Source organism: Lygodium microphyllum, chromosome 15 (genome assembly GCF_053477565.2).
Source record: "Lygodium microphyllum isolate KBCC chromosome 15, Lygodium_microphyllum_v1.1.10, whole genome shotgun sequence".
Lineage (NCBI taxonomy): Eukaryota > Viridiplantae > Streptophyta > Polypodiopsida > Schizaeales > Lygodiaceae > Lygodium > Lygodium microphyllum.
Genome location: NC_141149.1, coordinates 100,614,843 through 100,686,931, shown reverse-complemented (window position 1 = coordinate 100,686,931; position 72,089 = coordinate 100,614,843). Strand labels below are relative to the sequence as shown.

The 72,089-nt window shown below is 40.7% G+C and overlaps 1 protein-coding gene across 2 annotated transcripts; it reads left to right on the top strand.

The window, feature by feature from the left end:
• Window positions 1-19,856: 19,856 nt before the first annotated feature.
• Window positions 19,857-54,038, top strand: LOC148024826 (protein ACCUMULATION AND REPLICATION OF CHLOROPLASTS 6, chloroplastic-like). 2 transcript variants are annotated; one of them, XM_087694475.1, is made up of 6 exons: window positions 19,868-20,329; window positions 21,567-21,797; window positions 21,937-22,161; window positions 51,402-52,605; window positions 53,017-53,150; window positions 53,251-54,038. In XM_087694475.1, the coding sequence occupies exons 1-6, from the start codon at window positions 20,003-20,005 to the stop codon at window positions 53,542-53,544; spliced, it is 2,415 nt and encodes an 804-aa protein (XP_087550601.1). In that variant the 5' UTR covers window positions 19,868-20,002; the 3' UTR covers window positions 53,545-54,038. The 2 variants fall into 2 exon arrangements, with proteins under 2 accessions (XP_087550602.1, XP_087550601.1); XM_087694476.1 differs by lacking the exon at window positions 53,251-54,038 and having other exon boundaries at window positions 19,857-20,329; window positions 52,765-53,053.
• The last annotated feature ends 18,051 nt before the right edge of the window (window positions 54,039-72,089 follow it).

Below are 72,089 nucleotides of genomic sequence, written 5' to 3'. Positions count from 1 at the left end.
AAAGCTATGGGATCGCTTATCTCCTGGATGTCATTGACTCAAGGATGCTTGACTCTTCTTGTGAGGAGGTTCCCACCTTATTGCATAGCTCGCTTTTCGATTGGGTGTTGGGTGAGATGTCATGATTCCTCACCCTGTCTCTTTTATTTTGTTTTGTTTTTTCACTCCCTGGCCCATTGGCCTTTTAGTGGGAGGTTGTTCGGGTAAAAGGCCCTTGGGTCTACCCGTGTACGATGACCGCCCATATTCTTTATTCATATATATATATATATATATATATATATATATATATATATATATATATATATATATGAAAGTGCAATAAGGCTGTCATGATATCGTTGACATCACCTACATTGTGTGTGCTCTTCTCTCCCGCGTCTCTCCTGCATCCCTTTTTCGCCTAGGCCATGTACGACACACTGAGATGGATGCTTTATGTGATATGGGCTTATTGCTTGCTCTTCCCCATGCTACTTGCCCTCATTGTACTCATGGTCCGTGCAGAGCCTCTTTGGCTTATGGTGATCATGTGAGGCATGCTCCTCTAGATCTAGTCCATGTTGTAGTATATGGGCCTATGGCTTCCCAATCACTTGGTGGAGCCTCGTATTTTGTGACCTTCATGGATCATGCTACCCACCGTCTTTGGGCTTATCCTTTAGTATGGATTGAGGATGCTATTACTATGCTTGACAGGTTTATGGATTCTACTGGTAGCAGGACTAGATGCTTGCAGATGGATTATGAGAGTCATGCTATCTCTCCCAGCTTACAAATCTCTTGTCACCAATATGGCATTGATTTCTTATGCCCATAGTATTATGGGATTGCTTGTGGCATGTGCCTGACTTTACAAGCAAAGGTGTTGCTTCTATGCTTACCGCAGCTAGGTTGTCTTATGGATTTTGGGCTGAAGCTCTTATGACGCCAATCTACTTGGTTAATCGGATGTCGTGTTTCTCTTTGGATGTTATTACTCCGCATGAGGCATGGAGTGGCATGAGACCCTCCTATGATCACTTGAGGATGTTTGGCTGCCAGGCATCTGTCATTATGCAACATGAGCCTATGTCACGCAGATGCATACTCCTTGGTTATGGAGATGGTGACTTTACAGCTTACAGGTTTTGGGATTTAGATGCACAGCAGGTTCTACACAGCCGTCATGATGTCTTTTATGAGACACAGACATATCTCAGGCCTCTTGATGCACATTCAGTGCGCTTTATGGTTGATTCTACAACCGTACGTTAGTCTTCCACTTTGCTGAGGCCACATACTATCTTGAGACCCCATTGGACTTGTGTCCGTATGCTGGCCCTCTTTTGATGATTGACCTTGGAGAGCCTGTATGCTCTCCACTGTCTTTTACGCTGCGCTAATGCTATGCGCCACTCTAATGTTTTACAGCCATGCACTTATGAGTTGTGTTGCTTGCTTCATGGAAAGCAGTCATGGATTGCTCTATTGTCTAGAGCTATGGAATCGCTTATCTCCTGGATGTCATGGACTTAGGGATATTTGACTCTTCTTGTGAGGAGGTTCCCGCCACTTATTGCACAGCTCGCTTTCCGATTGGGTGTTGGGTGAGATGTCATGATTCCTCACCCTGTCTCTTTTCTTTTCTTTTGTTTTTTCACTCCTTGGTCCATTGGCCTTTTAGCGGAAGGTTGTTGGGGTAAAAGGCCCTTGGGCCTGCCCGTGTACAGTGATCGTCCATATTCTTTATTCATATATATATGAAAGTGCAATAAGGCTTTCATAACATTGTTGACAACACCTACATTGTGTGTGCTCTTCTCTCCCACGTCCCCTACATTCCTTGACCGCCCACATTATTTATTCATATATATATGAAAGTGCAATAAGGCTCTCATAACATTGTTGATAGCACCTACATTGTGTGTGCTCTTCTCTCCCATGTCTCCTGCATCCCTTTCATCAACGTCGCATGTTACAAAGAGGTTTTTCACCTGTCAATTTGGAAAACAGGCAAGGAAACCATTTCCTACACATGTTCAAGAGAGTAAGAAGCCATTGGAATTAATCCACTCTGATGTGTGGACTACTAAAGCTGCATCTCTTGGAGGCTGTCATTATTTTGTCACTTTTATTGATGACTATAGCAGAAAAGTTTGGGTGTATTTTATGAAAAAGAAAAGTGAAGTTTTTGGGCATTTCAAAACTCTTAAAGCTATAGTTGAAAAAGAAATAGGCCTGCAAATAAAATGCCTAAGGTCAGATGGAGGGGGAGAGTACCTCTCAAATGAGTTTGCAAGGTTCCTGCAGGAGCATAGCATAAAGCAGCAATATTCATGCAGTCATACCCCACAACAAAATGGAATTGCAGAAAGGAAAAACAAGCATATTGGAGAGGTATCTCGTGCCATGCTCAACGAAAAAGACTTGCCAGATTTTTACTGGGCTGAAGCAGTTGCTACAGCAGTCTACATAATGAACAGGACTCCCACTGCAGCAATATGTGGGATGACTCCAGAGGAGAGGTATATTGGTAGAAAACCAGATATTTCTCATTTGAAAATTTTTGGTTGCATTGCCTATGTTCATGTGCCAGATGAGTTGAGATCCAAGTTGGATCCAAAAGCTGAGAAGTGCATCTTTATTGGTTACTCTCTAGAAAGGTTATAGATGCTATAACCCTTCTACTCGTAAGTTTACAGTGAGCAGAGGTGTTGTTTTTTATGAGATGAGTAGCTGGTATAAACCAATAAATGTGATTGATGATATAGATGCACAAAATGGTAATGCTGCACAGAATTCACAGCAGCAATCACAAAATATTAGTGGACCTGGAGTGTCCTCTAGCAGCAGTGGTTCACATTCTTTGCCATGGACAGGCAGATTGAGATCAGGAGAATCTTCTCAAAGCAATGCAGATAGTGGTATGCAGGTATCACGAAAAGGAAAAGAGAAGGTAGATCAGCCCATGTTTGATGTGAATGCAGGTCACTCTTATGTGGATGGTGAATCCAGTGGCTCAAAACAGAGCATTGATGATGAGTTGGGTATTCCTTCTATTTTTTAAATGGTTTTTTAATTTTCTAAGGTTTATTTCCAAGATTATGCTAATTTGGTAATCTATTTCAAATCCAAAAATTCAGCCAAGAATCATCTAATCTCTCCTACTCCATTTGTTCTACTCTATTTCACACTTATTTTAACCTTCACTCCCAATATGTTTTGGAGTACGTGCTCATAATCCGTTTCGAAGTAGTGCTTCTATTTTGATGCATGATAAAGATAATGTTTGCCATTATGGATGATTCCATCACCTCATGGAACCAAAATGTTGGAGCTTTTGTAAGCTCGACCAACAAACTTAACTAAATGCTTATTTTTTCAAGCGCTTCATTCGATTTGGCAACAACGGTTACCTCTCACGTAGCCTATACATCATTTGAACTTATTGATCTATCAATTCTTCTCCAAAACCACACAAAAGCAAGGACAAACAATTTGACAAGGGTGTAGTGAACTCATTGTTTTACCTTCTCCTTGATACCACGAAGAAGTGAAAGCTTAATGGTGGCTCCACAATCTGTGTGATGGTACTCGATCTGCATTCTCTACCCCATATCTTTCGATTTGATTTGCAAGCACCTAATACATGAGAGGAAATGCAAAGAATATGAAAGACTACCAATTCCTCCTCCAATCCATCTCTCACCCAAGAAGGGGAAGAATAGAAGAGCATGTGCAAGGAAGGAGCTTCACCTCTCAAGTCCCTCACTCTCAAGATGGAGCACAAGTAGATAGAATAAAAGCAAGAAGAAGAAGCATGCTCTCAAGCTTGCATACCACAATAATGAGCTTATCCATTCACTTTTTAATTTTTATACATGGGGTTTGAAGTTTGGGCTTTAGATTATATCGGCCATCATGGAAGTGAACAAAGGCTTGTGTTCACACCCTTATTGAGCAACATGTCTTTCTACTTGGTGAAAAATATAACAACTTGCATGGGTGCTATGCCTAGCTTTCAAAATAATATTTGATTGAAAATTATATGCCTTGTGCCCTTTGCTTGATTTGCACCTCTCTTTAACTTTTTCACATTTGCATATCTTTGCTAATTCACTTTTTTTTCCCTACTGCCTTTTGTCCTATTATTAACAATGACAAAAGTACCAATGCTACTAATAGCATCACTAATAGTGATGCCATAAAAAGCATTATGTGTAGATAGTTAGCATAGTTCAATATTCTTGTAGTGTCAGTACAACGCTGTCCGTGGGCCAGGTCAAAACCATAGCCACTTTTGCTACACATATGGTGTTATTTTGTTTGTGTGTGCATGTAAAGGATGGATGTATGAGTATACAAGTCTATCTAAAAGTGCACGATGCACATGTATATATGTACTTATGTTGCATGCATAGTCATGAAATATGCTCATTATTTAATTATATGTGGGCACATGTGTATAAGTACCCTTTATTAATAACACTAGGAAAAATATTATCAATGTTAATAATGATTTAAAATAATATTAATGACATTGATAATAATATTATTATTACTTAGTAGTACATAAGTAGTATGATTAATAATGCAAGGCAAGGAGCTTGAGCTAGAATTCTTGGTAGATAAGGTGAACTTATTTGTATAAAGCTCACAAGGGGTAGGCAAAGTAGCACAAGAACCCATTAGGTGGGTATGTCCCATATGTGGGATCCCAAAATTTGTGTTAGTCTCTACCTTGTCTATCAATATTATGTGATGTCTCAATGAGAACAAAATTATTGACTATGAGATACAAAGGTACAACATCATCCCTAGTATGCATCTCATTGGGTCATAGGTAGAGTGTTAATGCAGAGTGAGTGCCAACTCTTTACCAAAGGAACTATTTGTGGGGTTGATTTCGTGCAATTTTAAAGTTCTCTCACTTTCTAGACCTTATATAGGTGGATAACTATAATCTTTCCAAAGACAAGAGATCCAAGCATCCACAACCTTGGTATGTATTTTTACATATATTCTTTAGAATATGTCAGACTTTTATGTCTCCTTCTAAAGAGACTATGTGGCAGGTCGCATGAAAGTGATACTAGTAGTACGACTGTTGGAAAAGGAAAATAAATAAGCAAGCAGACACCTGATATTGACCAAGAAAGGTCACGTGGAGATCGATCCTCATTGCCAATCAATTTGGTTCCTCTAATCCCTAGAGGCTTAATATATTAGAGTTGATAGTCATCAGTTCTTGTGTAGTGTAGTGGAATTATATTGCTAACCATAACTCATGACTACAATTTTGTAGGCCCTGTAATAACTAAGACCATTGAAGACTAGATCATAATTCCACTAGTGCAACAAGTAGGCCAAGAGAGTAGTAGATGTATGGAGTTGTATAATGAAACTTCGCTATCATTTGTATATTCATCCTTACAATGTTAAAGGTTCTTAATGTTCCATATTAATACTTGTTTTAAATTGCATTCTATTGGCAGTGAAAAAAACAAGCAATGTAGTTTTATCCTTGGTATGGAAAGAATGACGGAGAAAGTTCTCCCAACTCTTGCATTAAAGAGGCTTACCTTCCATACCATTGTCTTAAGAGGTGCAACAATAGTGGGGAGTGCAAAGAGGAGTGCTGAGAACACAAGATTACACCCCACTCAAAGGAAAAATCAAGAGTACATTGCTAGTAAGGTTGAATGTGTTGTACTCATATGATGTGTGAACTTTCAAATCTACTTCTTTTTTATAAAATCAACAACAATTTTTTTACATGTAAAGAGGATGAAAGAATTCAAGAACTTCAACCTGGCAATATTCGAGGAGGTAGCACTTATATATATGGGTAAACAAACACGAATTCATGAATTTTATGTGCAATATACATAAAGGGAAATATATAGCTAACACTTAGCTCTATTTTCAGAGGGCTATATTATCATTCATGTGAAAGTACCCTCACAAGACATTGTCTTCCAACATTTAGCAATGGCAAAGGTGGAGCGGCACACCATTCTTTGTGACCCATTTGAAACAAGAAATGTTGTAAGAGATGATAAGTCAAGTGAGGAATTATCTTTGATTAGTAGAGGTATTGGATGAAGTCCACCAACACAAACTAGTTGAGGTTGATGAAGAAAGCACAAATACTATATGTGACATCATTGTGGTTCATCTTTCTAGCGAATGTGTCGTGCATAGATTGGGGGATCAAATTCAATCATGGAACCCCCACATTGAGGTGGACAATCAATCTTATGCATTATTATGCATCTAGCTGATTGCTTGCTCAAAGCTACATGGCTATCCATTTTCATTGCCACAACACCATCCATTGTGGAGTTCATCAAGCAAGTTGTGGAGGATGAGCAGCAATGAAGAGCAAGAGAGAAACACACACAAGAAATGGAAACTCCAACAGTCACAATGTGTGGCCAAACTTCCCTTTATTCAAATGTCACTGAAAGAATAAAGAATAAAGTGATAGTGATGGGTGCTCGTTACCTGCAGTGTACAGATGTGCGGGTATTGTCAGTGTAGTAATACACAGGTGACTAGGCACAATCACCTTTATCCCCAATAGAATGTACCCTTAGCGAGGAGAGAACAAGAAAAAAGTGACAAGTACAAATGTACATAAAGTACAATAAGATGAGGAATGGATGTCATCTCATCCTATGCCCATCATCTTCCTAAGGAAGGTAAAACATTCTACTGAGAGACTTTTAGTGAGCAAATATGTAGGATTCTCGTTAGTCAAGATCTTGACAAGATCTATAGGATTCTCGTTAGTCAAGATCTGTAGGATTCTTGTCAGTCAAGATCTATAAGATTCTCATCAGTCAAGATCTTGATAAGCTCAACAGACTTGTCTTAATGGTAGAATCCAAATGTAGTGTAGGAACCACAACAGTAATACCAAGGTTGTGACCTATCTCTATAGGAGATAGGGCTATGCATTTCTGCACCCTGGACATCCAAGAAACAACACCTCTAGCAAAGTGCATACATAGCTAGAGGTGGACTTCCTACTATCTGCATGTCATCCTACATAATCAGAGTCAATGTATCCTACAACCTCTATATCCTAGGCACCATAACATATGCACATATCTGCAATGCCCTTAAGGTATCCTTTATGGCATCCTAATGCCGCTTGCTAGATGTAGCCATATAACATGCCACAACTCCCATTGCAAATGCTATGTCAAGACGAGTCGCTATCATGGCATACATCAAACTACCCATTATAGATGCATAAGGAATGTTGGCCATCTCGGCCTTTAGCTTTTCGGACTTTGGGCAATCTAATTGACTAACCTTCACATGAGAAGGTAAAGGACAGCCAATAGGTCTAACATCTTACCTATGAAATTGCTCAAGAACCTTTTGGATATACTTTGTATGCGAGGATAAGTAAAGGAGACCTTTAGAGTGATTTATTGTGATGTGCATCCCAAGAATATGTGAGGCATGTCCCATGTCCTTCATCTCAAAGCTCTTCTTGAGTTGATTTTTCAAGGCATGAGCACTTCCAACAATTTATAAATCATAAACATAGAGTATCAAAAACGTAAGGTTGCCTTCTTTGTGTATAAACACTAATCCATATTACCACATGCATATCCCTGGGAATACATGAAAGCATTGAACTTGCGGTACCATTACTTAGGTGTCTGAATAAGCCATAAAGGCTCTTTGTCAACTTGCACATGAGGTGTTTCCTACCTGTTTTCTCGATGCCCTTAGGTTACTGCATATAAATCTCATGATGCAAGTCCCCATGTAAGAAAGTCGTCTTAACATCCATCTAATAGAGGTCTAGATCGAGCTACACAACCAAAGCCAAAACCAAGTGTAGGGTAGTCATCTTGACAATAGGAGAGAATACTTCATCAAAGTCAACGGCATGCTCCTACTTAAAACCCTTAGCAACCAATCTGGCCTTATAGGCTACTTGGGGCATCCAAGGGTACTTTTCAACTTGTACACTGACCTGCATGGCAAAGCACGCTTTTCACTAGGCAAAGGAATCAAATCCCACATATGATTTTTCACTAGTGAGTCATGTTCTGACTACATGGCCCTCTCCCAAGAGTGACTATCACTTCTACGCATAGCCTCATTATAGGCAAGAGGCTCACTAGCGTCTATCACCATAATATAATACAGAGAAGGTGCAAACCGATCAAGCTAACACCTACCTCTAGTAGACCGTCACAAAATAGGCTTTGTGGCATGTACATCCTGTCTAATATCAAGGTCTTGGGCCACAAGAGTATCAATTGTTGCAGGTTGTCTAGCTTGCTATATAATAACAGGAGGCTCCTCATGAAATATCACCCTATGTACTTCAATGACCTGCTCAGGCTACTTATGCATTTTCTTCTCATGGAAAACAACATCATGGCTATAGATGACCTTTCAAGCCTATGGATACCAAAGGCGATAGCTTATCTTGGCTACATTTCCATTACCAAGAAAGATACATTTCATGGACTTAGGATCTAGCTTATTGCTTTTGTCCTTGGGAACATGGCAGAAAGCCTCATAAAAAAGGCTACACAAATGAGCATATGATGGAGGTCTTCTAGACCATACCTTGTTTGCAACTTGATAGTCAAGACTAGTACATGGGAATTGATTAATCAAATGTACGATAATAGTAATTGCCTCAATCCAAAAGTGCTACAATGAGCCTACTTGGTTAAGCATACTACAAACTTGCTCCTGAATTGTTATATGCATGCATGTAGTCGTACAATTTTGGAGTGGGCTATACAAGGTGGTCAACACATGCTTAATACCCCTCTCATTACAAAACTACTCAAAGGCTTTAGAGACATACTCTCCCCCATTGTTAGAACATAGGCATTTTAGCCTATACCCATACTAGTTCTTAACAAAAGCAAGCCAATGGTGAAATGTAGCCAAGACTTTTGATTTCTGCTTTATGAGGTATGCCCAGACCTTACACAAGTAATAATCCATGAAAGTAATGAAATACTTTACGCCACCTAAAGACTTGCAGGGCATAGATCCATAAACATCAAAATGAACAAGAGCCAGAGATTCACCCATGCATGTAATACCAGACTTCTCGGCACATTACAAGTCTACTTGCCATAAAGATAATGATCACAAGAATCAAAACACTTATAGTCAAAGGGTAGAAGATACTACAAATGAGTAAGTATTTTTATTCCCTTTAATTACATATACCTAAGGTGGTGATGCCATAACAATACATGTGGTAACATAGCCATTGCCAAAACGTGGTCAAACCTAGATACAAGTAAGGGATAAAGAGTGCCAAACTTGACACCTCATTCCAAGACAAGATTCCCACTGGTAAGCTTCCATGAGGAATCACCAAAAGAGACAGCATAACCTACATCATCCAACTATCCAACTGAAAGTAGGCTTTTAGTCAAAGATGGAACATGGCTTACATCATGTAAAGTAAACATATTGCCTGAGGGAAACTACATCTAGACATATCCAATGCCAACAATATCCAAGGCCAAGTCTTACCCAATTTAACAAATCCTATCATGTTGTGATAGGAATGGAACCACTCGATGAGCGGGTGACATGAAATGAAGCCTTGGAATCAAGCAGCCAACATTGAGCATAAGTAGATGAGGCATCAGTTAACTACCAAGTATCAAGAGAAAAAGCTACAAGTATATAGTCATCATCAAAATCAATCTACACGACATTAATCTCTTCAATCTTGACATTGGACTTGTTAGGGACAATGCTAAGATCGTCATTTTTTCTTGCACTTTATCATTTTCCTTTTCTTCACACTTGTTAGCATGCATTTTATGGCATTGTGGTTAAATATGACCTAATTCCCACAATAGTGGCAGGTCAATGCGGAGTTACGGCCATAGAACTATTGGGGTAAAAGGCCCTTGGACCTGCCCATGTACAGTGACCGCTCATATTCTTTATTCATATATATATATATATGAAAGTGCAATAAGGCTGTCATAACATTGTTGACATCACCTACATTGTGTGTGCTCTTCTCTCCCGCGTCTCCTGCATCCCTTTCAACTGGTATCAGAGCCACTCCTTTGCGAGCTCTTCCCGGCATCTACATGAGGTATGAGATCTTGTTCTCTCTCATTCTTCAGTCCACAGAGGTACATCAGGGTTTACAGGTTGGGGCAGCCAGTGATGAGCTTCCCCCTTGAAGCTTGAAGCTTCCCGCCTTGCTTAGCTTATTGAGGCTTTGTTTGGGCCTTCATTGGCACCTATTAATCCCCCTTGTGGCTCCCTTGAGCCCCCCTTCAAGACAGTTCGTGCCATTTTTTGGCAGGCCCTGGACAGCACGCAATCATTCTCCAACTCCCCCACCCACTTGGCTACTCATTGGCACTTGATCTTGGTCCATTGGAGCCCCCGACACTTGGCATTTGATCTTGGCACTTGGAATTTTACTTGGGCATTGATTTGTGGGCTAATTTACTCCAGTCCAGGACTGTTCACGGCAGTTTACAACAGTACTACATTAGCATTTTATGTTTGGGCCACATTGGCATTGACATTGGTCACCCGGTTGGTCCCGAATGCTCCCCGAATGATGTGGGAATGTATGTCTATCATGTGAGATGGTTTTGGAGCTGATCTTGCTCAGCCATTGACTGTTTTACATAGTCTACAGGCAGCCTAAAACAGGATAGCCCCCTGTCATTACATTTTATGCTCATGCTACATGGTCGTTTGATGCCCGATTATGTCCGGTTGGTGCCTACATGTTTGGGAATGAATGCCTATGAGTTGGCACTTGATTTGAGCTTGGTTTGAGCATTATTTTACTCAGTTTTGGACTGTTATTTGCTACTAGAAACTTCAGGGATGAAGCTATTTATGCTATAGTTGGGTTATGCCTATTGGTCACGGGGTGCTCTCGGCTACTCAATATGATGTCATGATGTATTTGGACTATGCCACATGCCTTGTTTATGCTCCAGAATGCTTTTGAGCTGAGATTAGAGCTTGATTTGGGTTTGATTGTCACTTCTTTGCAGCTGGCATTTCATCTATGACATGGTTTATGCCTAGGCTACCCAGTACGGGTTATGATATCTTGGTGAATGCTTTATGCTTTGGCTATGGATGGTAGTTGTTTGAGATCATCTCGACATTCATTTGAGTATTCCCTTGAGCAGTTGGACATTGAAATGGCTTTTTCCATTACAACTTGGCTTTTTTTGTTACAACCTTGGATGCTATATGGGATTTGATGCTTTGATTATGGATCTTGGCTATTACTTGGATGCATTTACAGATATTGAGCTGTGAACTGCTCCCTTGTTTTGGCAGTTGCCTATTGAGCTGTGATTGCTCGTTTGCATTTAATATGCGGGATACTTACTGATTAGTGGACTTGGATAGTGCGTGGGATTTACAGTTATGGCCGTCTTGCTTCTCTGTTGTATGGCATCTATGCTATTTTGGCTGCTATTGCCCGTGTATGTCACGGAGCAGTTGATCTTTATGGCTGCCCGTGTATGCACATGGTCTGCTGCTATGTATTTTACAAAGCCTCTTACCTGGATGCTTTTACATAGATATTTGGGCTTTTATTGGAGCTTGATTCTTGCAGGTTTATTTGCCACCTGTCGTTCTTGGCTAGACATGTATGTCAATACATGGTATGAGACACTGCAAAGTTATGTATACTCCTATGTTTCGAGGATGCTTATGCATTTATGGCCTCGAGCCATGCTTACGCTTTTATGGCTAGGAGCTACAGTGGTTGGATATGTCATGCTTTTGTCTGCTAGGCTTGTCCGTGTGGGAGCTTTTGCATTTGTGGTTGATGCCCTTGTGTTCTCCCCTTCTGGTTTGGATGAGTCCACTTTGCAGTATGCTATGACAACTTCCAGCTCTTCTAGTCCTACAGACAATCCTCTTGATGAGCCTGTTCTCTTTAATGAGAGTTCCCCTGATTCTTTGAGCTCCTTGGATGTATTGGACAGCCCTACTCATGCTATTATAGAGCAGTTGTCCTCTTCTACAGGTTTTACAGGTTCCGTTTGCTTTCATTGTGGAAAGACAGGGCATGTGAAGCATAAATGCTTCAAGTGGATTAGAGAGCAGAAAAGATTGTGCCGCACTAGACATGAGAGCAGAGTTAGTGATACAGTAGGTGAGACCACTGTTGATAGTGGTATGGTGCATGTAGTTACCCATGATAATGGAGCTGAGCCTAAACTCCTGGCATCGTGTTACCCTGCAGATTGCTTGCTCGATGATACGGCCTATACCTTTGATTGGCTTTTAGACAGTATGGCATCTTGTCATGTTACTTCGCATAGAGCTTGGTTCTCTTCTTACAAGGAGGTTGACGGATGTATTTCTTTGGGGCTTGAGCAGGATTGTCATGTTACTGGTACATGGGATATACACTTTGCTTTGCCAAATGGGTCTTCTCTTATGCTCTGTGATGTCTTGCATATACCTACGCTCAGTAAGAGCCTGATCTCTGTCAGTCAGTTGCATGGTGCAAGATATTATGCCTCTTTTGGGGATACTTCATAGAAAATCTATTGTGGTTGCTTGGTATTGGCCAAAGGTGCTAGATATGGCAGTGATTATGTAGTGCATGTCTCTCATGTGGGAGATTCTATGGTTGCAGTTACACCGATACCACATGCATTGTTATGGCATTGTTGCTAGGCCATGTATGACACACTAAGATGGATGCTTTATGTGATATGGGCTTATTGCTTGCTCTTCCCCATGCTACTTGCCCTCATTGTACTCATGGTCCGTGTAGAGCCTCTTTGGCTTATGGTGATCGTGTGAGGCATGCTCCTCTAGATCTAGTCCATGTTGTAGTATATTTACCTATGCCTTCCCAATCACTTGGTGGAGCGTCGTATTTTGTGACCTTCATGGATCATGCTACCCACCATGTTTGGGCTTACCCTTTGGTACGGATTAAGGATGCTATTACTATGCTTGATAGGTTTATGGATTCTGTTGGTAGCAGGCCTAGATGCTTGTAGATGGATTATGAGAGTCATGATATCACTCCCAGCTTACGGATCTCTTGTCAGCAATATGGCATTGATTTCTTATGCCCACGGTATTATGGGATTGCTCGTGGCATGTGCCTGACTTTACAGGCAAAGGTTGCTTCTATGCTTACCACAGCTAGGTTGTCTTATGGCTTTTGGACTGAAGTCCTTATGACAATAGTCTACTTAGTTAATCGAACGTCGTGTTTCTCTTTGGATGTTATTACTCTACATGAGGCATGGAGTGGCACGAGACCCTCCTATGATCACTTGAGGATGTTTGGCTGCCATGCATATGTCTGTATGCCACATGAGCTTATGTCACGCAGATGCATACTCCTTGGTTATAGAGATGGTGACTTTACGACTTACATGTTTTGGGATTTAGATGCCCAGCAGGTTCTAGCAGTCGTCATGCTGTCTTTTATGAGACGCAGACACCTCTCGGACATCTTGATGCATGTTCAGTGTGCTTTATGGCTAATTCTACAGCCGTATGTGAGTCTTCCGCGTTGCTGAGGCCGCATACTGTCTTGAGACCCCGTTTGACATGTGTCCGGGATGCTGGCCCTCTTTCGATAATTGACCTTGGAGAGTCTATATGCTCTCCGCTGTCTTTTATGCGCTGCGTTGATGGTATGCACCACTCTGATGCTTTACAACAGTGCACTTATGAGTTGTGTTGCTTGCTTCGTGGGAAGCAATAATGGATTGCTCTATTGTCTAGAGCTATGGGATCGCTTATTTCCTGGATGTCATGGACTCAAAGATGCTTGACTCTTCTTGTGAGGAGGTTCCTACCACTTATTGCACAACTCGTTTTCCGATTGGGCGTTGGGTGAGATGTCATGATTCCTCACCCTGTCTCTTTTCTTTTGTTTTGTTTTTTCACTCCCTAGCCCATTTGCCTTTTAGTGGGAGGTTGTTGGGGTAAAAGGCCCTTGGGCCTGCCCGTGTACAATGACCACCCATATTCTTTATTCACATATATATATATATATATATATATTATATGTATGTATGTATGTATGTATGAAAGTGCAATAAGGTTATCATAACATTGTTGACAACACCTACATTGTGTGTGCTCTTCTCTCCCGCGTCTCCTGCATCCCTTTCAAGAACTTATGATGAGACTGTCCATATGACTTAGAATGAGACTTTTGAGAGTCTCTCCATGGCAGTCATTATCGCTCCTACCATTATTGCCTGTAATTGTCAAAGAATGAAAGGTGCGAAAAGCATTGACATTCTTTCTATTAGCCTCTTTATTCAAGAGCACACCATCTACGTCCTACAATTTTAGCCCATCAGCAAGCAAATTTGCACATATAGCAATATGGAATGTGTCCCATGACGGAAGCAATGTAACTACTAAGAACAAGGGAGGAAAATTGTCCTTAAAGTTAATTCCCACGCAAAGATAAGTGGCTGAAAATAGAATGAAACTTATTCAAGTGGACAGATATGGAGGTCCTCTCCTTCATACAAAGGTCCATGAGTTGCTTCAACCAATACATCTAAGAGGTAGGGCTTTGCTTGTCATAAACATTGCAAATCTTATCCCATAACTCCCATGCAAGCTATTTATCATAGACAACATTATAGTAGACATGCTTAGAGAGTAATAAAATGATTATAAATTTACATAACTCATCCAATTTAGCCCAATCCTCTGTATCAAAGCATTTGGGCTTTATACCCTCATGTCTCAATGGCATAATCTGCAATTTTTGCACTAGAACTTACCCTATTTATGCCTTCCAAAATTTGTAATTTATGCCATCCAACTTCTCGATGTTAAAGATAGCAATGTCATTTGACCCACCAGTCATAATGCAAAATATAAAAGCACAATCTTAGACAAACAAGCTACTATAAATGACAATAAAACATCCACAAAATCATAGCCAAATCAAGGGCTAAGCAAGAGAAATTGCTAGAAGGATAAGTTGTCCACTAACTGTAATCAAGTAACTATCAAATCCAAGTGCCTATCCTCAAATAGAATACATAAAACTAAAATGACAGGCTACTATAATAAATTATAATACACCAATAACCACGGATGAGAAACCAAGAAATAAAGACTAGGAACAATCGACAGCACTGAAGGCTGTCACAAGTACAATGTGTCAGTAACCATACATGCGGTAGATAGAGACATCATGTATATAAGAGATTTGAGGGTAAAGAGAGGAGAGTTGCCAAATGCATAACCCACTGAGCATAAATATCACTAACAATACATTGACAGACATAAGTGTTAGGTCCAAAGTAAGTGATTAAATCAGGCCACTATAGGGTAATTGTGTCCAATACATATCAAGAGAGCATATACATGGAGCAAGTGTCCCACACTCTCGGTGAAAGTGAGCTCAAGCTCAACTGGATAAATCCAAATCTCTATGTAACATCTAAAGTAGCACAAATAACTCCTAGTGGAACAAAATTGAATGTCAAATGAGCAATGCAAGCCTAAAACATCAAGTACATGACATTCGAGTATCCAAGATACATGAACCATAAGTCGAGAGCATAAAATCCAATAGATTCTTTAAGCATGTAACTACATAAGTCACTAAAGTAACCAAGGTATGTAACCATCGCCAAGATTGATGTAACAAAGTTCAAATATCAGCTCAAAAGCATGCCATAGCATATCAAGAAGTATACATAACAGCCGAAGTAGCGGTATATCCACTGAGTATCCCGTAAAACATCAATGAGCATTAGGCATAAGCTTTTCACTAATAAATGCTTGTTGCCTTATTAATACAACATTGAAATGACAATGAAATTTGAGCTATTTCAAGCTTAGATCAATCTCAAAAGCATAACCATACCATCCAACCACCAAAATAGCATCCTTGAAGCATTAAACATGCATTATGGAGTTTACTATTTGTTTTTAAACTAGAACTATTCTGTTTTGTGTGAAATAGAGAATAGAATACTACATAGAATCAACTCTCTGAGTACCCAAATCTGTAGCTCTCATTGCTTTCCTTGTTTTTAGCTATAGAACGTCTAAATCCGATACCATATACAAAAGTTATGGCCAAAATATGATAATGCTATCAAGCTGCCATAGCTATCCACAATTTCTACAACATGCTTTGTATCTAATCAAAATGGATAAAATGGTTGCTCCTCATCAGTTCAATAAGCACTCAACAAGGCTCAACTAAGCCTTGGAAAGCTCCTCAACAAGTGTAGAGCAAGTTGGAACAAGTCAAGAGAAGGAAAGACTCAATGCATACCTTGAGAGGAAGAAACAATGGCTACCATGAAATCTTGAGTTAAAGCTTTGAATTTGGGTTGAAGCAAAGGATGAAGAAGCTCCTCGAATGGTTATCTCTAATACCAATTGAAAGGTAGATCCCCAATGAAAGCACATAAGCGAAACTAAGAGTAAAGCAAGAGCTATGGCAGATAGAGCAAGAGAGCAAGAGAGAGAGACACCATATGTGTAAACTCCAACAATCACAATGTGTGACCGGCCTTCCCTTATTCAAATGTCACTGTGAAAGAATAAACAATGAAGTAATAGTGATGGGTGCTTGCCACCTGTGATTTACAAGTGTGTAGGTATCATCAATGTAATGAATACATAGGCGGTTAGGCACATGTGCCTTTACCCCCAACACATAAGAGATATCCAAGCAACAATGAGATCTACCAAGTTGCAACCAACTTACTTCTCATGAATAGTGAAGCTCATTACGTATCAAATAAAAATCAGTCCACAGTGATCAATAACTAGAAAAATAGTGTCTATATAAACCAATGAGCATATAGAGGGATCCCATAGGCTCCAAAGAGGCTAAGTTCTATAATAAAAATTGAAAGAGTTCCCACTAGAGGCAAACTAGAATATTCGAGAGGGGAGCATTTAAATGACATAAATATCCAAGCCTATAGATAGAAGTTCACTGACTAATGCAACCTCTACTAAATATAAAAACGAAAGCTCAAGCTCAAAGATGAGCATATTCAACATAACCAATAGCGATAAGCATGCATATAATTCAAAGGCATTCTCGAGTGACTCCAAATGTCACAACGTGTGACCTAACTTCCCTTTATTATTCCATAATAAAGAATAAAGATTAAAGATGACACTGATGGGTGATCTCCACTTGCACTATACAGATGTGCAGACACTAAGTATAAGATAAATATAGGCAGTTATGCATCAGTGACCTTTAACCACCCAACAATACAACCCTCCATTAACCCACAACATCAATGTGCTTCTTGTCTTCATCTTTTAACCTTTTGGCTTCAGTTGGATCACTAAGAATCCTATGGTTCTTTTCTCTCCAGGTGGAGTATAGTTCCTCTACCACTATATGGATATGACTCTTTTTATTTGTTGGAGCTTCATCTATGTATCTTGAAATGAAAAGTGAAACAAAGAAAGAACTATAGCGTTCAAACATATGTTTTTGAGTGAGTTCTAAGATAATGCAAATGTAAACATGATGGAAATTTTTACGCCTTAGCAAATCAATCAACTTGATAAGTTTATTGCCTTTAAGGATCCAATTGATGTAGCATGCTACTCTCAAATACACAAAAGGAGGAAACATGATAGCTAGAAAGAAAGGAGACAAAGCATTCAAAAGCATTTTCATACAAAAAATGCGTGCTCTAGGTACTAAAAACAATAACTTAGCAATTTTCTTGTCTATTACAATAACAATAGTGCCTCGAGCTTCTTCCAATGGTGTGTCATGAGAGAAAGAAAGACAAATGTTGAGAAGGCTTCTTATAATGCAAATGTGAGGAAGGAACAAAGAGAAATAACTTTTGAGTAGGAAAGAGAATAAGAAGAAGAGAAAAAAGTAAACAAAACAACAAAAGAATATATGGAAGGTAAAAATGAGAGATTTGAGAAAGTTAAGCTGAAAAATAAAAAGTGATTAGAATTTAAGTTAGCATCTAGTGGTCATAATCAAATTTCTTAGAAAATGGAATATTGTTTTTGAGGTCCTCATCACAATGATTGAGAATGGAGTCATTAAACACGAAAGTAAAGAGAAGAGTGATGACTAGTTCTTATCAATGGCCCATTTTGTCATTGCTAGACAAACTGAATAAAGCTAAAAATTAGCTTGTTTCTTTTTTGTGTTGATGGTATGCAGCATCAAACTCATCTCCCAATATATCCATCCTCTATGTTACTTTTTGTGCTTGTATCATTAGGGAAAGTATGAACTCAAAAAGGTCCTTTTAGCTTGGGAGTTAATGACTTCCCTGATTGCAAGAGATTTGAGGTGGAGCAACACAAGAGGAAGTGGTGTGCACATTTTACCCACTTCATTCTTAGACCTACCACTTATAAGCTTGTGCCCATGCGTCTCTTTTACCCCCTTTTACCATCTACTTCCCCCTTGGCCTGGCACTTTTCTTGCCCTCCCCTACGTCAAGTGGGTTCTACTAGGCATCCAAAAAAGGAGTCTAAAATTGGAAAATGTTCCCCTTCCCACTCCTTGTTTCTAGAAATGGCTTTTCTTTCCCCAAAACGTCTTTGTATGTCATATATAGTCAAGAAAATCATTGTTTTGGGTATATTTCTTCAAGAAATGCTTCCATCTTGGTCATTCTCTTGCCTCCAATCCACAAATCTTCACATCTAATCCCTCCTTCGATGATCACATAGTCATAGCCATGCAATGACGAAAATATTCTACACAATCCCTAGTTTCTCCCTTTCTTCCATCTCTATTTTTATCACATTTTTGAAGTCTTCTTACTTGCATTCCTCTCCTCCCAAAAAACATTCTTCTCAAATCCATTTCAAGGGCATCTAGATGTCAACAAACATGATCTCATTATTCTATCTCTCCTATCTATGTATACTACACAAAGGAAGGATGGAGCAATGTTCAAGAAGGATTCATGGGTTTACATACAACCTTTAGCAATTAGGGCCAAGATGGTAGCCTTGGGTTTCATGAGTCCATGACACAAAGGAGTTGAAATTACATCCTAGGACTACTCATTGATAAGTCTTCCCCTCAATTTGCAAGTTGTTGTTTTCATTTTCTTAGTTTTCCATTTATAGTTGAGGTTTTAATTCTACTCTCCTATAAAAAAATTTCCCTTCAAATATTGTCAAGGATCAACCTTTGAAAAGGTTGATTGTGACATATAAAGCTTTATATGCGAATGTAGCTGAGATCTTCTAGCTCGCAATATTTTCTTCTATAGATTTATGTATGCAATGTGCCTATATCAGTTAATTTATATGGTTTTCTTGAATTACTTCATTCTTCAACTCTCAAATTCTTGAAATGGCCCATTTTGAACAATTGCTTGCTTTGGACATTGAAGTTGAAGATCATACATGATATTCATAGTTCACTAAATTTTGGAAAAGCTTCAAGATCAGTGGACCTTTCATGGTCCATTTCATGCATATAGTGCCTATATCAGTGTTGAGACATTGCATATCTAAAGTATGAAAACAAACTGGTCCTTTTAATGTGTCATGATCCTTTGATGTGTTAAGATACAAATATATACGTTGCCACTAAGCCCATTCGAACTAATGCGTAAGGGTAATCGGACATGCAAAACTATAAAGCCGTGGATAGGGACCTATAGAGGTTCAATGTCTGCCACCTAGTTGTGAAACTACAAAGGACATGACCTATGTTTGAACTAGTTTATGCAATCAACCCATTGTTTCTTTTCTAGTGCCAGATGAAATCTCTAAGGTTTCATACAGACCTTCCCAACTTCAAACCATGCAAACTTGTAGAAGGGAAATATGGATGCTAAAATACCGTGATCCATCGCAAAGAATGCTACATCACCACTGATCTGGCCAATATCTCCTAATCCACTTATGAAATTCATGCAATGAACCATGTCTATATTCCAACTAATTCATTCCAATGTGAAATGAGAACGATGAAGATGCACAGGGGTAGGAGCTTCTCTTTCGAGAGTAGGAGAATGTAACAATGAGTACTACTCTTAAGGCCTTCTTCGTTGACGAGCCTCAGGATTATGGCAGGATGAGCTCCATAGCAGCAGCTTGCGGGAGTGCACGCCACCTCCGTTTGACAAGCCAAAGCTCTTGTGCTGCATTCAGGCAGGCGCCACCAGGAGTTTTTAGAGAGGAGCTCTGGGCTCTGAAGTACGGAAAGGCATGTTCCTTCACCATTGCCACACGCAAGATACAGCACACAGCTTGCAGCAAGCGCCTCGGCAGCCTCATTACCGCCGTCGCTTCCTCCTTCACCCCTGTCAAAGAGGAAACAATCGCTCTGCCCCTGGATTATTATCAGGTCCACAGCATTGTTTGTCATCATCGATATTGTCTCCGCTCTTCCTGGTTGTTGTGCACACTTTTTGTACCGTCAGAATGTATTATAGGGTGTCATGGACGAGACTGATGCAGTTTCAGTGAATATTGAGATTGCAAAATTGGCAAACAGAGTCGAAGCTGCAACGTCTGTTTTCTCATAATACCAAAATCAAGGCATTTGGAATCATGCAATTTGTCATGTTCACACAGTACCAAATGTGCTATGCATTGCTGGTTTTCTAAACTTAATTCATGGCAAGTGATGAAGCATGCTTTCCATACATTTCGCCTTATGACAGTAGTTAAACAATGAGATACACCTACATAATTGCTTACCATTCTGATATTTTATCAGCAACAACTCGCTGGTTCTGGTCCAGGGACTTGGCTCAAGAACATATGTTGGAGTCAGTTCTTTTAAATCTAGTCATGTTGGTAATGTGAAGATAAGTTTTATAATTGGCTAGGGCCTTTGAATTCTTCTAGCTTTTCTGTAGATGCAATACTGTGAGATTTTGCTCAGTTTATTAACATTCAAGGTCTTTACATAGTATGATGGAAAGTTGCAGTGAACTATTGAAGCCTAGATGGGTTGAAACTCAACCCGTTGGGTTGTTTCATACTGACACTTTCCGCTTGAGATACACAGTAAAATGCTTGGTCATTGATAGATTTTATGTGTTCTCTATAAAGCACCCATCTATCTGTACCTCACAAGAGAGCTTCGATGATTTATTAAGCGCCCTCGGATAGCTAGAGCCCCTTTTGTAAGGCAATACTTACATTCTTGCACAATACTAGGATGAATCTCTGCATATGGATTCACAAACTTTATGTGAATTTCGTAAGCTCAAGATTGTAAGTCAGAGTTTTGTCTTTTGTAGCATGCAAAGATCTTAATGGTCTCTTGTGTAGTTATCAGGTGCTTTTCATGCATTTAAGCCTTTTGAAAGACCTCAGTAGACTTTTTATTTGGTCTTCTCACACTCCTCATAGAGAAATTTGGAGCATCAGCATCCTTTCAAGAAAGCCTCCTCTAGAGTATATTTTTACTTGTGCCCATTAAAAAAAATCTCAGTTTCAATGAATCTTTTTTCAAGGAATCAGCTTCAGTATTCTGTTGGCCTGCTTAAGGGAATAAGTAATCATAGAAGAAGTTTTGGCTCTTGAACTCAAATTTAACTTTATGCATGGACTATTCATATTGACTACTGCAGATACTTGGGGCAGATACACACTTTTTGGCTGATGCAATTGTAAGAGCATATGATCAACTTGTGAACAATCCACCTGGAGAAGGGTTTAGCCAAAGTGCTCTAGTGGCTCGTCAAGAAATTTTAAGAGGAGCCTGTGAGACACTAGCAGATCCAAGTCTGCGTGGAGAATACAATGAGAGCCTTGCTGAGGATGAAGCTGGAACAGTCACGGTGGATGTCCCTTTTAGCAAGGTAGGTATAACTTTCTGCCAGATTGAGCAACTATGAAGGAATGAGCAGCATTAGTCAGGGGAAGTCTGGTATGTTACGATAGCTTGTATTAAACTGACTACCTGTCCGAATAGATGGTTTTAAAGCAACTTGTTTCCAGGTTCCTGGGGCACTGTGTTTGCTTCAAGAAGCTGGTGAAATGGAAGTCGTTTTGCAAGTTGGCCAGACTCTTTTGCAAGAACCACTATCCAAGTCCTTTCGCTGTGATATTGTGTTGGCTATGGCTTTGGCATATGTGGAGCTCTCTCGAGAAGCAGCAGCGGAATCACCACCCGCAATTGTGCAGAGTTGTGATATGTTAGAACGTGCTCTGAAGCTGCTTCAAGTAAGAGGCTTCAAACTGTTATATGCTGTTACTTTCATTCTGTTTCTTTGGTTTTGGGTTCTGTATTGTGTTTTTCTAGGTGAATAAATAAAATGTTCTTCCCAGTATTTGAATACTTTGACCATAGCGACATGTTTTTGGTGACAAATATAAGAAGTGCAACCATTAAACATCTCATATTCAAGAAGTCACGGAGATGTTATTCTGTTGGTTGCGGCTTCTGCCTGTTCTGAGATTAGGGAAATATGCTGGCATAGTTACCAAGGACAGGGAACGGGAATGGGAACGGGACCCCCTGGACGCCCAAAGTTAGGGAACGGGAACGGCATATATATATGTATATACATATATACATATATATACATATGTATATACATATATACATATATATACATATGTATATACATATATACATATATACATACATATATATATGTATATACATATGTATATATATGTATATATCTATATACATATATGTACACACACACACACACACACACACACACACACACATATATATATATATATATAGAGAGAGAGAGAGAGAGAGAGAGAGAGAGAGAGAGAGAGAGAGAGAGAATCAACTTTGAGAAGATCATGGTAATACGGTTATTTGTGCCTCTTGGTGGCATGTGCTTAACTCCTCGAGACCAATTAAGACAACCCGGTCTTTTCTCCTTTCTCATTTGATTGCATCCTGGCAGGAGATCTTACATTTTTCAGTTTGACGCTCTACTGAGATTCGCAAGGAGGCGAATTCACTGCAAGGAGAGGTCTTACAAAGATATGCATAGACTCGAGTTTAATCGGATGGCTCGTTTGGGGTTGCAGACAGTTTTTGATGGTGTTATTCTTGGGCAGTCCTGTCTTTACTCTTTTTGGCGTATTCGTCAACACTTTCGGGTCCGCCGTGGATATTGTGATATCTGGTCATCCATACAGGTCAGACTTCAGAGGTTCTCTCCTTTACGAGTGCTACAACCATTGTATCCATGGCGTGACTGGAAGTTTGTGATTCCAGTTGATTTTGAGAAGAGGTCTGCTAACCAGCTATACCATTAGATGGTGGAGGCCAAGAGATGCATCACTACAAAGGTGAATAAATTATGGCATATTAGGGACGGCAAAAAGAAGTGGCAAGAAAGATTCCTTCAGCTTTGGAAGTCTAAGGTTCCCTATCAGGGAAAAGTCTTCTTGTGGAGACTGCTGACTGGTGGTCTTCCAACTGGAGAGGTGCTGCGTGCTCGAAAGATCTCTGTTGGTCATTGTGTATTTTGCACTACATGTGATGAAACATTGCTTCAGTTTTTTGCCTCTTGTCCAGTAGCGCGACAGATTTGGTGTTTTATTTCTTGCGTCTGGCTCGTGGCGACTTATCTCTGGATAACAGCCCGGTCATGGATTATGGGAAAGTTGCCCTCCGTGCCTTCTTTGCATTCTGATTATTCTTGCCTATGAGACCAAAATGTTGCATACAAAATGTCTGCAAGATTTCAAAAGTCCCAGTGAAGCTAACGTTTATGCTATGTTGAACTAAATTGAGTAGGTACAAAATGATATCTAGACTAGATGCAATCTAGAGGTACTCCCAGTGCGGTGTGGAAGTGCTCTTGGAGTGTTCATCCTAGGATATCCCGCATGGGTGTCTAACATGAAGAGACTAAAGCGGCGGGGCAGGGCCCTCCGATGGCGGCGTAGTATCCCTTGTATCTTCGACATGTGTCTTCTGCGGGGATGGGGGCCGGCAGGGCGTGGGCGCTGAGCTTTGCCTCTCGCTGTGGCTATTTCTAAGGTGGTCCCCCAGGGTCGGGAGGCCGGTTGGGCTGGTGGGTGCTCGGTGGTGTGGAGGGTAGCTGGTATTTGGTAGAATTTGTTGAGTGTGGGTTGGTTGGTGGCTCCTTGTCTTTGCTCCATGGTTCGTAGGAGGTGGTCTCTGTGGCGTCATATTTCCAGTGGAAAGAGCCCCAGGCATCTCTGGTCTTTGAATTCCATCACCTTAGAGAGTGGTCCGAATCCTTCGCTGAATAGGCAGTGGAAGTGTCCCCGGATTTCGTAGTACACTGGGCATCTACAGATATAGTGTTCCTCTGTCTCTGGCTCGAGATGGCAGAGCTGACAGATTCGGTCTTCTGGGGGGAGGGGGTTGGCCCCGTATCTACCCGTTTCGACCTGTAGTTGGCCTCAATACTTGGTGTCCCTTGAGGTATTTCTTTAACTTATATTGCAAGTGAATGGAGTACAAGTGAGATCCTTCAACCTCCTCCACTAATGTGAGTGCCTTTTGTTGCTACAAATGATCAGTAAGCCTTCAAAACAAGTTGCCCCTTGATTTGCTAGGGGGTTGTCTTCACCCGTGCTCCTTGGGAAATAAATTAGCCCCAGATTCAATGCTGGATGGCAGGCCTCTTGAATCCTCAAGAATGATAATAAGAAGCCCAAGTGTCCACATTGTCGAAAGGATACTCATTTGGAGAAGTGTTAGTAGAAGTACCTCCATTTGAAGCCCAAGGAGGGGTCTAAGGATTCAAAGGCTCCCAAACTACCACTGAGTTCGTCTTCGTACATGTGTTTGAGGAGGAGAATACTGCTCTTGCTTCTTCCACCATGGAGAAGCCTTGGCTCTTGAACAACAGGGTTTCTTTCCATATGACCTATTGACAAGATTGGCTTCAGGACAGGCGTTCTAGAGGGAGATCTGTCACCTTTGGGGACAATTCTTCCGTACCCATTCATGGAGTGGGGACCATTCCCTTATTGTCGGATTGGTAATATTCTTTAGCCAAAGTTCTTTGTGTACTGGATTTGTGCTTTAACCTATTGTTTGTTCATGGTCTTATATAGCTAGGTATCTATGTCGTTTTTACCTAGGATGCAATGATTGTGGAGGATGCTTCTAGTGAAGTAGTTCTTTGGATAGGTACATAGGAGGGTGGGCTTTATATGCTCATAGCCCTTGCCACGAGAACTTCCCATGAGCTAGGATTGCTTTGGTATGTCCGATATGGGCACCTAAACTTTGATATTATCAAGCAGATGTCTTGGAAGAAGATAGTGGAGGGACTTCCCAATTTCCCTCCCATTCGCACTCTATCCTAGTTGTTTGAGGGGCAATTAGCATTGGCAACACCATCCACAAGTTGTTGGGAATAAAGGCCCTCGTGCCTTTAAATGTGCTCGGGTGTGAACACACCCTTAGCACTTGTACTTACATATATCTATCTATCTAAAAAAACCTAAAGAGGTACACTCGTCATTGTACCCACAAATTGTGCACACTCTCTACTCTGCTCTCTCTCACTCTCTCTGTCTCTCTGTGCCTAAGGAACAACGACTGTCTTGATCTTTGTGCCTCCCCGTCACTACAAACTGGTATCAAAGCTGCGGTTGAGGTGTTTGTACCTCTCAGAGTTCGAGCAGGACAGGCGAGCAGGTTGTGAGGTCGTTTTCTGACTTGACAAGCAGTCGTGAAGTAGTCAGTCGTCAGGCAACTGACGTGCTGCCAGTCGGACAAGTGACTGGTGGGAGCTGTAGCCGTGGCATCAGGCGGCACTTTCTCTGCAACGGGACCAAACGGGGCTTGTAAAGCAGCTGACGGGTGACCAGCGCAATGGGGACAGGGTGTCGGGCAGCAGCTGGCGAGCTGCACAAGCGACGGAACTGGTGGTGGCCTCCACACGCGACGGACCAGCTGATGAGACGGTGGCTTTGACGAACCACCAACAACGACTTGCACTGCGGGTCAACGGACCCGTCGTTCAATACTTTTTTTTTCCTTCAAAATTATTTTTCTTGAAGTTCCCCTACCGAGGGTTCACTCGTGGAGGCACACCTTCAACTTTTCGTGCAATCCAAGCCCAAAAATTTGGGGCTTTTTCCGAATTTGGGGATCTTAACGCAGAAATGGACAATCTGACTCAGAAATTGCAAAGTCGGTGCACACTTGCTCGGGAATTTTGGGGTTTTTTCACATTTTAGTGAAATTCTTTCAAATTCACTAAAATTAGTGCTCGGAGGACTCGGAAAATTTGGGGATTTGTCAAGATTTGGTGCGAGCAAGATGCAATAGTGATATCTGTCTCAAAAATTGCAGGAATTTGTGACATTTTGCCTCCGACATTTGGGGCTTTTCATGTGCATGCACAAATTGGGCTGAAATTTACCCAATTTCTTGACATTGATGCACATTGGACCCCATGCAATTTGAGGCTTTTGCAGTTTGGGCAAAATTTGTGCATCATTGGGTCATTTTATGTTCATCTAGGTTCAATTCCATGTAATTTGGACATCCAACACTTAGAAAATTTGGGGGTTTTGCTGAAATTGCTCTATTTTAGCAAAATTGGCCTGTTCTACGCATGACAGAGAAAATGCCGATGTGTGGTTGATGCTTTGAGCACAAAATTCTGGGGCTTTTGACCGTGCGTGTCAAATTTTATGCCCGTGGGTACATGTGCAACAGAAATTGCAGCTAAAATTTGGGATTTCTCATGTAATGTGATGTATATGCCCTTGGAACAGCTGTAATCAGTTGTGGAATGCTGTAGCACATGGTTTGGTGCTTCTGAAAATTTATTTACAGATCTGAAATCTTTGCTTCTACGTGGTCATTTATTACTGGTTGGTACTTATTTGTACGTTGGTCACTTGGGTGACATTTTGGGCCTGCATTTGCTGATTTTTTGGTCACATTTGGGCTGAAAATCATGGCTGGCAGCAGTGACAGCAGTAATCTCATGCACATAAAGAAGCTTGAAGGAGCACATAACTTTGCAGTTTGGCAAAAACAATGCTACAATATCCTGTTGCAAAAGGAGCAGGCAAAGCCGATTAAAACCAGAGGGGCAAAGCCCCCGCGGACATGGAATAGGATAATTGGGATGAGTTAAATGAGCTTGCATGCTCAACCATCGAGCTATCGATTTATGATGCCTTGTTGTTTAACATTGAAGGTTTGGATTCTGCATATCTATATGGACTAGACTGGAAGAACTGTATGCACAGAAGAGTGTTGCAAGCAAAGTGTATTGGCTGAAAAAGCTTATGGATTTGCGTATAAAAGAGGGTACAGCAATGTCTACTCACTTGAGTGATTTTAACTCTATTTTCAACCAGTTGGTTGCCTTGAAGTTCTTGATTGATGAAGAATTTAAGGCTACATTCTTGCTTTGCACTCTTCCAGAGAGTTGGGATACATCCAAGACTGCTATGAGCAATTCAAATGCGATTCTTTTGTATGCTGATGCAGAGAGTGCTCTACTCATGGAAGAGATGAATTGGCAGAACAATGCATCCAGTAAGTCTTCTAGTGCTTTGCATACTAGAGGCAGATCATAGCAGAAAGGGGAATCTGATAGCAAGGGACGCATTAAATCACTTGGCAAAGATGTTGAATGCTACCATTGTGGTAAGAAGGGTCACTTTAAACGTGATTGCTACAAATGGAAGAAAGAGAAAGGAAAGGGCAAGAAGACAAATGATAGCAAAGAAGAGAAGAAAGAGGGTCAACCCAAGAAGAGCAGTGTCAAAATTGAAGAGGTGAATGTGGTCACTCATGATAGTGAGGACAGTGGGAATGACGTACTTTTGGTCTCTTCACACTTTGGTGCATATGCTTTACTTGCAGATGCAGATGAGGACATGCATACTTGGATTCTCGATTTAGGTGCTTCCTTTCATGTCACCCCTCATCGAGAGTAGTTCTTTGCCTATACAGAGGGTTGACATGGTGTTATCCATCTTGGGGACAACTATGCGTGTGACATTGTAGGTGTTGGCAGTGTGCAGTTGCAGTTTCAACATGGCTCTGTCTTCACACTTTAGCATGTACGGCATGTATCTCAGCTCAAGAAGAGCTTGATTAGCACAGGGCAGCTAGATGATGATGGTTTTCATACCACCTTTGGTGATGGAAAATGGAAGATCTATAAGGGATCTAGAGTGATTGTCAGAGGTTGTAAAAGTGATACTTTGTATCCTCTCCAGATATCTAGTGTGAGTAATCATGTTGTTGCCGTGACCGAGCAGCCAAGCATTTCTTTGTGGCATGGCCGGTTGGGACATATGAGTCAAATAGAAATGAAAGTGCTTTCTCGTTTGGGTTACTTGTCTTGTCTTCTTTATGCTGATTTTGAGCATTGTGATCATTGTATTTATGGTAAACATACACAGACGTCTCACAAAAAGTCTTTTTCTTTGAAATCTTCTCCTCTAGAGTTAGTACATTCAGATGTATGTCAGAATAAATATTTTGTCACCTCTGTCGATGATGCTACACGAAGTTATGGGTTTATCCTATTTGTAGCAAGGATGAAGTGCTTGACAAGTTCAAAAAATTATTGGCATTGGTTGAAAATCAAATTGATAAGACACTCAAGTGTCTTTGCTTTGATAATGGTGGGGAATATGTGTCCAAGGCCTTTCAAGCATTTTGTGACAGCAAAGGGATAAAGAGAGAGCTCACTGCTCCTCAACAATCTAGCCAAATCTGGTGTTTTAACATTAGTTGAAGTTGGAATAAACCTAGCCATTTTGGTTAACCTATCCACAATCACCCACACAGAGTCGTGTCCCCTCTGTGTTCTGGGTAACGCAACAATAAAGTCCATGGAGATACTCTCCCATTTTCCCGAAGGAATCTCTAATGGGTGGAGAAGTCCTCCCATTTTCAATCTTTCAGCTTTATTATCTTGGCATTTATTACATTCGACCACATAGTCAAGGACGTCCTTATTCATTCCAGGCCAATAGAATTGCCTTTTAATAAGACTATAAGTCTTATTAACTCCTGGATGTCCTGCACTAGGGGTATCATGACACTCAAAGAGTATTTGGTGTCTTATTTCTTCATCTTTCGTGACACATACCCTATCCTTGTAGAGTAAATAACCATTAGCAATGGTAAAATTCTTCCACTTGAACTCCATTTGAGCAACCCCTAATGCTCCATTTCCTTGTTGAACATCCTGAGACGTTCCTTCCTCAGTGGAGGCTCTTCCATTTGGATCCCCATTTTCTATTGCTTCCCATATGTTGGAATATGTTGGATCAACTTGGCATTTCCCTTTTAAGGATTCAAGCAAATCGGAAGTGAACTGAGTAAAACTCAATTCATTTATGATGGGCATTCTGCTGAGTGCAACAACCACTATATTATACTTTCCTTTTCTATACCTTATCTCATAATCGAACTCTTGGAGGAGTTCAGCCCATTTGGCTTTACGCCATTGTAGATCTGGTTGGTCATTAAGCCACTTAATGCTTTCATGATCCGACAAGATTAAAAGTTTGGCACCGTACAGATAGTGCCTCCATTTCTTCATTGCATGTACTATTGCATACAACTCCCTCTCATAAACAAAATAATTCCGTTTTGCACGGTTTAATTTCTTGCTTTTAAAAGCAACTGGTCGACCTTCTTGTAATAAGACCGCGCCTACTGCCCTATCACTGGCATCAGCTTCAACCACGAATGGTTTATTGGGATCCACAATTAATAGTACTGGGGCTATAGCAATAGCTACCTTAAGTTTTTGAAAACTTTCATTTTGGTCTATTCCCCAATTAAAGCTCTTTCCTTTGCCTTTAAGTTGGTCTGTCATTGGAACAACTATCTTGGCATAATCTCGAATAAAATCTTCGATAAAATCCAGATAAACCTAGGAAGATCTGCAGCTCTTCCAGGTTCCTTGAAGATGGCCATTTAATAATTGCCCTTACTTTTTCTGGATCCATCTTGATTCCCTCATTCGAGATAATATGCCCCAAATATTTGACCTCTTGTGCGAAAAATTCACATTTAGTTTTCTTCGCATAAAGGGAATGGGTTCTTAACAATTGGAATATTAATCGTAAATGTTCCAGATGTTCTTTTCTTGATTTACTGAAGATCAAGATATCATCCAAGAAGACTACTACAAAGTGTTCTAGATAGGGCCGTAATACACTATTCATCAGCTTCATAAAAGTAGTTGGTGCATTAGTGAGGCCAAAAGGCATCACCAAAAAATCATAATGCCCATATCTAGTACGTATGCTGTCTTAGGAACATCGTGTGCCTTAATTCTTACTTGGTGATAGCCTGATCTTAAGTTTGTCTTTGTGAATAAATTTTCCCCTTGTAATTGATCAAAAAGATCCTCCATTCTGGGCATAGGAAATTTATTCTTCACCGTTATTTTATTAAGTGCTCTATAATCAACACAAAGTCGCATAGAACCATCTCTTTTCTTTACCAATAAAACTGGCAAAGCCCAAGGTCAATTGCTGGGTTGTATAAACCCTTTATCAAGGTAATCCTTAATTTGTCTTTCGACTTCTTGGTGCTGTGTTTCACTTAACTTATAAGGTGGTTTAGAAATAGGGTGTGTATCCCTATCTATGTCAATTGGGTGATTTACATCACCCCTATCTGGTGGAAGGCCACTTGGTAAATCAGAAGGAAACACATCTTTAAATTCATCTAACAAACCACTTAATTCATTACTTACATTCAACTCACAAACATAAGAAAATTGTTGCTTTATATTACAAAAAGTAAAAGTGTCCTGTATAGGAAGGGACCATAACATATATACCTCACAAGCTTCCTTCTTTATCAGCTTCTGAACTTCAATGGAACACATCAAAGGGTTATCAGATACTTCATGTTCACCTTGAATCACAAAAGTCTTACCATCCCTTTCAAATTCCAATGTATTATGATGATAACTGCGCTTTAAGGATGGTTCCAATCCCCATAGCCACTCCCTCCCTAAAGCAATATCGGCTCTCTCCATATTCATAATTTGGAAATCAAGCTTATCTTTATATCCTTGGATCTCGATTTCCAAATTGGATACCATTGTATCCCATATTTTATTATCCTGACCTTGCATTATATGAACAACATATTGATGCTCACTCTTTTGTTGGGAAAGTTTCAATTTTTTGACAAGTGCATAATTTATGAAATTGTGGGTGGCGAAGTCATCAATCATGACTCCAACCCTCTCTCCTGCTATCAATCCATGCACTCTAACTAAATCATGTGGCCCGAAAGTAGACTGCCACATAGAAGTTGACATACAACACCTGTGTTGTACATCCTTGTGCAAGACCTCTAAAGATTTATACTTTTCATGTCCCTTTAATTCCAGGGTCTGCACTACATGGATTTGTTTCTCTTTTCCCTTGCCCTTGTCCCTATCTCTTCCTTTATCTTCCCCCTTTTTCCTTTGAGGGTAATTCCAGGCAGCATAGTTAGGAGATAGGCAGTTGAAACACAAACTTTCTTTTTTGGCCTTATCAAAGTCATCTTGACTTAATGTTGGCCTTACATATTGTTTCCTTTCCAAGGGTTGTTTCTTACCCTTAAGGAATGGCATTTTCCTTTTAAATTTGCCTACAAATTTTGAGGCTTCAAATTCCTTAGTCTTGGGCTCCGTATCAGTGAGACTAGTGAGTGCACCTGGATGCGTATTATCTTCATTGATTAATGCAAATTTAATTGCCTCTTCAAGTGTCTTGGGTGAACTCCTTTTCACTTCCTTTTTACAGGCCTTATCTAGTCCCCTTATGAATCCTCTTGTCTTTTGAAATTCATCTATTCCTTCCAATTTGAGGATTATCTCACGATACTCCTCGAGATATGTCAGCAAAGGTTTTCCTTTTTGTCTGACATAATCCCAATCTTCCCAATTTCTTTCCATTTCATTTTCAGGAAGGAATTCTTTCAAAAAGACCGATTCAAATTGAGCCCAAGTTTCAGGTATTTTATTTGCCTCCTTTAAAGTTCTCCACCATTTATATGCCTTTGGCTCCAAGGTTAGACTGGCCTCCAACGCTTGGAGATGTGGTGGAGTACTCTTAAGTTTGTGTAAATTCTCCCATTTTTGGAGAAAATTAAAGATAGTGTCTTTATTTCTGTCTTTTTCCTCCTCGTGAAACTGAGGGGGTTTCATATCTTTTAACATTGGGTTATCCCTCAGCTTTTGGTGGGGTTCCCTAAGGTCTCGCATAGTCACATCTAGATCTTTTGATGAAGATGGAATATTTGAGGTTTCTATCTTACCTTTATCTCTTTCTAGTAATAAGGCTAATTGGGATTTTATTTCAGTAAGTTCTTGAGTTAGCAACTCCATTTGAACCCCCTGTGCTTGCACACGAGCAGTTAGATCATCAAATTGTTCTCGTGTAGCAAAAAATTCTTCCCATTGTTCTTCTTGTATTTCCGTTTCATGGAGATCCACCATAGGATGGTCCCCGGAACTAGAGCCTTCGGTTACCTCTCTTTCTCTTTCCCCTCCATTGATACACTGGAATTAGAAAGCAAATATAAGAAATTTGCATACAAGATGAGGTACTTCCTTGATTACAGTAATAGGGCAGATGTCGATGGCCTTTATAGCTTAGTGATAGCAAAAAGCGTGAGGAATAGTTCGACTTTCCTCCAATCTGTGTAGGTCGCGTGGGAATAAGGTCTGTCGGGCAGGAATACAGGATAAGGATGGGATTAAACAAACCCCCCCCCCCCCCCCCCCCCCCCCCCCCCCCCCCCCCGTATCAGTGAGACTAGTGAGTGCACCTGGATGCATATTATCTTCATTGATTAATGCAAATTTAATTGCCTCTTCAAGTGTCTTGGGTGAACTCCTTTTCACTTCCTTTTTACAGGCCTTATCTAGTCCCCTTATGAATCCTCTTGTCTTTTGAAATTTATCTATTCCTTCCAATTTGAGGATTATCTCACGATACTCCTCGAGATATGTCAGCAAAGGTCTTCCTTTTTGTCTGACATAATCCCAATCTTCCCAATTTCTTTCCATTTCATTTTCAGGAAGGAATTCTTTCAAAAAGACCGATTCAAATTGAGCCCAAGTTTCAGGTATTTTATTTGCCTCCTTTAAAGTTCTCCACCATTTATATGCCTTTGGTTCCAAGGTTAGACTGGCCTCCAACGCTTGGAGATGTGGTGGAGTACTCTTAAGTTTGTGTAAATTCTCCCATTTTTGGAGAAAATTAAAGATAGTGTCTTTATTTCTGTCTTTTTCCTCCTCGTGAAACTGAGGGGGTTTCATATCTTTTAACATTGGGTTATCCCTCAGCTTTTGGTGGGGTTCCCTAAGGTCTCGCATAGTCACATCTAGATCTTTTGATGAAGATGGAATATTTGAGGTTTCTATCTTACCTTTATCTCTTTCTAGTAATAAGGCTAATTGGGATTTTATTTCGGTAAGTTCTTGAGTTAGCAACTCCATTTGAACCCCCTGTGCTTGCACACGAGCAGTTAGATCATCAAATTGTTCTCGTGTAGCAAAAAATTCTTCCCATTGTTCTTCTTGTATTTCCGTTTCATGGAGATCCACCATAGGATGGTCCCCGGAACTAGAGCCTTCGGTTACCTCTCTTTCTCTTTCCCCTCCATTGATACACTGGAATTAGAAAGCAAATATAAGAAATTTGCATACAAGATGAGGTACTTCCTTGATTACAGTAATAGGGCAGATGTCGATGGCCTTTATAGCTTAGTGATAGCAAAAAGCGTGAGGAATAGTTCGACTTTCCTCCAATCTGTGTAGGTCGCGTGGGAATAAGGTCTGTCGGGCAGGAATACAGGATAAGGATGGGATTAAACAAAACCCCCTCCCCCCCCCCCCCCCCCCCCCCCCCCCCCAGGTCATGTATGAACTAACTGTGACCATTATTGTCACTTTAAGGCGGGATTTCACCCAATACGACTTGCACCGTCCCACCGTACTTGTTGGCGACGCCCGCACAGGTTCGAATCCCGTCATGGTTGCCAATCTCTCAGGCGACGCCAATCTGCAGCTGTCCGCGCCAATCCTGCAGCTGTCCATGTCAACACGGAAGCGTCAGACGTTTCCACACACCGATACAGAAACGTCTGAGACGAGGACGAAAACGGGACGAAAACCCCTTCGACAGAACGTAGCTCGACAACTCTTTTCGAGAAGATGACGACTGATGTAACCCACTTTGATACCAGTATTAGGTGCCTGTCAATATTTGATGAGGGAGATTTTTGCTGAGTGTCCCCCTCTGTTATCCGTTATAAAAGCACGAGAGACTGTTCTCTGTTTCTCCTCCCAGCCACGTCTAGGAAGTACTGACTCGACCTCTCACTCCTCGTGTCTTTCGCCAGTCGTCTCCTTAAGGTGAGTTATACTATTTTTGCACTCACTCACTTCCTAGGCTCCCCTTGACCCCATTCGGGTGCCCAAGGCCCCCAGACAGACTTCTCTCACACTTATTCCCCAAAGTATTAAACCATAAATGTAACACTTGGAATGTACTGAGGAGTCAATATGAAATGCGAAACCAAACAAGGATTCAAAACTTGGAGAATCAACTAGCAGCGGAGAAGTTTGCTGAAGGAGAGAGAGCTGAAGCATTCATCACTCGGATTAAGAATCTGCGCGACCAGATGGCTGGTACTGGGATACAAAAGACTAGCAAGGAGCTAGCTCGGAGGTGTCTTCGGATTTGTCCACAAAAGTATGATGGACTAGTAATTGCCCTTAATACTCAGGTGAGACCTCAAGCTTTGAGTTTTGAGAAGTTTTGTGCATTATTGCTGGAGGAGGAGTTGAGGCTGAAAGCCCGAGAAGGAAGCAACAATGGAGAATTTGTATTCTCTGCGAATGCAAAAGGCAAAGTTGGTTCCTCCATAAAAAATGATGGTGACAAAAAGAAGAAGGGTGGTAAGAAGAAGTTTCAAGGAGAGTGCTTCTACTGCAAGAAGAAAGGACATGTAATCGCAGATTGTCGTGTCAAGAAGGTAGATGAAAAGAATGGTACCCTTAAAAGTAAAGGGAAAGAGACAGCCAATACGGCTGAAGCAAAGTTTGAGTTATTCATGGCGACCATTGAGGAGGTGTGCTCCTCGGTGCAAGAAGAATGTACCACTGACTCATGGGTGTTGGATAGTGAGGCCTTCCATCGCATGACCAATAAGAAAGGTCTATACAGTTCTATATAGCCTCTACAAGAATCCATTACTGTGATGGTTGGAAATGATGCAAAATGCCCTGCTGCGGGGGCATAGGTACTATTTCATTTATTGTTGCAAATGGTGATGTCAAAAAGCTTTCAAATGTGTTGTATGTTCCCGAAATTAGGAGAAATCTGTTATCAGTTGTTGTCATAACTGATCTTGGTCATGAAGTGAGATTCAAGAAGACAGGTGCAGAAATTCTTGACAGTGATGGCAAAGTTGTTGGCAAAGGAGAAAGAAGGAACAACCTATATGAGCTAAGTGCTCTTATAGCCACCGTTGGAGTGGCCACAAGTAAGCTTTGGCATGAAAGATTTGGATACATCGGATTTGCAGTGTTGAAGGAGATGTACAAGCAAGGTATGGTTGCTTAGCTACTTGCAATGACTGAATTAAAGGAACCATGTGAAGCTTGTATGATGGGCAAGCAACAAAGAAAGGCATTTCCACAAGAAAGCAAGAATAGAGCATAGGCTTCTCTAGAGTTGGTGCATGCTGACTTGTGCGGAAAGATGCCTACACGGGCCTTGGGGGGATCTTCTTATTTTATGTTGATTGTTGATGACTACAGTAGGAAGATGTGGGTGTACTTCCTTCGTGATAAGGCTCAAGCTTTTGGTAAGCTTAAAGAATGGCTAAAACTTGTTGAGAATGAAACAAGGAAAAGTGTGAAGAAATTTAGAATAGATGGTGGTGGTGAGTTCAACTCAAAGGAGTTTGAAGACTTTTGTAAGAGCAAAGGGATCAAGCGTCAATTGACGACGCCTCACACACCTCAACAGAAAGGTGTTGTGGAATGCAAGAATCACACCATTGTGGAGATGCCAAGATGCATGCTAAAGGGCAAGGGATTGCCTAACCATTTTTGGGCTGAAGCTGTTAATACTGCAGTCTATATTTTAAATCAGAGCTACACAAAGGCTCTCAAGGGAAAAACACCTCATGAGACTTACACAGGTAAGAAACCATCTGTCTCACACTTAAGAGTTTTTGGATGTGAATGTTATGTACATATTTCAGATGAGAAGAGAAACAAGTTACAACCTAAAAGCAGAAAATGTATCTTCTTGGGTTATAGTGATGAGCAGAAGGCTTACAAATTATATGACCAAGAGGCAAAGAAGATCATCGCGAGTCGTGATGTGGTGTTTAAGGAGCAACTACATACAGTGGAGGAGAAGAAGGCAAGTTCTTCCATTTTATCATCAAGCGAAGAAGTAGTCCACTATGAACCTGTCTTGAGAGCTGTCCCTATCCTTAAGGAGGAGAAAGCATGATCTTCAGATGATGAGGAAAAAGTTCATCAACCTGACATCACCCCACTGGAAAAGCCATTGCCGTGTTGGGTGAAGCTACTCTATGACCACAATAATCCTATGTCCACATCTATTGAGGAGAAGGTAGATGGACCAAGGAGGTCTCAGAGAATAGAGGAGCAAAGGAGGGCTTCTGCTCACATAGTCAATATGGCCTTGATGCCTGAGATTATGAGAGAAGTAAATGAGCCAACTGACTTAGAAGAAGCACTTTTAGATCCAACATGGAAGTCAGCCATGCAAGCCGAGTATGATAGCATAATGAAAAATGACACTTGGGAGCTAGTGGATCGGCCAGCAAACAGAAGGTTATTGGCACCAAGTGGATGTGGAAGGTAAAGTACAAGGCTGATGGTACCTTAGAAAAGTACAAAGCTAGACTGGTTGCACAAGGTTTTTCACAGGTTGAAGAGTTTGATTTTCAAGAATCATTTGCTCCAACTGCCAAAATGACCACTATTCGCACAATACTTGCAGTGGCCGCCCACAAGCAGTGGCCAGTTTACCAAATGGATGTTAAGTCAATGTTTTTAAATGGTGACCTCAAGGAGGAGGTGTACGTGACTCAGCCGCTAGGGTTTGAGGCCCCCCATTCTGAGAACAAAGTGTGTAGACTGAAGAAGGCATTGCATGGGCTGAAACAAGCCCCCAGAGCATGGTACCAGCGGATAGATAAGTTTTTTTTAAGCTTAAACTTCAAAAGATGTGCCTCAGATGCTAACTTGTATGTTTACAGGGATGGTGAAAAGTCTGTAGTGATTGTCCTATATGTGGAGGACCTTCTTATTACTGGTGACTATGAATATATGATCAACCAAACTCGAAAGGCTTTGAGTTCTGAGTTTGAAATGATAGACTAGGGCTTGCTGCACTATTGTTTGGGAATTGAAGTCTGGCAAGAGCCAGGGAAGATCTTTATCTCTCAGAAGAAGTATGCATGGGAGATCTTGAAGGCATTTAGCATGATTGAGTGCAAGGAGATAGCTACACCTATGGAGGTGAATTCAAAGTTATCCGTTGAGGATACATCATCACTGGCAGACATTGGGAGGTACAGGAGGATGGTCGGCAGTCTGATCTACTTATGTAACACCAGACTAGATATCAGTTTTGCTGTTGGTCTCTTGAGCAGGTTCTCAAACAAACCTCATGAGAGTCATTGAAAGGTTGGGATGCGGGTGCTCAGATACTTGAAGGAAACTCTTGACTATGGTATCACCTATAGTTCCGGAACTTCTCGTGGGGAATTGTGACTCAGATTCGGCAAGAGACAGTGATTCTAGGAAGTCAGTTTCTGGTTATTGTTTCTCTTTGGGTTCAGGAATTTTCTCTTGGATTAGTAAGAAACAACCAACAGTGGCATTGTCTTCTATTGAAGCAGAGTACAAGGTAGCTTGTTTTGCTGCATGTAAAGCAGTATGGTTGAGAAGGATCCTATGGCATATGAGAGTGCAGGATGAAGAACCAACTGTGCTGAGATGTGACAATCAGAGTTACATCGCCATTGCCAAAAATCCGGTGTTTCATGCGCGCACCAAACATATAGAGATCTAGTATCACTATGTGTGTGATTTGATGGAGGATGGGATAGTGGAACTGGTCTACTGTCCAATAGAGGAGAATGGGGCAGATATCTTCACCAAGGCACTTACGAAGGATCTGCTTCAAGTTCATCTTCAGAGACTCGGCATTGGGCCGAGGAGATAGTTCACATATGGGTGGACATTGAGGGGGAGTGTTAGATATGCTCAATGCCCCACCCTCATAAGGTGCGACCAATGATTCATGGTGCTCAAAGTTATAAGGCCCCCATTATGAGGAGAAGCCAAATGTGAGCCCGGATATTCGTTGAGTCATGACTTGTATATCAGATGAGGTCTATGTGACCGGATGGCAAAAAGGTGACCATTGTGGATCTAATCTTTGGGTTGGACTGAGTAGTTGAGCTGATAGCAACTCGAGGCACATTGCATCAAGTTGCGGGGTAAGGGAGGGCCCGACGATAAAGGAAATATTCCCTGGCCGACTAGTAGAGGCTCATATAGTAGGTTGGTCACGCCGATTTAACCGCCTTCACGGGCTATAAAAGCTAAACCCCTTAACAGCCATCGATTATCTATCTTTCGTCTAGTTAGAGTTGTTCAAGCTAGCCTTAAGCTCTTCACCTATCTTCTGTTTAGATCGCCATCCAAGCTTCACTGTGGAAGCACACGCGTGGACAGAGCCATCTCTGTATCAATTGTTTGGAGCTAAAGAAATTTTCTAATTCTTCTCTTATTTGTTGTGTACTCTCTATCTCTATCTCTTTCTCAGATTCTGTTCGCTGCGCCATGTAATTTTTACACGATGCTGTCTCATGCTGCATTACCCCATGGTTTTTAGGCAGAGGCTGTTATGACAACCGTACACTTAATTAATCAGTCACCAAACAGGTCTTTTGGGGGGGGGGGGGGGGATTTCCCCAAGAAGCGTGGTCGGGCAAGCCACCTTCATATGCTCACGTGAAAGTGTTTGGCTGTGAGGCTTTTGTGCACATTCGTAAAGAAAAAAGCAGCAAACTTGAGCCAAAGTCGTGTAAGAGAATGGTATCATAAATTTGATACATTTATGCAATCTCAGAGTTTCCATAGAAGTCAAGTGGATCACTGCTTGTACACTAAGTAGTAGATGGCAGCCTGATTATCTTGGTTTTGTATGTTGATGACATGCTAATTGCTAGCAGGGATACTCATGCCTTGGATACACTGAAGCAAAGTCTTCATGGCAGCATTGACATGAAGGATCTTGGTGATACAAATCACATTCTTGGTATGCAAATACTCAGAGATAGGTCAAAAGGATTGCTCTATCTATCTTAGTAAGAGTATATCTCCAAGGTTTTGCAGCGTTTCAATATGGAGGGGGGGGAACAATTGGGGTTCCATTGCCTCCATATGTGAAACTCAGTGTAGAGGACAGCCCTACATCTGATGATGAGAAGGCTGAAATGACCAAGATACCATATGCTTTAGTTGTTGGCAATTTGATGTATGCTATGGTTGCTACACGTCCTAACATTGCCTTTGCAGTGGGAGTGGTTAGCAGATACATGGCAAATGTTGGCAAAAAGCATTGGGATGCAGTGAAAGATATTATGAGATACCTCAAAGTCACAAAGGAGTCGTGCATTTGCTTTGGAAAGCAGAAGACATCTGTTGTTGGCTTTACAGATGTAGACTATGGTGGTCATGTGGATTGCAAAAAGTCCACTTCCGGGTATGCGTTTAGTTTCACAGGAGGAGCAGTCTCTTGGATCTCCAGGCTACAAAAGTGTGTTGCATTGTCTATTACAGAGACAGAGTATGTGGCTGCCATTGAGGCATGCAAGGAGGCATTATGGCTTTCACGTCTGGTGGGAGAGCTTGGTATCATGGAGTTACCTGTTCTCCATTGTGATAGTTAGAGTGCAATCATGCTAGCACGGAATCCTGTCTTTCATGGAAAGACAAAGCACATATAGGTGAAGTACCACTTCATTAGAGATGTACTTGACAGCAAGAGCATTGAGCTTGTCAAAGTGCATACAGGTGATAATCCTACAGATATTCTCACGAAGGGTCTTCTAGCAGAGCGGTTTGCTCATTGCTGACAGATGATGGGAGTTGGATAGATATATATATTTCAGCTTTGTACATACCTAGACTTAGCTAATTCTTTTCTCCTCTTAAGGCACATTGCTTTTAAGTGGGAGGTCGTTGGGAATAAAGGTCCTCGTGCCTTTAAATGTGCTCGGGTGTGAACACACCCTTAGCACTTGTACTTACATATATATATCTATCTAAAACAACCTAAAGAGGTATACTCCTCATTGTATCCACAAATTGTGCATACTCTCCACTCTGCTCTCTCACACTCTCTCTGTCTCTCCGCGCCTAAGGAACAACGATTGTCTTGATCTTTGTGCCTCCCTGTCACTACACAAGTTGCTACTCATAGGACTTTTAATCCGTTGGACTTGGTACACACTAACCTATGTAGTCCTATGTGCATGGCCTCCATTTGGGAAAGCGAAGTATTTGATGCTGATTGTTGACTTCAATTGTTATATTACATGTGTGGCCTTTTTTTGGAGCATAAAAGTGAGGCGTACTCCAACTTCTACGACTAGAACTCTTTCAAGGTCCAAGGCATTTGAGTAGACCACATTAGTGAGTTTTGTCCTAACCTTTTTTCTAAGTTTTGTAGGGATAATAGCATTCGGATGAAGTGCTCCCATCCGAACACACCATTTGAGAATGGTGTGGTGGAGCATGCCAACCTGACCATGCTGGACATGGTCATCGATGCTGGTGCATAGGGGTATTACAAGTATTGGAGGCTACTTGGTCTCCTTCGCAACAAGATGAGAGCTCACCATCATTTTGTAGTGGTATTGGCAACTTATGTAGGACTCGAGTGTTTCCCACTTTCTTTCTACCGCTATAAGCCCACGTAGATCAACCAAAGTGCAAACTTAATGGGATAGTTCACTCTGTGTGAACTGTGCCTTTATGTTAAAGATTCTTTAGGATTACGAGTCTACTACAGTTGATGAGGCTCTTGCACATGATATTTGCTGTTGTGCTATGTAGGAGGAGCACGATTCTATCGAGTGTAACCACACTTGAGAGTTGGTCCACGTCTAAAGAAGCGGGAAGGTAATTGGTGTGAAGTGGGTTTATAAGACCAAGTACCTTGCAGATGGATCCTTGGACAAGCATAAGGCTAGGCTTGTTGCCAAGGGATTTGCCCAACGGGCAAGGTTAGATTACTTAGAGACCTTTGCACCTATAGCTTGTTGAGCCATCTTGGCTCTTGCACAGCTCATCACCATTTGCTTGTCTTCTAGATGTATGTAAAGTCTGCCTTTCTAAATGGCGTCCTAGAGGAGGAGATCTATGTCTCTCAGTCTCTTGTTTTTTTTGTGTAGGGGAAGGAGGACCATGTTTACGGGTTGTTGAAGGCCCTTTATGGCTTGAAGCAAGCTTTTGGAGCTTGGTACCAACAAATTGATCAATTCTTCTTACAAAGTGGCTTCCATTGAGCAAATCATGACCCAACCTTTATTATAAGGTTGAGGGTGAGAAGTGTATGCTTGTCATCTTGTATGTGGATGACTTGATTATCACAAGGAGTGACTCAAAGGAGGTTGATTGGACTCTAGAGAACTTGAGACAGGAGTTCGACATGATGGATCTAGGGATCCTATACTTATTCCTTGGCTTGGAGATCTACCAGATGGCACATGGCATTTTCATATCTCAACATAGGTACATCTCCAAGTTACTTTTAGAGTTTAGTATGGCCAAGTGTCGGCGTATTTCTTGCCCTATCGACCCGAAGTCCATACTTTTGGTGACGGGAGATCCCCTTCCAAATGCTACCCATAGAAGTGCCTTGTTGGTTCATTGATTTGGCTTATTGACACTCGGTTGGACATTTTCTTTGTAGTAGCATTGCTGTCTTTTTTTATGAAGACTCCTACTTAGGCTGACTGTAGAGCCGCTTTGCACATTTTGCACTATTTACAAGAAACTTGATCCTATGGGATTATGTACGGAGAGTGGGCTACTCTTTTTCGATGGAGTGACTTAGATTGGGTAGATGTGGATTCAAGACATTCCACTATAGGTTATGCTTTGTCCCTTGGATTGGGAGTTCTCTTATAGAGCAATAAGAAGTGGCCTATTGTGGCACTTTCTTTTATAGAGGTTGAGTACGGTGTCCTTTGTTCCACAGCTATGGAGGCAATTTGGCTCCGTTAGATAATGGTAGAGATAGGCTTTTCGCAGATAGGTCCCACTTAGCTGCGCATCGATAACCAAAGTGTCTTAGCTTTGGCAAAGAACCATGTGTTTCATGCTCACAAGAAATACATTGAGGTTCACTATCATTATGTATGGGAGTGGATTGTGGATTCCGAGTTAGCAATGGTCTATAGTCCTACAACAAACAATGTGGTGGATCTCTTTACAAAGCCTTTACTCAAGGCTCATATTCTTACAACCAACAACCTCCCACTTAAAGGCCTGAAGTGGTACCTTTAAGCTAACCAACTCCCACTAATTGGATGCAATGCTTATGTTGAGTCTTTGCAAGACTCTTAGTGAGAACATTTGCAGGGTTATCTTGGGTTTTGATCTTAGTCAGTGTGACAAGACCACCTTCCAAGACCTGTCGTATAAAGTGGTATCGAACATCTATGTGTTTGGTACGAGCATGGAACATAGCATTCATAGCCAGACACATGGCACTTTGGCTATTACAACCAAGCACTGGAGTACGTGAAGAAAGATCAAAGTCCTTGACTAGACGGCCAAGCCAAATAGCTTCCTTAGAAGCTTCTGCGGCTGAAATATATTCAGTCTCAGTAGTACTTAGTGCCACAATTTTCTGCAACCTTGAATACCAAGAGATAGCCCCACCAGCCAAAGTAAAGACATACCCACTGGTAGATTTCCTAGTGTCAAGATCTCTTGCCATGTGCGAATCACAGAATCCTTGCAACTCTAGTATGCCCTTTCCATAGCATATACACTTCTTTGGTGTACCTTTTAAGTATCTGAAAATATATTTCACTGCTTTCCAATGTGGCTTGCCAGGGCTAGACATGAATCTGCTAACAAGTGCCACTGCGTGAGCAATGTCAGGGCGAGTTGCAACCATAGCATAAATCAAAGATCCACAAGCTTGTGCATTAGGTATGCCCTTCATAGCACTAGCAGCAGCATTATCCTTTTGGCAATCGGCTTTGCTAAGCTTTGTATGTGGCGGTAAAGGCATACCAAGAAGCTTAGCATCAGCCATATTAAACATGTCAAGTACCTTACTAATGTACTTGTCTTGTGAGAGAAACAATAAGTGCTACTCTCTATCTCTTTTAATGCGCATGTCCAAAATGTGTTCAGTTGCCCCTAAATCTTTCATAGAGAAGGCTGAACTTAGCTACCTTTTAAGAGCATTCAAAGTACTCTTATGCTTTCCTGCAATCAGCATGTTATCCACATATAAGACCAGCACAATAAGACTTCCATCATTAGCCTTTTTAGTGTATAAGTAGTGATTTGCATGATTGCGTTTAAATTCATGGTTGAGCATGAAGGTGTTGAACTTTTTGTACCATGTCTAGGGGCTTGTTTCAACCCATATAAGCTGCATTTCAGCTTACAAACTAAATGCTCTTTCCGTGGGATGGCAAAGCCTTTTGGCTATTTCATGTACAGCTCTTGATCCAAATCACCATGTAGAAAAGTAATCTTCACATCCATATGATCCAACTCTAAATCCAAGGATGTGGTGAGAATAAACAAAACATGGAATGTAGTCATCTTTACCACTGGTGAAAAACCCTCTAGAAGTCTATACCTTTCTTTTGTGTATAGCCCTTAGCAACCAACCGTGCCTTGTACTTGGCCTTCCCATAAATACATTTAACTTTGCAAACTCATTTGTTAGGGATAGCTTTCTTATCCTTAGGCAAAGGTAAAAGCTCCCAAGTATTATTTGCATACAGGGACTTTATCTCTTCTTGCATAGCAAGCTTCCACTTTCTTTTGTTTTCACATGATTGTGTCTCTCTAAATGCCACAAGTTTACCCTCATCAGTTAACAAAATGCAATCCAAAGATGGCCGAAACCTCTGTGGCTGCCTTTTGACACGTGTAGACCTTCTTATCCAATGATATGTATTGTCAGGCAATGGGTTTACATCCTCAGGTATGTACACATCATTAGTAGGTTGCTCATTTTCAGTATTTTCTTGCTACTAGAACCTGTTTTCAGCATGTTGTGCTTGCTGTTCTATTTCATCCTGTGCATCTATTTGCTATCAATTATCTTTTGGCTGTAGCACAATGGGTTGCTGCTCATTTTTAGCATCAAAAGGAACAAAATCTTCAGTTAATGGTTGTTGAATGGCTGGCTTTTCATGCCGAAGTTTGACCTTCTTTTTGTCAAGGTTACCTTGTGTAGCATGTTTCAGCAACTTTGCCTCATTAAATACTACATGTTGGCTGTGCACAATCTTCTTACCCTGAGGAAGCCAAACTCTATAACCTATCTCTCCTCTCATCTCCATATCCCATGAAGATGCCCTTAATGGATTTCATGTCTAGTTTGGTTCTCTGCTCTATAGGTATATGTACAAAGGCATCACAACCAAAGACACGCAAATGGTCATATGAAGCAGGTTTGCCAGACCAAACCTTTTTAGGAATGCTATTTTCCAATGCACGATTTGGAGAACGATTGCATACATGAACTACAGTTTGAAGAGCCTTTCCCTAGAACCGCTATGGGAGATTAGTTGTGGACAGCATGTATCGGACTCTCTCACAACGTGTGCAATTATATTTTTCAGCCATACCATTTGATGCAGGATTGTAAGAGCTGTCAACTTCCTTTTAATGCCACGCATCTCATAAAATTTTTTGAACTGATTAGAAACATACTCACCCGCATTATTTGTTCTTATAGCTTTTAACTTAAGTCCTCTTTGTGTGGTAACATTAGCATGAAACCTTTTAAAGGTATTCATCACTTCCTTTTTTAAAAAAAACACATACATCCATGACTTTTTACTGAAGTCATCAATAAAAGTGACAAAGTAACGTGTATTCCCATATGAAATAATAGACATAGTGCACACATCAGAGTGCACTAAATCAAAAGCATTGGACTTCCTAACGACACCAGAGTAATAAGGAGGCTTCACATGTTTTCCATCTATGGAATCATTACAAAATTCGAGACCAAATTCTTTTACATCAAATCTCCCTAAAGAGAAGAGAATTTGAAGACCTTTTTGGCTCATATGGCCAAGTCTTTTGTGCCAAAGTTCCATCTGTGAGGAATGAATTTCAGCCACAGCCAAGAACTTGCCAGGTAATGCTTTACAATGCAACTAGTATAAAGTCCCCTTTTTACTACCTTTAACAATTAGCATAGAACCTTGGTGGACCTTCCAAGATCCACCACCAAAGGTAGTAAAATATCCTCTTGCATCAAGTTGCCCAACTGGCAGTAGACTTTTTTTTATACCAGGTATATATTTGACATCTTGTAGAATCAGCTCTTGGCCATTTTTAAGGACCAAGTGAATGGTACCAACACCCTCTATCTCACATGCATAGTTGTTGCCTAAGTAAACTTTGTCTAGGCAACCTGTAGTGTATTTAGAAAATGACTCCAGAGAGGGAGTAACATGAAAAGAGGCACCGCTGTCCACCATCCAAGATTGGGACAGCCCATCATGGGCTGAAAGTAAGGCATCAATTACCTCCTTTTTGGTGATGTGCATATCACTTGCTACTGCCATAGTGTCTACATTGCATGAGGTTGCAACAAGTATCTCTTTAGTGTTAGAAAGCTCTTCATGTTGGGTGTAAAGGCCCTTACGCTACTCCCATGTATATATTAAATTACACATGTAAACACACCCTTGCAGGTGTAAATGTACCGTACCCTAAGTATAAATATATTCTTTTATTCTTTGTGTGTACCACACTGGTACACACCCATCTCTCGACTCTTCACTCTCTCACTGCATCTGAACAATTGCACACACCTCGATTGATGTGCACATTCCTTGAATGCTTCCTCTCGCACTTTTCAAACTGGTATTAGAGCATTCACAAACGCGTTTGTGTTCTCGAGGAACAGAACATGCAATCATTGTCAGTCAGTGTGGTAGTTGTGACCAGTAGGTATAGAGTGATGGCAGGTGCGGCAAGTTTTTGTAGGTGTCAGCTGTCAGGAGCAGCCGACAGCCTCGAATTGCAGTTGGTGGGATTGGCGACAGGTAGGTAGGACAGGCGATAGGCAGGTGGGATAAATGACAGGTAGGACGGACAGCAACGACGACACGCGGCTTGTTAACAAGTCAATGGCTGGGCGGTTTGTCAATTTCTTGGCATTTTTTTGATAATTTTTAGTTTCCTCCAGCAAGTAGGCCCCTTATTTATTAAAGGGGGTTCAGAGGCGCAAGCACAGGACATAGATTTGTGCAGATCTATGCCTGAAAATTTGGGGCTTTTCTCGGATTTGATGCTGGTCATGCAAAATAGTGACATCTAACCCAGAAGTTGTAGACATTGTGTGCATTTGCCTTGGGCTTTTCTTATACAAGTGAAATTTTACTCAGCTGAGCCAATTTCACAGTAATTTGTGCACATTTGGACCCCAAAATTTGGGGGTTTTGCAGAATTTGTGAAATTCCTGTAACATTTACCCGTATTTGATACATGAGATGATGAATTACTGCAATTGGGGCAGATTTACTGCAAAAATTTTGGCCGCTTTTCGCATCAGCGATGCATTTTAAGCCAATTTGTGCCTTGACAGTGAAATTACAGTAGATTCACTGCTGAGTGGGGGAAATTTGGACTTGGGATGTATCAAATGTTATAAAAGGGCAGCTTCTCTTGACACATGTATTGCTGAATGCTCATTATGCAGTGAAACAGTGGTATATACAGCACTTGGGATATTGCATTTGGGTATTTTGGTGATGTATTATTGAAGTGGGAGCTGTCATTTATGTAAATGTATCAGATTTGATTCATGTGCATGCTGTAATCAGAACTTGGGACTGAAATTGCAGCAAAATATCTGCTTTTTGGACATCTTTGGAAGTACAAGTGTGTGTACTTGTTATATTCAGCAACCTTGCTGCTGGCTGGAAGTATTTAGCATTTTATTGTAGTCTTTTATTGTTGAAGATGGTTGGTAGTGCATCTACATCTGACACAAAGAATCTTTTTGAGATTCGTAAATTTGCTGGCAATGGCTTTGATATTTGGAAAGATCGTATGCAAGGTATACTTTTTTTGAAGGATTGTGATGATGCTTTGGTAGAACATAAGCCTGTTGTTTTGTCAGATGAGGATTAGGCTAAAATGAATAAGAAAGCCATTACTTATATTAAAATGTCTGTTAGAGATGATATCTTGGTTGATATCAAGGGTCTTACCACTACTTATGTAGTTTGGGAGAAACTCAAGGCTACGTATGAGAATACACCTCCTGTCAATCAAATACATCTCATGCGAAAGTTAGTCAACTTGAAGCTTGATGAGTCTAACCTCGTCTCAGAGCATTTAAATGCTTTCACTGGTATTTTGAGTTAGTTACAGGATGCAGGCTTGTCAGCTTTCGATTCTAAGCTGCGAGCTATTTTCTTGCTTATGACTTTGACCAATTCATGGGAAGCATTGGTTGTGCCATTGAGTAATAACCCTAGCTGGACATTTGATGGTGTGCGTGGTTCTATTCTCAATGAAGAGATTCGATGCAAGGCGAGTGGGGAAAACAATGGATCAAGCTACAATGTAAGAGGATGAACTAAAAAGAGCTCAAATACTGCAAATAAAAACAAAAATTACAGCAAAAGCAAGAAAAAACATGAAGATGTCACTTGCTATCATTGTGGACGAAAGGGCATAAAAAGCTCAATTGCAGGTAATATAAAAGGGAGCAAGAACATAAGAAGCAGACTAATGCAAAAGGCAAAAAGAATGAGAAGGATGGCAGCTCTACCCCTAAAGAAACAGAAAATGAAAATGTGGTATCTAATGTTGTTATTGAGGAGATGGAAGAAGATAAAGATGCTGATTTGCTGGTTGCATCTTCAGATCCATATGTCTTGACAATGGAAGACATGTATATCATTTTAAGGGATGTGATAGATGCCTTGTTGTTTGCTCATGATGGTTTGTCACAATCGTGGATTGTTGACAGTGGTGCTTCATTTCATGTAGCTCCATCCTTGGAGTGTTTTTCTTCTTATACAGAAGGTTACCTTGGGAAAGTCCAACTAGACAACAACCATGTATATGATATTGAAGGAATGGGTACCATACATGGTTCTTGAAAATGGTTAGGAATTGATTTTTCATGATGTTAGGTATGTATCTAGCATTAAGAAGAGCTTGCTTTTTGTTGGGCAGCTAGACAGCAGGGGTTACTTTACTACCTTTGGTGGTGGAATGTTGAAGATACAGAAAGGGTCTATGCTAGTCACTAGAGGTGGTAAAGAGGGAACTCTGTATTATTTTCATTGCAAGGTACTTCCTGGAAAGTTTGTTGTTGTTGCTGAAGTATAGTCACACATGGAATTATGGCACAAGCATCTTGGACACATGAGCCAAAAGGGTTTACATTCACTCTTTTCACTTGGAAGAGTTGATGTGAAAAACTCAAAACTTGACTTTTGTGATGATTGTGTTTCGGAAAAACATGTAAAGAGTCCTTACTCTCATGGAGCCTCAAGGAAGGTATTTATCTTGGATTTAGTCCATTATGATGTATGTATCATACCGATAAAAAACTCATAGTGGTTTTCGTTATTTTGTGCTTTTATTGATAACCATTCTATAAAGCTATGGGTTTACTCGCTTAAGTAGAAAAGCAAGGCATTGGACACCTTTAAAAAGTTTTATGCATTTGTTAGTATCCAAAAGGGCTTAAAATTAAAATGCATAAGAACAGAAAATGGGGGAGAGTATGTATCTAAAGAATTTAATAAGTTTTGTGATGTCAATGGGATTAAATGAGAGCTTACAACTCCTTATATTCCGTCATCTAATGGTGTGGCCGAGCGAATGAATCGCACTTTATGTGAGAAGATTCAATGCATGTTGTCTACAACTAATCTCCCACAATCATTATGGGGAGAGGCTCTTAAAACCGCGGTGCATATTTGCAACCGATCTTCACATCATGCACTTGAAAGTGGTATCCTTGAAGAGGTTTGGTTTGGCAAACCTGCTTCGTATGACCACTTAAGGGTCTTTGGCTGCGAATGCTATGTATATGTAGTTGTTGATAGTAGAACCAAACTTGACATGAAATCCCATAGAGGCATCTTCATGGGTTATGGGGATGAAGGTGAAATGGGCTATAGAGTTTGGGTTCCAAGCATGAATAAGTTGCTACGCAGCCAAGATGTGGTATTTAATGAGTCAAAGCTGTTGAAAAATGCCACATCTAATGACTTGGACAAAAAGAAAGTGAAATTTCAGCATGATCAGCCACTTAAACAGCCATCAGCCCCTGAAAATTCAGCTCCATTTGATTCTGGTTATAATAATCAGCGTATCATTATTGAGCTAGATGAAAATGGGCAGCAAAGGGATGCTGAAAATCAGCTCGGGCAACAAAATCAGGCTAATCAGCATGCTGAAAATGAATTACAACAACCTGAAAATGTATTACAGCAACCTGAACATGCAATTCAGCAGCCAAATACTGAGGTCATTGACATTCCTTTGGATGTGGATCTATTGCCTGATAACATAGATCCTTGGGTGAGAAGGTCTACACATGTTAGGAGACTTATACGAAGGTCTGATCTCACTTTGGACTACATTTTTCTCACAAATGAGGGTGAGCCTCTTACATATAAAGAGGCATTGTCATGTGAGTTAAAGAAAAAGTGGGAGCTAGCTATGCAGGAATAAATGAAATCATTGTATCAGCACGATACTTGGGATTTGATTCCATTGCCCAAAGATAGGAAAGCTATTTCTAACAAATGGGTCTATAAAATCAAGTGTGTGGATGGCAAACCCAAATACAAAGCCAGGCTTGTGGCTAAGGGCTATACACAGAAAGAGGAGATTGACTTTTAGGAAGTCTTTTCACTTCTTGTCAAAATGACTACTCTTTGGGTATTGTTTGCTATTGTAGCATCTATGGATCTTGAACTTGATCATATGGATGCTAGAACTGCATTCTTGCATGGTGATTTAGAAGAAGAGCTGTACATGAAACAGCCAGAAGGCTTTGTTATGCTAAGAAAGGAGCACTTGGTTTATAGGCTTAAGAGAAGCTTATATGGTTTGAAACAAGCTCCTAGACAATGGTATAAAAATTTTGATGCCTTCATGCTCTCACATGGGTTTAATACAAGCAATGCAGATCACTATTTATATATAAAGAAGGCTGATGATGGAAGCCTCATAATACTTGTGCTTTATGTGGATGATATGCTTATTGCTAGTAAGCATAAATGGGTCAAATGTCACTGTTATGGATGAATAGCATCAAATCTGGGAAAAGCCCCAAATTTCAGCCATGAAATTTCTGAAAAATTCTTATCTGTGCTTCCATCCGTGAACTGGGACCTGTTTAAGTGTGCCAAGTCACACAAAAAGTCAAATAAGTTGTCGACTAACTGTTGGGTGCTGTCGCAAGCTGCCGCCTGGGTCCCGCTGACTGTTGGACGTCAAACGAGCTGGTGACTGGGTCCCACTAGTCCAGATTGACTGCCACCAGCTGCTGTGAGCTGCAGTGTGGTCCACGCTGACCTGGGAACAATCATCGCAACCTTGGAACTGTCGCCTGCACAGATTTAGGGTTTTTGACCTGTCGCCTGTCTGTCCAGCACACACATATGCCTGAAGCTAATGTTTCTTCATGTGAACAAGTTGAATCTGACATGCATAGACTTTGGGAAGTGCACACACTTTAGTAGGAGCTCTAATACCAGTTTGAAGGGATGAGTGCCCAATGGAAGTGCGAGTTAGGAGTGGAGCAGCAGTGCCGAGTGTGAGAGAGAGTGAATCCCGAGGTGAGTGTATCAGATTTCGTTATGGTACACATAATAAAATGTATTTATATGTTAGGGTACAAAAAAGGGTGTGTTCACACCTGTATAACTTTACACGGACATGAAGGGACTTTACACCCAACAGATTAGTGATGGGATCTATGGATAGAACAGTTCTGGTGCAGCTCTATGCTTGTGGCTATCTCTTTTCAATTCTGAAAAAACTGTGATGAATTTTGTTGGGCACTTATGTGTGAGCTATAAGCAACAGATAGAGTTCAGAAGTTAATGCTAGACCGTGTGCTATCTGTTCTTGTTCTGCTACTGCTGCTTGCGCACATTTAAAGAATTTTATCTACCTCAGGGGGATGGTGCTAGCAGTTTAGCTCCAGCATTGCAGCAACAGATTGATGAAACATTACAGCAGCTGTACCCCCGCTGTATAGTGGATCTTCTTGCTCTTCCATTAGACAAGGGACACCAAGGAAAGCGTGAGGAAGGTTTGCAGGGAATCAGAAGTATTTTGTGGGCAGTCGGTGAAGAGGGGGCATTTTCACCTATTCCTGGTTTTACAAGGGAGGAGTTTATGAAGAAAGCTTTTTCCTTTATGACAGCTGCTGAGCAAATGGCTCTGTTTATTGCAACTCCAAGCCATATTCCAGCAGAGAGCTTTGAAGTTCACACGGTAGCTCTTGCTCATGTTGCAGAAGGGTTTATTGGTAAGAAGCCTCACTTGATTCAGGAGGCTGATGCACTGTTTCTTCAGCTTCAACAGACAAATGCATCTCCTGATTTGACTGGCAATTTTCGTCCTGCTGACCAGCATCTTGAATTTGCATTTGAAAGAGGAATGTGTGCACTGTTGCTTGGAGAACTTGATGACTGCCGTGCATGGCTAGGCTTAGATGATGTAAATTCTCCTTACAGGAATCCAACTACAACAGAGTTTGTGAAGGAACATTCAGCTGGAAGTGAAGAAGGTGATTATTTGCCTGGCCTTTGTAAACTTCTGGAGAGCTGGTTAACAGATGTGGTTTTTTCAAGCTCCCGACGAGTTGAGAACTTGCAAGTGAAAATTAGTGATTATTATGACCATCCTGGTGTTCTGAGCTACCTAGAGAAGTTAAAGAAGGGGGATTCACCATTGGCTGCTGCAGCTGCAATTGTTCAACTTGGGGCTGGTGCAGGTGCAGCCCTTGACATTGTGAAGACATCGGCCTTGGAAACTTTGCAGAAAGTATTTCCCATTGCAAAAGAGAGTAGCTTGAATGTCCAGGAATCAGACAATGAACTGCTTGATGTTCGAGAGGGGCAATTTTATAACCAACAGAGAAGAGAGGATCATTCCCAACATGTAGTAGCTGACAATCCAGGACTTGATGACACAAGGGGGAACCATTTAGTGGCGGAGACTGTTAAAGACAAAGTTTCACCTGTAAAGTTTGTTTACTGGGGTGTTTTGATTGGTGCGCTGGCTATCGGTGGTTGGATGGCTTTCTTTTCACCCAATATCATCATGAAGCTGCAAAAAGAAACTCCAGCATCAATAAAAACCACGGATTCTCAAGGTAAAGCCAAGACTTGTCTGGAAGGCATGGCACAATCTTTTCAATAGTCTTTTAGTATGTTGCTGTCTCTCACATTTGGCTTGTGAACTACATGGTATCATTTCATTCAAATGAGCAGTGTATTTCCTTGTATTTGGAATATCTTATGCTACTGTGCAGAGCATGCTCTTCAGAAATTGTAGTGGTCTTGAGAAGAGGAAAAATGCCAAAAATTAAAAAGAGGCAGGACATCAGCAAGATTACATATTCAAATGCTGTTCCAAAATTCTTCAAATATAAGCATTATGCCAGGGGACAACAAATCTTTGGAGTTTGAAACTTTGGTCAGAAGTTGCTATGACGAAAGGTCTCTGTAAATGTGCTAATCTCTATGCGATTACTCTTTGCTTTCTTATTCAGCCCTTTTGGCAGGTTCTTTCACAAATACTAGAAGAGAGTCAGTCCTGAATATGGACTCGCACCTTGCAGAAGACCTTGTTCGGAACTGGCAAGCTGTTAAGGCACAGGCGCTTGGTCCAAGTCATGCTCTTGAGAAACTTTCTGAGGTGCACTTTTCATGTCTTGCATTTTACATTTCTGTCAATATACTTTGACATTGTTTATGCATAAAGGATCTTATGGTGAAGCTTCTGTTATGGTTTCAAGGTACTGGATGGGCAAATGTTGAAAGGTTGGAGTGAACGAGCAAGTGATGTGTCAAAAAATGGATGGTATTGGGACTACAAGCTAAAACGTATGAGTATAGACAGTGTTACAATAAGCACAGATGGTGGAAAGGCTCTGGTAGAAGCGACCCTAAACGAGGCAGCTAGTTTGTATGATGAGAAAAAACATGAAGCTACGGATGCCTATGACACTAGGTACACCACCAGGTATGAGTTCACTCTAATTGGTGGTAAATGGAAGATAACTGCTGGAACTGTTCTCCGTCCAAAATAGACATTACAAGGAGATTCTGTATAGGGGAGCATGGCATTAAAACTTTGCAAGGTTTGATATCTGGGTAGGGAAAGAGACAGAAACAGAGTTTTAACTCAAGCATGCATCATTTGATACAAATGGGTCCAGCCCAAAGCTTCATGGCTCAGGTTCTGATTGAAGCAATGATATCGATATGATACGACAGAAATTGGATGGTAGGGCAGAACTTGCATTGCCACTTATTTTTCAGTGAATTGGGAGACAATGTTGAATCAAATCAGAGGGAATGGAAATGAAAGCTCAGAAGGTGATGCTGTGGCTGAGAACAGTAAGCAGATTTTCAAATGATCTAGTGATGCAATTCACTGGCTGAAAGCTCCATTTGTCAAAGCCTCCGAAGCATGACAGCCACATCTTGACAGGAAAATCACAATGTATTTAGCTGTAAAATTTGAAAGCATAGAGCAATTCAGGCTTCTATCATTCAATGTCTTAACTTTTACATTTTTGTATATATGCATGGTATTTTTACTTGATATTGAGCTTTAGCTGGCTCCTGGGATGCGTAGGACACTAATATTAGACTAGCATGTAGAAATGAGAATGAGCTTGAGAAGAGAATTTTGGATGCTCCTTGATTTTGATCAATTGAGGATTGAAATTGAAAACATGGTGTTTAGCATGCATCTCTACTCTTTTTATGACTAAGAAGGATTTATTTAGGGTGCTAGTAGGCCAGCCATGCCGACAAAGGTATTTGTGCACTGCAAAATGTTGTCCTCTTCTGGGAAGTGCCTGTATTCCCTCACACAGTAAACTGAATGCAACTGAGAACTACTCAACATACTAACAGCCGCAACCCTTCAAGGCAGTGCTCTGCTGGTAGAAAATTCCTTCTCCTTGGGTTGGGTCTGCTCAACATGGTTGTCATATACTCTCCAAAAGGCTTAAATTTCTCTTATCAGTTCTGAGGGAAGATTTAGTGCAGAATGGTGGTGTTGGACTAGAAAGCTGCAAATGCATCTAATCCATCTACTGCTATGTGGGTGTTTGCAATATGCTGTGCTCCCAAACATAGCTTGTGAAACTCCCACATAGATCTCCAACTTGGACAAATGACACCATACAAGCCTAGTAGGGGAAATATATATCCTCTACATTCCTAAGCTCCACTTTGCTTTTGGTGGTGGAGCTCATCTCAAGAGTTGGGAATCACCCTTTTATTTCACCTAGGTATCAACCCTTTCATTCTCCAAGATGGGATCCACTGCCTCCAAAAGTGCCACGTCACGGATTGTTTATTGCCCCCAAAAGCAAGTTTTTCATATTCTTTTCAATTAAAAATGATTTTCTTATCTCAAATGGTGCCCAATCACATTGCAAGTTAAAACGCCCACTTTTTTTATATTTTACTTTGTATTTAAATATCTCTAAATCAATTTATTTTTTTAAAACTCCGCATATGTGGTGCTTGGGATCCTCTAAATGCCTTGTGTTCAAGTACTTCTCTTTAGTGCCATATCAATAGGACGGGCTAATCTTGGCTCCAAAATGTGACTTAAATTTTTTTCCTTGAAAAAGTCGTATTTTTAAAACTTGAAAGGTGTTTTAACTATAGTTTATGTTTATTTAAGTATTTTTATACACTTATTTTATTCTCCAAATAATACTATACTAAGAAAATTAATTTTCCTCTCCTAGCTCATATTTCCTAATGGAATTGCTTAGGGACATAAGTAATTGTAAGAGGAAAGTGGATTTGCATGTTTTTGTGGATGAGGAGTATGCGATTACAAAGAGCCCTTATAGTAGGCATAGTCTAGATATAACAATAACTTTTTAATATTGCTCAAAGGGAAATAAAAATATTAATATTTACTTAGGGGGTTTTTTGTGTCCAAATGATCTTAATATTTTCTTTTAATTTTGTATCTTCGTTGTGCACTTATGTTGGGAATGATGATTAGGGTATATTAGATAATTACAACTGTTTAGGTGATAATATTTACATATATCAATACTATCAACCAATAATGCTTATTAATCTTTTTTACAGTTAAGGTTCTTTGAACGAACTTCAAGAAGCCTTGAATAACAAGGAAAGTAAAGTGCTAGAGGAATTAAAGCAATATTGAAGAACTTCCAAGTGTAGTTTTGTTAGTTAGAAGAATTAAAGTAAAGTGAGACTTAAGACACTAGTGTCACTATCTTATCTGTTTTATGTGAAAGTAAGCAATTGTTCTAAGGACTTAGATAATGTCAAATGGAAAGAAGCATTGGTTTATAACAGAATGGAACCACTAAATAGGTAATGTCTTGATAAGAGATGGAAAGCTATAATTTTGGTAACATTGAGAATGTTCATTTTTGAGCTTCACCTTGCCTCAGGCATATATTTGACGAGCTATTGAAGTTACATGTCAATTATGTATACATAATGAAGTTTCCTTCTAGATGTAAAGCGGCTCAATTGGTTTTTCAGATGTACCTTGATTACTCCATTGCATTAGATAATGTGAAGGCTACCACATTAGCTAGATCTATTAGATAAGTAATTCAAGCATGTGACAAAGAAAGGTGACGAAACACATCTAGAGTGAACGCACATGCAACGTAGCGCATGACAAGTCAAAGGGAAGGGTCAAAATTGACATGCAAGTGAAACCACTTATGAATCTCTCTTATATCCTTATGTAAATAGACATTTTTTAAAAGCTCATTTTTTATTTCATACTTTTGTGTTCTATCATTCTTTCTCTTTATGTAATCCATCTCCTGACTTGCACCAAGCAAATCATGCAAAGACCATTGTTACCAGGCCAAGGCCAAGTATTTACTAGTGTACCATGGCTAGGCAAGGAGATCCCCAATTGCGCCAATACAACTTCCTCATCTAGCACTTCTTCCTCCCCCCATTGATTCGAAGGTTCAAAGATCGCAAAATAATTATCACTTGACAACCCTCAGGGAAATATGTACTAGAACAACAAAGATTAGTTGATCAGGAAAGTGCCCTTCGCACATACAATGAGGGAAATTCTTTGGTCTTATGAAGATAAATTTCATATGTAGGGACTAGCATTGGTGGCTATCCAAGAAACCTCGAGGGGAGAAGACTTAAAGATGCCAAATACTTAGAATTTTTATAAATACCCATCGTAATGCAATACCCTTTGTATATTTTGACATATAATGAAAGGCCTTTGCTTTTAATTTAATATAAGAGGTCTCATATTGTATTTTCTTATGATGGTGTAATCATTAGTTTTAATTTGGTGTATTAAAGTGAACGTTAATGGGATACACCATGTTTAAGTAGAACATGGATGATATTGAAGTGGCTTAATATGTTTCCATCCAATCTCAATCCATGGTATGGATTTTTAAAATAATTTGCTTACTCTTCATCTTGACTAATTGGCAACTGAGTGTATATATATCAAAGTGACGAAGTAGGGATGCCAAAAAAAAAAGAAGTTATTGAGAATGCTTAAGTAGCTTGAAAATGCTCTAAAATGCAAAAAAAAAAAGACAAAAAAGGGTCCATGAGTCTGGGGACATCTTTCTACTTTAGATATTGTAATGGATTGGCTTGCTTAAAGGGCTCTTGGGCCCCTTCTTAACAAATTTTTTACATTTTGGAGCATTTCTAATAACATTTTTTGACTTTAATTTTGTAATTTATATTTGGGTCCATCAATCATCTTATCATGCATGACATGTAACTTCAATTCATAAAAAACTTTAACATTACACTAATCTTAAATAGAACAAAATATAAAATTTTTACAAGATAGAGAGATTGCACATAAAATATATTTATATTAATAAGCAGACTAATTTTTCAAGGTTGATAGATCTTTTGACAACAATACAAAATCCATTTTTATCTTTAAGTGCTTGATTTTTTCATGGGCTTGCTTGCATTCCTTCTTGGACTACTTGAGTAGTACATATGGTTTTGATATTTAATTCCATGGACCCATTGCTCACCCCTACAACCCTTTTGACACCCATGCATAGCTTGTAGTACACTCCCATATAAGCGTAAACCAAATATGTGCTTCATTAGCTCTTTCTTCACAAGAATTATCTTGTACACATTTGAAGTGATGGTGCAAGCACAAAGAACCTTTGACATGGTCAAAGTTGAGAGTTGGATTCATGTGTCTAAGGTAAATGAGACATGTATGTATGATAGCAACATCACAAATTTGGGATTCGACAGATGTAGTGCATGTGATTGAGGCATCCCTCTCAAAAGCTCATTGGCCCTTTTGGTGACTTGCACAATCATCGTTGTTGAGCATAGCCTATATTGATAAGGAGTCAGCTTAAACTAGTCATGTGCTTAGTAAGCCAAAATCCCAAGACAAATGATTGTCACACATTTTGCTCAACACAGCAACCTCAGGTTTTTGCATAATTGTTAGGTATGAAAGGTATCGATATGGTATGGTATGATTAAATACAATACTAAATGGTATCTTATGATTTTATAAGGTATGAGATGATATTACTACACAAAAACATTAACTTGATTAAAAAAACTATAAATCACTAAATGATAGAACACATATTTAAAGTGAAAATAACCGTGCCATTACAAAATAAGATGAACACATGAGGGTGGCCCTTGTAGTTGCATGTGCTATGTGAACATGCAATGCAACTAGAGTCTAGTGAATGCATGGATGATGGATCATAGTGGACACAATGATAGTAGATACAAAAAAGAGAGTCCTATATTGAGACATCACTATCATCATCATCATTAGAACCATTTGAATGCTCATCAAGAGATTCAGAAGATGACTTCTCGGCATTAGATGATGAGACTTATCCTCACTGATGAGGTTACCATCATCATCAAATGATGGCTCCCTAGGTGCGGATAGTGTAGGTAGGGGGATATCATCATGAGACATGGGATAAAACTTCTAGAGCCCTGTCTCATATATGTTTGCAAGCCACTTGAACCACCCCTCTTCCATGTCTAAGAGCGCTGAATGACCATGCCCCTATTGCCACCTACTCGAACTCCTTGCCCACATGCACGCTAACTACAAGTGTCATGAGTACCTACTGCTATAAGCTCTCTAAAGAGCTCCACAAAGATCATCTCCTTCTCATCCACCTCCTAATGTATACTTGGAAGAGTGTGGCACATCAACTTGAATATATCAACATTCACCTACACATGTACATACGATTATAAATTCTAAATTCTAGATTGTAATTATAAATGCCAAAGTTTAAACCATCAAATTTTAAATGTCATGGTTAAGTGTTTAGTAGCTTTGGACTAACCATGCTCATCATAGCTCTCATCATGCGTAAGTTAGTGTAGCAATAGACTAGCCACTCCAAGTGTTGTGTGCAAAGCTGATTGCGAATCTACATGTGAATGAGATAGTAGGCATTCTAGTTTCTCTCACATGCACCTAAAGAGAAATCTTGCCCCCAACACATATCCAAATTTTTGCCACCAAAATAGAGGCTTCACAAGTGACTCTCTCCTCCAACAACTCGGAGAAGAAAATGCCATATGACCTCTTTGATTTGCATAGTATCCTAGCTCCTCCAATACTGCATTATTGTTGTCCACAGGGACCACATGAGTCAAATATGCAAGCTGGTTTGAATGGAGCTCTCTATCGTCCATGACCCCTTGGCAACTTACAAGCCAAATATACTGATGTTGTAAAACTATATATGGGCTTATGCATCCATACCCCTCTCCTCTTTCCTATCTCTAGAATACATGCACATTGTGTCTTTGTGATCATCGTTCAAGCACATGTCTCCACCAATGCCACTCTAAAGAAGTGAACAAGAAGGCCTATGGTGGACCCCTCGCAATCACTCATATGTAACACCGTAAAAAAGGGAGTCATGACGATGATAATGGCATGGATTTTCTACCAAAACTGCTTATTGAGGCGTACACACTACATGGCTTTGGCCTCCTCTGTCTCATGCTTATCCCACTCATTCCATAGAGTGGACATGATTGTCTGTTGGCATAGGCAAAGTGTAGCTCATAAAGGTGCTTAAGCAACAACCACATGTAAGAAAACTGAGTTGAAGAAGGCTTCTTCAACTTGAGCATGCGATGCTCGCAACATGTCACAAGCACCTCCACCTTTATCACTTGAAGGTCACAACTGGTGTAGCTTTATGGACCACCATCTTCATCCACTTGAGCTTCTTGACGTCTGTAACAACTTACATTACATTCGATAGGCCCATCTACAACCACAAATTACAATAATCAGAGAGATAAAGAGAGAGTTGAGCCTTGAAAGATTCAACGAGAGAGAGAGAGAGAGAGTTGGAGTGAAGAGAGAATCGAGGTAGAGAGAGAGGCTTCAAAGTTCATGAATCATGATCATTAAATTATAATTTATAATATCAAACTCAAAATTATGAAAAAAACAAATTTAAAATACAATGTATACCTTACTAGTAGCCTGCTAAATGTGGCAATAGATGAATGTGCCCATTGTTTTCCTCCCCCTCTTGTTGGTGTCTATGGCCCACAAAAAGTAAGTGTGGAGTGGACATGAGATGAGTATGTTGATGATGCCCCATTTCTTATGATTATTCCATCCATTAGTGGTAATGGAGCAACCATATTTTGTCCATGCAACCCATGAAAGGTGAGAAGGATTGAAGCTTGCTTGGAAGTGAGCTATGGCGGAGAGCAAGAGCAAGAAGAGAGAGAGACACAAATGGGAACTCCAACAATCACAATGTATGTCCGGGCCTTCCTTTATTCAAACTGTCACAAAAAGAATAAAGAATAAAGTGACGGTGACGGGCGTCCGCCACCTGGAGTGTGCAGTGGAGGGTATTGTGAGTGTAGTAATACACGGGCGGCTAGGCAGAGACGCCTTTACCCCCAACAACCTCCCACTTAAAGGTGAATTTGCCCCAGTGACGAGGGAAAAGAAAAAGAAAATATAATACAATGTACACATGTACAACAGGATGAGGAAAAATGTCATCTCATCCAACGCCCATCAATCTCTTGAGGAAGGCAAAGCGCTGAGTAGTTTTTCGTGAGCAGATCTGTAGGATTTTTGTCAGTGGAGATCTTGACAAGGTCAACAGACTCGTCCTCCATGACCCCACGTATGAAGTGATACCTCACCTCAATGTGTTTTGTCTTCACATGGAAGACTGAATTCTTGGCTAGCTGAATAGCACTCATAGAATCCGAATGCAGCGTAGGGATAGTATCAATCCCAAGGTCATGAACCAAATGGCTCAACCATATGGCCTCCTTGCAAGACTTAGTGGTTGCAACATACTTAGTCTCAGTGGTAGAGAGAGTCATATATTTCTGAATCCTGGACATCCAAGAAATAGCACTTCCAACATAGGTAAAGACATAGCTGGAAGTGAACTTCCTACTCTGCATGTCCTGCATAATCAGAGTCTGTGTAGTCTACAACTCCTGTATCCTGTCTGCCATAGCAAATACACATATCTACTGTGCCCTTCAAGTATCTCATGATACCCTATAAGGCATCCCAATGCTTTTTGCCAGGTGTATCCATATAGCGTGCCATAACACCAACTGCAAAGGTAATATCTGGACGAGTGGCTATCATGGCATACATCAAACTGCCCACGGCTGATGCATAAGGGATCTTGGCCATCTCGGCCCTTTGCTCATCTGTCTGTGGACAATCGGCCTGTGAAACCTTCACATAAGAAGGTAATGGACAGCCAATAGGCTTTACGTATTCTACATGTGAAAACACTCAAGGACTTTATGAATGTACTCCCTGTGTGAGAGGTAGAGGTGTCCCTGATGCCTGTTGCGCTTAATGCGCATACCAAGAATATGAGAGCAAATCCTTCATCTCAAAGCTCTTATTGAACTGAGATTTAAGAGTATCCAGCTCATCATGAGCTTTTCCTGCTATCAGCATTCATCCACGTAAAGTACCAAAATAAGCAAGGAGCCATCACATGCATTCTTCATGTAAAGACACGGATCCATAACACTCCTGCTGTAGCCCTGTGACTGCATAAAGGCATAAAACTTATGATACCACTCCCTAGGTGCGTGCTTCAAGCCATAAAGACTTTTCTTCAACTTGCACACTAGGTGCTCCCTGCCAGGTTTTGCAAAGCCCTTAGGTTGCTTCATGTATATCTCATCATGCAAATCCCCATGCAAGAATGCAGTCTTGACATCCATATGATACATGTCCAAGTTAAGCCACGTGACTAAGGCCAAAACCAACCGTAGGGTGGTCATCTTGACCAAAGGAGAAAAGACTTCATCAAAGTCAACTCCATGCTCCTGTTTAAAACACTTAGCGACAAGTCTTGACTTATAAGCTGGCATGGGGTTTCCAGGGGTACTTTTCAGCTTGTACACCCATTTGAATGGAAATGCCTTCTTGCCCTGAGGCAATGCAACCAAATCCCAAGTCATATTCTTATGCAAGGAGTCTATCTTAGACTGGATAGCCCTCTCCCACAAGTGACTATCACCCCTACACATAGCCTCATCATAGGTGAGAGGCTCTCTAACATCTATAACTAAGACATAATGCATCGAGGGCTCAAATTTATCAGGTGGGCATCTAGCTCTAGTGGACCGTCTCATAGTAGGCTCTACGACTAGTCCAACACCCTGGCCATGTGTACCAACTGTTATTGCAGGCTGTCCAACTGGCTGTGCAGAAGCATGGGGCTCCTCCTGGAATATAACCTTGCGTATCTCTACCACCCTCTCAGGCTGCCTATGCATCTTGTCTTCATGGAAGACTACATCATGGCTGTGGATGACTTTCCGTGCTTGCGGATCCCAGAGGCGGTAACCCATGTCGCTTGCATCCCCATAGCCAAGGAGAATGCATTTGACACTCTAAGGATTCAACTTAGTACGCTTGTCTTTGGACACATGGCAGAATGCCTCACATCCAAAGACACGTAGATGTGCATAAGACGGAGGTTTCCCAATCCATATCTCCTCTGCAACCTAGAAATCCAAACCACTAGAAGGTGATCTATTTATGACATGCACAGCTGTAGTGACTACTTCAGCCCAAAAGCTTTGTGGTAAAAGCCTGCATGGCTAAGCATACTGCGTACATGCTCTTGGATGGTTCTATTCATCCGCTTAGCCAAACCATTCAGGGGTGGGTTATAGGGGGCGGTCAATTGATGCTTAACTCCTTTCTCGTCACATAGTTGCTCAAAAGCATGTGACACATATTCTCCCCCATTGTCAATCCTAAGGCATTTCAACCTATGCCCAGTCTGGTTCTCAATTAATGCAAGCCATCTCAAAAACATAGCCAAGACTTTGGACTTAAGTTTAATGGGGTAAGCCCAGACTTTACGTGAGAAATCGTCAATGAACATCACAAAATACTTTGCACAATCCATAAACTGACAAGGTATGGCTCCACAGATATCCGAATGTACCAATGCCAGGGGCTCACTCATACGTATCCTACCAGACTTCTTATGTGTATTCTTAGTGTTTCTGCCATAAAGACAATGTTCACATGAATCAAAACATACGTAGTCAAGGGGCAGTAAGTACTGCAAACCAGAAAGCATTTTCATTCCCTTCAAGGACATATGGCCCAAACGGGCATGCCAAAGAGATACATGTGGGATGGAACCCACTGACAAAATATGGTCAACAGAGGACCCATCAACTACAAGAGGATAGAGGTTGCCAACTTTGGCACCTCTAGCAAGCAGAAGTCTACCCCTAGGTGATCTTCCAGGCAGAATCTCCAAATGAAACATGAAACCCAACATCATCAAGTTTCCCTATAGACATAAGATTGCGTGTAAGCGCAGGTACATGACGTACATCCTGTAACAGAAAAGTATTGCCGGTAGAGAACTACAGCCATACATCATGTCACTAAATTGATTGCTTATTACGCATTCTCTATTTAATAAATTCATGTCAATAAATTAATGACTCACTTTTCTTTAAGTGTTGATGATGATCTAGCATGGCCATGAGACCATTTAGAGACCAGTATTCCTAGTGTGTCACTTAATGGGGTGATCAGAGCACTGTGATGGGGATATCTAGTACATGCAGTACAAGTTATGAAGGGGGAAAGAAGTGTCTGCCAAGTGTAAGAGTGTACATAAGAACCAAGGAGTTACACATAAATGAAGATGGATTGAGTTCTAAGAAGAGAACGTGCATTAGCATTGTGTTATGTATTTATGTGTGCATCTAGGGATGCCTGGGAATGTTTTACTTGTGTGTAATGAGCATTGCATTCATTTAGGGTCATCCTCTCCCTTACAAGTCAAGGTTTGAGGTCTTTTCTTTCATTAAGAAAGACGAGAGAGGGAATTCTCTCACTAAGAAAGACGAGAGATGTGATCCTCTAGAAGTGAGGAGAGAAGTGATTTTCTCTTTCTAAGGTCTAAAATGACACAAGCTTTTGTGTGGAATTCAATCTTAAGGTTGAGGTCCAAGGCAATCTAATGAACTCTCCTTATCTATGACTCAAAGTGGTTGCATGGACCACAAGTTAAGAGTACAGTTTAAAAAGCTGTTTTAAAAAAATCCATTTTTAAAATATCTCACGATAGAAAAACAATCTCTAAAAACGGGCCAAAAGAGTTATCGGAAACAGCGAGATCTACAACTTTCATGTTGGACATTTTTTCATCCAAACAACACACAAAGAGATATCTCAAAATTAGTGCTGTAGAGTGGAACAACCACATCTTGCATGAAGAACAACTCAACTCTCTCTCCAAGTAAAAGAGGAGGCTCTCTTTGGGTGTGAGGGGGAGGGGGGGTGAAGGAAGCATCACTTTGCATGTATCTAAGAGGAGAAGAGAAGGTGCAAGTGCTTCGGAAGCTTTGCTGAAATCAAGCGCCAAGAGGAGATCCTTACACATATTGTGTAGGAGAGAAGGAGACTCAAGAAGAATCAAAAGGGGCCAACTTCCAAGTTATGCAAGTGTTAGTCGATTGTATACCGTGCAAGGAACCGTGATCTTGTTTCCAAGATCTATAAGTAAGAACTGGCTTATGTGTAATGGAGGAGCTTGCTCCTTGTCAATAATATAACTCCACAAGGGGGGGACTGGCCCATCTTCCAGTCCCTAGTGTGTTGCCAATTTCTCTACCTCTCTCTCTACATCTTTCTTTTCTCTCATCTATTCTCCCTCTATGCCAACATAATATTCGCCATATATATTTTAAGTATATAAGAAATTCGAGCGTGTATCTCGGATTTTATAACACATCCCCAATGCCAACAATAGCAAGTGACCTGGGAGAGACAGTGCGGTAGGAGTGGAACCACTCACGGCATGGTGTAACGTGAAATGAAGCACTAGAATCCAAAAGCCAGCACTGTGCATACATAGAGTGAACATCGGTCAATGATGTAGCATCACAAAAACTAGCTGCAAGTATGTAATCCCCATCGGAGTCAGCAATCTGCATGACATTTATCTCCTCAATTTTCACACTGGATTTCGCAGGCATAATGTTGCAATCAAAGGACTTTTCTTGTACTTTGTCTTTCTCCTTCTCTTTGCGCTTCTCATTGCATAACTCATGACATTGTGGGTGTACATGACCCTTCTTACCGTAATGATGACATGTCACATTAGCATTTCTCCCACGAGACTTTCTACGTGACTCACTACGCGACTTAGACCTAGACTTTTGCGAGTCTCTGCCATGGCCATTTTCACAGTCATTCTTGCCATTACCATCTTTGCCTCTAAACAGTCAAAGCATGCGACACACGAGAGGCATCCAAGTTCTTACGGTTAATCTCTTCCTGCAGAAGAGCACTCTCTACATTAGGCAAGTTCAAAATAGTAGCAGGAGCACATAAGGCATTGCAGAATACTTTCCATGACTCACTTAGAGTCCCAAGCAAAAACAATGGAGTAACCTCATCATTAAAGGTAATACCCTGCGAAGTCAAGTTCTTGAGAATAGCATAGAACTGGCTCAAATGAGCAGACATTGTCATATTCTCCTTCATGCACAGGTCCATAAGCTGCTTCAGCCAATACATCTGACTTGTTGGACTTTTATTGTCATAGAGGTTCTTAATTTTATCCCAAAGTTGCCATGCACTTCATGCTTCCTCAACCACATTGTAATGCACTTGTTCAGTGAGAGATAAGATGAGGGTGGACTTGCATAACTCATCAAGCTCATCCCATTCGTCATCAATCATAGTTTCAGGCTGCTCGCCATGCATCCTTAGTGGCTTTATCTGCGATTTCTACACCATTACCTACCAAACTTTGGTCTTCCAATAGGCATAATTTGTATCATCAAGCTTAATGATATTGAAGATAGCACTGTCAGTGGAAGAAGAACCCATAATGTAGTCCAAAACAGTGCAGACAGTTTAAAAACTGTTTGCTGTTTTCTACTGTAAACAACCAAAATACCACCAAAACTAAGGAAAAATGACCACGAAATGATAGCTAATGATGTTTCCAACCGAGTAACATCAAAAGTACATAAAATCAAGATGATTTAGCATGAAAATTTCACATCACTCCATACATAACTGCTTGCTATAATAAATTATAGCTAGGTACAATGAGAGCAAATTGTAGGCAAAATCAATGCACCAAGTCAACCATGGACTGTCAAAGCATAACCAGCATCAAGCCGACATAAATCAACATATGACAGTCATACAGACGTTGAGCAAACACCCAAGCATGTCAAACAAATCCGTCAGTAAGCCGATACATCCCCTGTGTAATAGGGCAAAGTGTACACAACACTGGCAAGACCTGACACAAAGAGGTGTATGCTCAGGGAGTGCAAAGCCCAAATCAGCCCAAGTACATGTATACAAACCACAGCATATCAACCATGCAACATCCAAGTGAAGATCCCAGTCTCAGAAGACTCAAAGCTCAATAGCATAAACCACCTACTCAATGTCCAAGTGAACATCCAAGTGAAGAAGATCCCAGTCTCAGAAGACTCAAAGCTCAATAGCATAAACCACCTACTCAGTGTCTGTAAAAAATACAATGATGCTCCCATTGGCACAAAAGCCGTATGGATCAAGCCAAGAAGCTCAAGAAAGGCATATGAGAGCACCAGTGATGAAAGATCCAAGACCAGACATCACTAAGACATCATGAGCATATAGGCTATGTAGCCTCCAAGTATAGCATCCATTGACATCAACTGTATTCCAAATACAACTCTAGCAAGCCAAGAGATATCCCAAGTAAGTTTCGGGAAGCTAGATGCAAGCCAAGACAAGGCACTAGTAGCAATTGGCTCCAAACAATATAACTAGCATGTAGTAGTGGCATAGGCCAAGCATGTTAAGATCGGTCAGACATAGGTAACATATTGGCCATATGTACATCCAAGATGGAGCATCAAATGCATTCCAAAGCTGAGCTCAAGCTCAAATAAAGATCCGGAACCAAAGACAAGCTCGATGTCGTACCCCGAAGGTTAATACTTCATTGCATATCCCAAAGACATAGCCCAAAACCAATATGCATAACCAAACATGAGGTAATAGGCATCAGTTCACTGTGGTACATCACTGATTTACTATTCAAAAATGAGTATTTTCAGCAAGAAAATCAGTCCAAAATGATGGCATAACACGTTTCTTGCATCCCCCAAACAATTGGGTGTCAATAGGTACCAAATCGGTTAAGTAGAAGTGCCCAAACAAGCATAGCATTAGATGCCAATCTTACTTCTGCATAACATGACTGTGGGACTGCTGTAAACACTCCTGGGAATGTACAGATCAGACCCAAATCGGATGCCAATGTTCAAGGAGGCTTCAATACATGTTAGAGATCATTGGCAAGTGCATTGCCAAGCCTGAAGAAGCATGACATAGCCATCAATGAGGACTAGGTGAGCTACTGTAGTGTGCTGTCCAAATCAGCCAAAAAAATGGCACAATTTGCTGATCTCTTCTTCTACTCTTGTGCATCCACGTGGCCTCAATGGTAGTGGTTAGAGACTCTAGGGGGTACCCAGGGAGGCTCACAACAAGCCTCAAGTGCCCACATGCAAGAGGGAGCAAGATCTAAGCTCCAAGGGTTTGAGCTATGGCTGCCCTGATTGATTGTAACTTGAGAACTAAATAAAAGCACTAAAATAATACTTCAATACCTATGTGGCAATGCCCTGAGGGTGCCTCAATAGGCCGGGAAGGTGCTCGGGAAGATGGGGAGTGACGGGACCTCGGAAAGGTCGGCTATGGCTGTCGGGAAGGAGATCCAATGCTGTAGGTATTTGAATGGAAGCTAAGAAATCCACGAACCAAGCTCAGGAAGTCGAAAAGCCTCACTCTGATACTAGTTGAAAGGTGAGAAGGATCGAAGCTTGCTTGGAAGTGAGCTATGGCGGAGAGCAAGAGCAAGAAAAGAGAGAGATACAAATGGGAACTCCAACAGTCACAATGTGTGACCGGGCCTTCCTTTATTCAAAATGTCACAAAAAGAATAAAGAATAAAGTGACGGTGACAGGCGTCCATCACCTAGTGTGCAGTGGCAGGTACTATCAGTGTAGTAATACACGCGCAGCTAAGTAGAGGCGCCTTTACCCCCAACAGCCCAAATAGGATCAAGGGCTCTACCAATCCTCTCCTTCTCTTCAACAATCTTTTTCATCCTCATGTTATTATATCTTATAGTAGTCTATCCTTCACATGGATCCACATTGGCAATGGATTTTACCATCTCCTTCTATTGCTCTTGCTTTAGGACATTGAATGCAAGATTGTACTCAATCACAATGTGTGCAGTTTCAATGTCCACAAGTCGTTAGCTTTCTCTAAGAAAGGCAACCGATCCATGCACATGACTGGGAGAGAGAGGATTGCCTCTCTGGTGCCCCAAGTGTCTCCACTCTATCTTTTGCTAGAGCCAAATGCGGATGTGGAGCCCTGCCCACCAATGGTGGAGGACTCACTTGCATGAGTTAAAGATACATCCACATTAGATGCTTCCTCATTTTAGTAGGCATGGGTGTTGTAACTAATAAGCCACTTCTGCCTCCTCTAGTGGATCCCCCTCTTGTTTTGGCAAGAATCTCGTCTATGATGTTTTGAGGGATTTCCTGCCCCCCCCTTCCAAGTCTTGGAAAGATGTTGGAGAAGTCGGGTCACACCACTTGTGTAGCACTTCTTGCAATACTTGCAATTCCAATGGTGGGGGTTGAACTTCTTTATGTCCCTCTCCACATGGATGGCATGCAGATTGAAGGCCTTGTGCTTCTCACAAGTCATTATCTCGATGGAGTGGGAGAGTGAGAGAGAGGCTTGAGAGGAGAGAGGTCCAAGGGATAGTGAGAGGCTCGAGCCTTGAGAAGGAGAGGGAGAGCAAAAGGCTTAAAAGTTAGAGAGAGAGGGAATGGGATATATTGAAATATCAAAGTTGTAGCATGGAAGAGTGTGCACAAGAGGGAGAAGAGAGTTCAAGTACAAGAAAAAGATCTTGCTTATTAAGTTTCTCAAAGTACAACTAGTATAATCTCTCATCTATTGAGAGTGACCTTTGGCCATGTTTATATAGCCCCTGAGTGAGCTAGGGTTAGGGTTTCCCCTGTCCTCTATTCTATTCACACCTCTCCTTCCCTCATGCACCCTGCTTACATAGGGTTCTTATGCTATACTTCTAACACCCCCCTCAATGCCAAGGTCGCATTGGATCACATAGCATGGAAGTGTTATCCCCCTCAATCAATCTATGGAATGCCTTTATAAAGTAGGCTACAAAGATGTTTATGGAAAGATGATACAAAGGATACTAAAAAAGGTGCTCATCAGGTGCTTTGGAGACATAGTTGGCCTTCAAATTTTTCAGTGCTTCAACGGAGTTAAGACATTTACTGGTGATAGGTGATGTTTGCTTACATTTGTTGCACTTCATCTTGTTGGGATATTTTTCTAGCAATTGCTTACAATACACCCTTTTTATTGGCATCATGCTTGCTTACATTTGTTGCAATTCATCTTGTTGGGATATTTTTTCTAGCAATTGCTTACAATATCTCCCATTTTATTGCAAAAGGAACATTTGGTGGAAATGGTATGAACTAAGAGTTGATCACAGGTTGTTGAGGTAGATGCTAAACTAGTGGTACCTTCCTTTTGATTTCTTTTCTCCTCATCCAGACAAGACTAGATGACACATTCAAGTGTAGGATTTGGTACATTTTTTAGAGTAGTTACAAGAGTTGGAAATACTTTTCTTATAGTCTTTAAGAGAGTTACGATGGCATCTTCTTTAGCAACTTGAGGTTGGATGACCATTAGCTCCTTCATGTGGGAAACACAATTTTCCCAAGCCTTCTCCTTGCTTGTATTTCAAACTAAGAACTCTATTTTGAGGAAGATTTTGGAGTTATTTCCTCTTGCACCATATAATTTCTCGAGCTCATCCCACTTCTCCTTTGCAGTTGCAAGTTGATAAATGTGGTGGATTAGGATTCATCTAGGTGCAACATTATTATAGCTTGGGCTCTTTCATCATCTTTTACATCTATAGGGTTGGATGGGTCAATGACCTTGATCCCTTTGATGAAGGGCAAGTAACCCCTCTCCATCATTTTACATTTCACCAATACCTACCATGGATGGAAATCTCTCCCATCAAACTTGTGGATTTGAGGTTTTAAATCAACATAGGCCATGATAGGAAGGTCTCACCGATTGCACAAGGCAATGGCAGTGTCTAACTCTTTACAAGACGGGCAATAAGAGCGGAAGCAAATGAAGTGATGTTGAAATCAAGTAAGTAAGAGGCTAAAAGTGATTTAAAATTTGATAAAAAACTCAATAAGACAACATTTAGAGAGAAGCGGTGGCATGGTATTTGTGTTTATGATTTTACACATAGCCTTGCAGTTCACTTAATGAGATAAGCACTTAATGAATAGTGCTAAAATACTAAATGGAATTCATATCTTATACTTAACATTTAGATTTTTTATTGTCATTAGCAGTAAGCAATGACTGAGAAATGTAGCATTAGTACTTACAAGTACTCATCTCACAGTTTATGCCTCATTGGAGATATGAAATATTGAGTGGTTTTTTGATGGACTTAATGATGTCCATCAAGTGTGTCCAATCTTGAGATGGAGGTTCTAGATCTGCAATTATCTTGAGACAAGGTTAATCAGCAATTAGAATCACTGTTAATGTCAACTAGGATGATTAAGGTTGAAAGAAGTGAGCGTGAAGCTTTTCAGCTATGGCTGCTAGCCAGACACAGACTTAGGGTTTCACTCTGTGTGACCAATAGAGAAAGAATTTTGTAAACCCCTTTTAGATGGGAATAGCACACTTGGGGGGTCTACAAATTCCCCATGATAGCTAATGGGGCCATGCCTTCTACAGGTTAGATCAACTAACAAAATGCAATGCTGTCAGAAACTGCATCATTTTCAAAAAAATGACAATGTTGCCCTTCTGCATGGACAATGTTGAGGTTTGAAGAGACAGATGCTGCAACCTAAGGTGGGAAATAAGTTTCTAGAAGAGACCATGCATTGAAATGCCCTCCTTTGGCCACACCAACTCCTCCAAGGTCTACAGGTCCAAACTAGCTATGGAGGTTGAGAGGATAAGATGAAGAATGAAAATTTCTTGTGCAATCAACTGAGATAGAATTAGGGAAAGCTTAATGGATCAAAGTTGGATCTAATACCATGTTGAAATATTAGAGTTGCGACATGGAAGAGAGTGCACAAGAGGGAGAATATAGCTTAGTTACAAGGAAAAGTTCTTGCTTATTAAGTTGTTCAAAGTACAACTAGTACATTCTCTCATGTTTTGAGAGTGACCTTTGGCCATGTTTATATAGACTCTGAGTGAGATAGCGTTAGGGTTTCCCACGTTCTCTAGTCTACTCGCACCTCATCTTCCCTCATGCACTCTTGATTACATAGGGTTCTCATGCTATACTTCTAACATGATAGGATTGAAAGTTAGAGAGAGAGGTGGTGGGAATCGGGATAGGCTTGAATCTTGATAAATAGATAGCTTGCTTGAAGAGAGAGAGGCTTGGGAATTCTTGTTGATTTGGTGTGGAAGGATGAAGGGGAGGAGCACCTTTTATAGGCTAGAGAAGAAAGTGGAAGAAAAGAGGGATCCAAGGTGGAAGAAAAGAGAAGGCTCAAGAGCGTGGAAGAAGAGCATCCAAGGCTAGAGCATGGGATCCAAGGGGATTGGGTGGAAACGGGCATCCAATGGTCCAAGTGGCAAGTGGTAAGGACTTCAACACAGTAAAAAATGGGTAGAAAATGTACATCAAGTGACTTTGATCGAACATGGAATATGATGCGGAATGGGGGCCATATGTGTGGTAGACCAAAATACCATCTTTTTTTGTATGAATAAGTATCAATATGTAGCATACATATCATATAGTATAGACAATCCCATTCAATGTATGGAGGCAACTATGAGTTTTTGTCAAGTCCATACTAGATTGAGACTTATCAATTGGGAGGGAAGGGCTTACTTCTTTGTTTCTTGTAGGGGCACCTAACTTGTCCCATCAATGTCAC

What these genes read in the sequence shown, in the direction of transcription:
- LOC148024826 (XM_087694475.1), top strand. Translation starts at nt 20,003, where the DNA reads ATGAGTACTACTCTTAAGGCCTTCTTCGTTGACGAGCCTCAGGATTAT. An exon ending in TGCCCCTGGATTATTATCAG is followed by an intron (nt 20,330 to 21,566) that starts GTCCACAGCATT and finishes TGACTACTGCAG; the next exon opens with ATACTTGGGGCAGATACACA. An exon ending in AAAAACCACGGATTCTCAAG is followed by an intron (nt 52,606 to 53,016) that starts GTAAAGCCAAGA and finishes CCCTTTTGGCAG; the next exon opens with GTTCTTTCACAAATACTAGA.